Below are 60,948 nucleotides of genomic sequence, written 5' to 3' on the forward strand. Positions count from 1 at the left end.
CCAGACTTTATGCTTTTGAGTGGGGAGAAATGAGACTGTTTTTAAAAGTAAGCCTCATAGTATTTTATTATTATATTACTATTATTTTGGAAACAGGGTCTCACTATCTTATCCAGGTCTCATAGTATTTTAAAAGTTGAGAAATGCTTAGATGAAGGCAAATGAAGCAGAGAAGAAGGGTAGAAAATGGTGGGAAGTCGGGGAAGAGGGTCACAATCTGACACTGGGTAGTGTGGGAAGGACTCCCCAAGGAAGGGGTATTTGACCCAAGATGTGGAAGTTACAAGGGAGAAAGTCATGCATCTATGCAGGAGGAGAGCATTCCAGCCAAAGGAAAAGGCAATTGCAAATGCCCTGAGGTGGCCATGGGTCCATGTGGTTGTGGAAGAAGAAGGTCAGTGTTGATGGAGGGGAGGGAAAGCCCACAGAGCAGTAGTGAAGTGACATCAGGGAAGGATACAGGGGGCCCACTGTGCACTATAAGGGCCACTGCAAGGGAGATGGGGAGCCAAGGAAGGGTACTGAGTGGGGAGTCACATAATCTGACTTGTGCTTTAACAGGATCGCTCAGACTTTGTTGAGAAAGCACTGTAAGAACTAAGGGTAGAAGCCGAGAAACCGGGATTGATGCTATTGCCATACTCCAGGCAAGAGATAATCAACTGCTTAGACAAGAGTAGTAGCATTCTTTAACACATTAAAAAATATGTAGAGGCTGGGCGTGGTGGCTCATGCCTTAATCCCTTAATCCCAGCACTTTGGGAGGTGGAGGTGGGCAGATTACTTAAGCTTAGGAGTTCAAGATCAGCCTGGGCAACATGACAAAACCCCATCTCTACAAAAAATACAAAAATTAGCTGGCTGTGGTGTCTGGTGCCTATGGTCCCAGCTACTCTGGAGGCTGAGGCAAGAAGATCACTTGAGCCCAGGAGGTGGCAGGTTCAGTGAGCCAAGATTGCACTGCTGCACTACAGCCTGGGACAGAGCAAGACCCTGTTGCGAGAAAAAAAAAAATTACCTATCTATCTGTCTATCTCTCTATCTATCTATATGGGGGGTGGGGAGAGAGAGAGAGAGAGAAAATACAAAAAAAACAGGGGGGTATGGAGACAGAAATGTCGTCTCCCAGTATACATATCCCTTGCTGCTAATATTGCGTAGAAGCCAGAAATTGAAAGAACAATAGTCTCTTTCATTTACGTTTTCTCCCATCTTCTACCATCTTCTACCACCCTTAATTCTGCCCTATTAAAGTTAATTCTTGAGGTGTAAGACAGTGATCTATGAACCTATATATTTCTTTTCCCTCTGGTTTGCAGAGTTCCTTATCCATTGATACTTCATGCAAGCAAGAGGAAATGTGAGGAACAACTCAGTATGATATCTTCTTTCAGGATAACGTTACCAAATTAAACATAAATGGTAAATGATCATGTTTTCCTTTTGGTTTTAATAACCAGTGCTTAATCCAAGAAACCTGCTTGCTTAGATATTTTTGTTCAATGATCATCTGTCGTTATCCCTATTGAAAGGTGTAGCTATGGATGACTGGGTAGACTCTGCAGGGATAAAATGAAGGAGGGAGCAGATGGTGAATGTGAAGAGAGGGGAGAAAAGGAGGAGAATGGGGGAGTAAAAGATACGCAGATGTGAGCTCTGGTGATCTGCAGCAATGCACAAAAGACGAAAGAAAAACAGTGCTTCTCCAGCCACATCTGTGGACTCCACCAGGCTTACAGCTGTGCTTTCTTGTCCAGAGAATTCTTGATTGACCCAGGGTTCAGACAATTCTGATATCACCTCTGGGAAGAACGACTGGAAAGTCAGAGCTTACTTGTTTAGAAGCCAGATGCTTGCATAAAGAAAATTCTGCTGCAGGTAAGCACAGGTTATTGAAATTCTGCAAACTATAATGAGACTGATAATGCTACAGCATCAAACACACACACATATTACTTAGTGCATGCTCCCTGCTTGCCCACATTCTCTCTTTCACATGTGCACACACATGCACACCCATACACCGGCCATTCCCTCATCGTTCTGTTCTGGTATTCTGGCATATAATCATCCTTCAATTGACTGGAGTGATCACCTTAACTCTGTTAACTCATTATGTAGTATATGTAATTGTTATTAATTAACCTAATCGTATATTGCAGACATTATTAACTGGAACAAATAGGAGACACTATTTGGTTTATTCTTATTTTGCAAACGGGTGAATTGAGGCCTGAGACCATAAGTGATTTGACCAAGACCACAGACTGATTCGGAGACAGGAGGCAAAATGACACAGGAACGATTCACAAACCTCTGTCACAAGGGAGTTTTCCGCTTGTAACTTATCAGGGAGGCAAATTTTCTGAAATCATTTTTTCAAATCTAGATCCATGACTTTGCTGTTGAGCAATGCTGCTGCTGCCTCTCAGCCTCCACCCACCACTACCTCTACCATGTTCAGCTGTTTTATCTCATTTAAGGATTTTTCAGTTTTCCTTCCTCGCCGAAAAAATGATATTGAAAGTACACTACGAAAACTTTTGTCCACCCTCCAAAACAAATATCTTGCCAGTCACAACTCCACCATTATAACAGAATTTACTTCATTTTTTACATAGTCTTTATTTCTTTGTTGCCACAGTGACTTGTTTTTACATAGCTGAAGTCATAATGAGTAGGTTAGTTTATATTTAGACAGTTCTATTTACCAATTATAGGCGTTTTCCATTCTGTACAATCATCATTTCAAGTATGTTTCTGATTAATACTTGTTAATTTTGTAATGTAATGTACATATATGGAAACTACTGAAGTTATTGAAGTTACATGTACATATATTGAAACTACTGAAGAAAATCAGCAATAATTTAACCACCCTCGGAATAACTGATGGATTTCCCCAGCCTTCACATATATGCTTATTTTATATATGCTTCATATTTTAAGAATTGAAACTACTGCTGCATCAACAGGTTTCTATTTACTCCCTACCCTCTTCGTTTAGAAACAAGGTGGAGACTAAAGGCTCTCAGCCTCAGTTTCTCCATATGCAAAATAGTACGATTAAATAAGTCATGCTAAAGGCTGGAACAAGGTGAGGACTCTGCAGCGTGTACGCCGGGCACTCAGCCCTGGATGGCGGGGGACGGCGTTCTGTCCCTGGTGCGGAGCGCAGGCCTGTAATTGTCCCTTCCGCCTAGGGCATCACTCCCAGGCCTGGGTATGCGCCGCCGTCTGCTCCTCTGGGGCCGCCAGGGGGCGCTGTGGCCCCGGTGCGCGGCAGCGGCGAGACGCGGACCCTCCCCCGGAGTCTCCGGCACCGCCCTGTCCCAGCCTCCTTTGCGGGTAAACAGACATGGCCGGCGAAGGAGATCAGCAGGACGCTGCGCACAACATGGGCAATCACCTGCCGCTCTTGCCTGGTAACCGCCCGGAGTAGTTCCCTGTAGTCGGGAGTGTGGAGAGGCCCGGAGCCGCTAACGGTGCAGCGGGCCTGGGAGGCGGGTGTGGGGGCGCCGAGACTGGCCAGCCAGCCCAGCAGGGCCGCACCAGGAGGCTGCTTCACGTCGGCCCTTGGCCAGCGATGGAGTCGCGGCACCTTCTTCGCTGCTCTGTTGCCCCGAGCCGTGAGCCAGGGTGTCGGGGGACGTTTGCTCTTAAGAACAGGAAACTCATCCTCTCCATCCTCCCTGTGTCCTGAGTGTAGCTCCTAGGAAATGTTCTGGAACTAGAGGGCCGGGTCAGATTCACAGCTGTTACTTTTGCTGGTTTCCTTCCTTTTAATAAGAGTGACAGCTAACATATACTAAGCACTAACCGTGTTACGAGCCTTGCACTTAACGCTTTGCCTGCGTTTCGCGTTTTAATCCTTTCCACATCACTTTTCAGTTTCCGATTTGATCAGCGAGTATTGGATTGCAGATTAGTTCAGTGACTTGCGCAAGGTCACACAGCAGAGTTAGGATTCCATCCCGGGTGTGTTTGTCATTATATCTGTAAATCCCTTCTCTATTTTGTTTTTCTTACTGTTGGTCTGTTTTTCTCAGGCACGTACGATTATGCTTTATCAGAGATACTTAGTTTTTCTTTTTCCTGTATGTTGTGTGAAATGTTTAGACTTTGGCCTTGTGTTGAAATACTGAACAGAAAAAAAAAGGCATGGAATATTGTATAAACTTCTCATGCAATGCCTTTCAAGAGATGCTTTCCAAAAGGCGTATCATCCAAACTTGAGACTATTAACTGAGTCCCTTCGTTAATCAAGTATGTTAGGTGTTGTGGAGATGAAACGAGAGATAATACACAATCTGATACTTGAGGTTTACTGTCTAGGCGGGGCTGCTGAGAATATAACTAAACTGAGAATATATATAATCAACTGCCTCTGCAGTTGATTTAGGGCCAGATAAATGAATGCTATTGTGGTTCTTCAGAGGCAGAAGGTGTTCAAGGGTCAGAGGAGCTGGGAAAAAGCCTTTCAAGGTAGATCAGGAGACATCCAAAAGCACATATTTAGGATATGGTTGTGGAACATAAGGCCTAGGAGGTAGATTGGGTTTAAGTTGCTGGGAAACTGGCATCTCTTGCCAGTGTGTTTCGGGTTTTTCCCGTGGATTGCCAAGAAACAGTTTTCGGTTTCAGGTAATTGCCTAAGGAAATCTATGCTTGGAAGATTAATTTGTCCACTAGTAACAGCATGGAAGAGACTGAGTGCACACCCACCATATAGGAGAAAACTTTTCTATAAAAATAAACCATAGTCAGTGGTTGTTCTTGAAGCCATCCTAGCTGAATTGACACAAGGGTAAGTGTGCCAGCCTTTGATGGAAAGCTGAGCTGTTTTTTCAGAGACATTAGCCCTACTCTCTGTGCCAAATCCGGTGTTTCAGGGAGAATGGTAAATAGAAGAGGAAGGATACTGATGTTCTGTCGGCATTCACATGGTGCTTCTGCATGAGATGAGTCATCAGACTTCACTGTGATAGCTCTGAACAGTCAGCGTGTTTTGTGTGTGTGTGTGTGTGTTTCAGAAAAACATCGGGAGAGGGCCCAGAGATGATGTAGATATAGCAATAATGCCTTTCCAAATTATGTAAATTTTATTTGTAGGAAAACATTGGACTTTCCATAATTCCATGCAGTACGAGTTGTTCTGAAGAATAAGTCCTCTAAGTTGCAACAAAAAGCTTTATAGTTGAGATGTGAAGAATTTATCCTAGGCAAATGAAACAATAAACATAACTGAGTGTGGGAAAGTGGGTTTTAGCCATATTTATGAAAAAAAAGTTACTAAAGAAATTATTTAGAGACTAGGAGTCAGAAGAGTTAAAATGTAAATTTTTAACAATATTAATTCCAGCCTTTGAGCTAATAGTTTATCTTTTAAACTTTCTGTAGTAGAGCAATAAAGTGGATCGTGCTGCATGCCAAGTGATAGCCATGCTGTCAGCGTTGGAAATACAAAGAATTTGATACAGAATATTTTTCTCATCCATTTAGATTGCCCTTTTTTATCTTTTGGTGAAACTTACATGTTCCAAGGAAAATTTGTATGAAGTGTTAGACCATTGACTATTTACATATAAGTTGAAGTAATTCTGTTTTTGACAAAGTTTTGTATCTGGGAAATTGTAACAATGAATAGAAAGTCCATGGCAGTTACCATATTGAAAAACATTTTTATTTTCTGTCAGGGACCTTGCTACAGGTGGTTTGACTTAAATAATGATATGTAAAGGAAAAAATGATTATTTTGTATTGACATTTTATTGATTTAGAAGTTTATTTGGGGCGTTTAAAAATACAGGAACTGGGAGATTCAGTTACTGAAATGAGATTCAGTAATTCTTTATTGTTAGTCTAGGCCAGGGTTTCCCAATCTCAGCACTTGACTTTTGGGCTGGAGAATTCTTTGGGTGGGATTGTCTTTTGCATTGTAGGCTATTTAGCTGCATCCTTGGCCTCTACCCACTAGATGCCAGTCAGACTCCCTTAGTTATTACAACCAATATCCCCTGAGGGGCAAAATCACCTGTGGTTGAGAATCACTGGTCTAGGATAGGAAATTTACTCATAGTTTGTATGAAAAGGACAGACTCACAGTTAGTATAATAGCATTTGTATTGTGTAGCATTTTCTAATTCTCTTTGCTGTCATTGGTAACATCTAGTTTTCTAAGACGTTCTTCTAAAATGTTTTATGCTTCATGCAACTTTATTTTTAAATTTAAAATTACTAAGCAAAATAGTATGAACATGATTGCAAAAATTTCTTTGTTTTTTTCTTTTGAGATAGAATCTTGCTCTGTCACCCAGGCTGGAGTGCAGTAGCACAATCTCAGCTCACTGCAACCTCCGCCTCCTGGGTTCCAGCAATTCTCCTGCCTCAGCCTCCCCAGTAACTGGGATTACAGGCACCTGCGACCACACCCGGCTAATTTTTGTGTTTTTAGTAGAGATGGGGTTTCAACATGTTGGCCAGGCTGGTCTTGAACTCCTGACCTCAAGTGATCTGCCTGCCTCGTCCTCCCAAAGTGCTGGGATTACAGGTGTGAGCCACCACACCTGGCCTTCACTTTAAAATAATGTAATGACAGCCACGGAAATGTTATCATTAGAAAAATGCTGTGAAATTCTTCCTGCCAGATTATCTTTCTCTGTTTTAATTAACAGATCTTGCCTGCTTTGGTTTCCTTTCTTATGTAGGAACTCTTTGAAGTTGAGAGTTTGAGAGAACATTAGAGGTTGACGTGTTTAAGCTTATCATTTTGCAGATGAGGAAACTAAAATTTAATTGGGCAGAATGAGTTGTCTAAGGTGTTAAAATTAGTTTCTGGTGAGGGAGAAGAGAAAAATCTCCCATATAGAAGAATTTTAAATAACGTATATAGGTATTTCTCTTTCAAGGGAGTGGAGCATAACTCATCACCGCTTAAGTGGAGGCTATACCTAGTGATTTGCTTCCAAAGAGTATAATGTGAAAAGAAGGGGGAAAGGAACTTTATAGTGGTAAAACCTGACACATACTGCTTTAGCCAGGTGATCAAGGTTAATAGCAGGACTAGTTCTTAATATGTAGGCTTGATATGTAATAAAAACAGCACATTGATGACAGACCCCATTTCTAAAAAACAAAAGAATAACAACACTTCACTTTTTCCTCCCTGAAACACGTATCCTCAGTCTAATCATGGGAATTACATCAAACAAAACCCAGTTGAGGGATACTTTTCAAAATACCTGACCAGTACTCCTCAAAACTCAGAAACAAGCAAAGTCTGAAAACCACACTAGCCCAGAAGAGGGTAGGGAAACATGATAACTAAATGTAATGTGGGATCCTGGAACACAAAAAGATTAGATAAAAACTAAGGAGATCCAAATAAAATGTGAAGTTTAGTTATAGTAATGTACCAAGACTGATTCCTTCGTTGTGGCAAATGTACCATACTGATATAAATTAACCATAGGAGAAAAGGGTGTGTGACATACAGGAGCACTCTGTATTATCTTTGCAACTTCTCTATAAATGTTAAACTATTCTAAAATTCACAGTTGACCTAAAAAGAAAATAGCTACTGACAGAGCCCAGCATAGACCCCAGCCCTCTGACTACCTCTTCACAGTACTGTAGAGTTTACCAAATGCATGTGGTTTTAGAAGTACCCCGTTTTTGAAGAAGGAATTATGTGTTTGAAAGGTTTTCATTCATTTTTTTTTCTTACAATATTCTACTCTTACAGCAGAGAGTGAGGAAGAAGATGAAATGGAAGTTGAAGACCAGGATAGTAAAGAAGCCAAAAAACCAAACATCATAAATTTTGACACCAGTCTGCCAACATCACATACAGTATGTAATTTAGTGATAGATCTAATATAATAGATACACATTTAAATGTAGATAAAAGTTCATAAAAACAAGTGACTGATATTTGTATTACTAGATATCAGAAATTGTGGATGAGGACATGGGCTATTTGCCAGTAGATAAACATTTAACTATAATTTTGAAGAAGCTTAATAGTATGTTGTGGTGGAATTCTTTGAAGAATTGTTGCTGTTTATAGTCTTTGTAGTAATTGAGCTAATAAATACTTCTCTGTACTTCTAGGTACTAGAGTGTTACTGAACATACATTTTTTACTTGCTGTTTGTGATATTTGGGCATAAGATATTATCTTGGTAAAAGTAAAATACTTTGTATTAAAAGAATTCTTGAATTTCTGTGTTTGAGATATTCTTCATAAAAGATTAGAAATTCTTCTAAGAGTTAAAGTTAGATTAAAAATTATATTTTCACATGGGATGCTTATATACCACATTTATTATTTGTAACCCCATTTGTATTTTTTTTTTTTTTTTTTTTTTTTTTTTGGGACAGAGCATTGCTCTGTCACCCAAGCTCGAGTGACTGCAGTGGCACAATCTCGGCTCACTGCAGCCTCCACCTCCTGGGTTCAAGTGATTCCCCTGCCTCAGCCTCCTGAGTAGCTAGGATTACAGGCGTCCACCACCACACCCAACTAATTTTTGTAGTTTTAGTAGCAACAGGGTTTCACCATGTTGGCCAGGTTGGTCTTGAACTCCTGACCTCAGGTGATCTGCCCACCTCGGCCTCCCAAAGTCCTGGGATTGCAGGTGTGAGCCACTGTGCCTGGCCTGTATTTCTTTTAATGTGATTTGCTCTTTAGTCTGTTGAGCTTATATTTTTATTACATATCGATCATGACACTGTACCTATATATGTTCTTAAATAGTATCTAGGCGCTGATATGGAAGAATTTCATGGCAGGACTTTGCACGATGACGACAGCTGTCAGGTGATTCCAGTTCTGCCACAGGTGATGATGATCCTGATTCCCGGACAGACATTGCCTCTTCAGCTTTTTCACCCTCAAGAAGTCAGTATGGTGCGGAATTTAATTCAGAAAGATAGAACCTTTGCTGTTCTTGCATACAGGTAAAATATTAGAGTCCATTTGCTTAATACATTTCCTCTCATGGGTAATTGCGGTCGTCATTGTTGAAGCCAAAGGAGGCTGTTATTTTCCATGTACAGGAGAGGTTGGGTAAGAATGTGAGGTTAGGAGTTTGGTTAAGTAGAAGTTTCATAGTGCAAGTTGGAGTATTTTTGTTCATTTAATTACCATCTAACTCAGCTCTACACCTTCATACACAATTTAACTTTCTGGTATTTGAAAAATTTTTAATCATTTATATTTGATGAAAAACATTTCTGGAATCTTGGTTTCAATAACTGTCTTTATTAAAGAGAAATAGTGCTTTTTTATTTTAACCTAAAGGATTACTTTTCCAAAAGAGTGGTCTTTTCTTTCCTTGTCTCTCAAAATTCATAGGTTGTACCCTTTAAATTGAAGCTGAATGTTAAGTATCCTGTGGCAAATAAAGGAAATCTGCAGTAGAGGCAGGAAATACATACAGGAAGCTCCCACCCCAGTACAGTGCTGCCAGTAAGCAGCAGAAATGATAAGTCATTTGACAGAGTGAAAGAATGTTTGGTTTGGGAAATGAGTTTAAACCCCTGTAAGTTCTAAATTATTTTCAGTGACTAGAAATCTATTCTTTTCCTAAAGTTCTCTAATTGTACTTCCTGAATCCTCCTTCTGTATCCCCCATGTGATTTAAAAATAAATAAAATTGGCCAGGCACAGTAGCTCATGCCTATACCCTGAGCACTTTGGGAGGCCGAGGCGGGTGGATCACCTGACGTCGGGAGTTTGAGACCAGCGTGACAAACATGGTGAAACCCCGTCTCTACTAAAAATACAAAAATTAGCCAGGCGTGGTGGTGTGTGCCTGTAATCCCAGCTACTCAGGTGGCTGGGGCAGGAGAATCACTTGAACCTGGGAGGCAGAGGTTGCAGCAAACTGAGATCATGCCACTGCACTCTCGTCTGGCTAATGCAGCCACACTGCGTCTCAAACAAACAAATAAATAAATAAAATTATACTAGCTTTGTAGTAAGGGTTGAGTCTATAAATTGTTTACCCATATGTATTGCTTTTGCTTACTTTGCATATATTTAAAACTCAAATGTTCAAAATTCTTTCCTTTTAAAATTGTCTTGGAAGCAATATACAGGAAAGGGAAGCACAGTTTGGAACAACAGCAGAGATATATGCCTATCGAGAAGAACAGGATTTTGGAATTGAGATAGTGAAAGTGAAAGCAATTGGAAGACAAAGGTTCAAAGTCCTTGAGCTAAGAACACAGTCAGATGGGTAAGGAATAACATATACCTTAATGCTCTGTGAATGTTTTATAATGAAATAGTTTACTTGTACTTTTTGTATTCTACTGACCTTTCAGATTTTGTAACTTTTAACTAGTTGTTCTCTTTCCCTTCTAAGGTATAGCCCAGTGGTTTCCAACCTTGCTATGCATCAGAATCACCTGGGAAGCTTTTAAAACTATAGAAGCTTGAGTTTCAACCTCATCTCCCATCTCCAGAGAGTGATGAGGCTGCAGCATCTTTTAAAAATGATTTTCAGGTGATTCTAATGTCTCTCCAGGTTTGAGAATAGTAATGTAAATCCAAAGGGAGGTGCTGTTTGGGACTTGGCTTCTTTAGGATTGAAGGCCTCTCAGAGCATAAGAGGATAGGGAGACCAGAGGCTTGTGAGCTGTTTGTGTGCTCACCAGGACAGCTGTGGTTTTTGTAGCATTGCTATGATGTTTGAAAGCCACACGGGTTACTAACATCTGCCAACTGCTCCATCTGAGCTATAAAAGCCATTTATATTTAGTGTCCTTCTCCAGTGTGAATTTTATATCACCCAGAAATGCTATTTACATAATAAGTGATCAATAAATACTTGTAGTCTATGTGCCTTGTGACATTTAGAAATTCCCTGAGTGTACTGTTTCAGCAGTTACTCATTTTGACATAGCTCAAATGGCTGGGTTTTGCACAAATTCAAGGGATGCACATTAAAACAGACCCAGAAAAGTCCAGTTTATCTTATTTTATCCTCTTTTAAAAAGGAAACAAAGTAAAGCATTTGCCTTGATCATTGGATATTATCTCTTAAGGGAGTGCTTCTCAACTGTGGCACATCACCGCTGAGGTCTTACAGATACACAGTCCTGGTACACAATACAAGTACTAGTGAATTGGTTTCCAATTTATACCCAGAGTTGAAAATCCCATCAGACCTCTGTGTTGCCCAGGTAGTATCTTCTGAACACATGGAAGTTCTGAGTATTTTGGGGTTTTTATTTGGTGGGGTGAGGGATTAAGACTGAAAAAAAGAATGTGAACAGCATGAGGGCAGGAACGTTTTGTCTGTTTTGTTCACATGGTGGGCCTTCCTATATATTTTTTAATTATGGAAATGTTGACATGTCAGACAGCTCCTTGGAGCTAAAGAGAGCATAGAGGAATGTGAGATGGGATTGCCAGAGTTCTTAGGGTGTTTAGTTCTCTCCAGGTACTTCCTCAGAACATTCATTGTGCACACTTTGATAGCCTTACCACATTGCACTGTCCTGATGGGATTGTACGTCTGTCTCCCTCGACAGATAACCTCCTTAAGAACAATGACCAAGACTTACTTATGTTTTACATTTAGGACCATAAATGTTATATAAATGAATGAAAGAATGATTTGCTGGGGGTGGTCTGCATTATGATAATTAGCAAACTGTTTTGTTACTGTGGATTTTGCTAACAGTTCCATTTTTAAAGTACTTCTTACTTCATACAATTTCAATTGTGAATACTATTCTAGAAACCATAAAGGAAAATTGACTTGGGGAAAAGTATATTTCTCAGACTGTCTTGACATTAGTGAGTTTTGATTGTGGAAAAACTATTGAACACAAGATGGCAGTATATTGTTAACTCTGAAAACAGGACAAGGAATGAATGCTTGACTCTAGTAAAGATTAACATCAGGCCACATGCAGTGGCTCATGCCTGTAATCCCAGCATTTTGGGAAGCCAAGCCAGGACGATCACCTGAGCTCAGGAGTTCGAGATCAGCCTGATCAACATGGAGGAACCCTGTCTCTACTAAAAATACAAAGTTAGCCGGGCATGGTGGCGCATGCCTATAATCCCAGCTACTTGGGAGGCTGAGGCAGGAGAATCGCTTGAACCCGGGAGGCAGAGGTTGCAGTGAGCCAAGATCGTGCCACTGCACTCCAGCCTGGGCAACAAGAGGGAAACTCCATCTCAAAGGAAAAAAAAAGATTACTATCAAACTGATACAGGCGGACAAGACGTGGAAAGGACACATTCTCTCTAGTATTCTGTAGACCCATTATTAAGGTCTCTCATAAGGGTATGTCTGTCTTCCTTTAAAAGGCCTCTGTGGAATGAGATTTCTCTTGGCTCCACTACTTCTCTGGCCCTGTAACCACCTTCACTGGAAGTGGTGAAATGAAAGAAATTCTGGAGATGATTTAGTGCAGTCTCCTCTTTTTCTATATCAGAATGCCAAGTACTAGAGAGGTTAAGTAATTTGCCTAAACAGCAAATAAGCGACAGACCTGATTGGTTCTAGGTCCCCTGACTTCCAAACTGGTACTCCTTCCCTTATACCAGGATTTCTTCATAGCACATTTGAAACTCAAGCCACCTTCCCTTTCTTCAGTAAAATATTTAATATTCATTTGTTTTTCTTAGAGAAATAAGCATATAGAAAACTAAAAAAAATTAAAAAATAAAAATATCCATTTGTCTTTTACCTAAATGACACTTCATTTATTGAAAGTACACTACAGAGGCCAGGTGTGGTGACTCATACCTGTAATCTCAGCACTCTGGAAGGCCAAGGTATGTGAATCACTTAAGGCCAGGAGTTCAAGACTAGCCTGACCAACATGGTGAAGCCCCATCACTACTAAAAATAAAAAAAATTAGCTGGGCATGGTGCCTGTAATTCCAGCTACTCGGGAGGCTAAGTCATGAGAATCACTTGAACCTGGGAGGCAGAAGTTGCAGTGAACAGAGATTGTACCACTGCACTGCAGCCTGGCCAACAGAGTGAGACTCCATGTCAAAAAAAAAAGTATACAATAACCAGAGTCGTGGGGGGCGGGGCAGCAGAAGGGGCATCTTCTGAACACAAATAAATTTATTTTTAGTAAAAACACAGGTCTCATTGACATAGGACTCTTCAGAAGTTCCTACTTCTTAGCATGTAGAGAGGAGGAGGGGATTGATATCCTGTTGGCATCACAAGAGAAGATCTCTTACCTGTCATGACTGAGACCAGTAATTGTTAGTCAGAAAGTTAGTTGAAGCTGGAAATCACAAAATGTTACACATATATAGCTTAAACATTTTATTTTAACTTAAAATGTATAAATTCATTCATTTTTCATTTGGAGAGACCAATGTCTTTTAATTAAAGCAGGTCTGCAGATTGGAGATGACTGTAGACTTTCTAGCACTTTCATTGTATATTATCCGCAGTTTATACTGCTAGTTTTTCTTTAAAGAGGGATTCTAAAGATAGTCACAAGGCAATTTGAGTGCAGAAATTTTCCAGATTTGTGCGGTTTTTTTCCTATTAAAGTTGCATATACCTAAGTTGAAAGCAGTTTATGTCTCAACTTAATGTTCCTTGAAGCAATTTTACTGTTGTACTCATATTTCACTGGTTTTTATAACATTTATATAAATTATGTTGCTGTAATCACAAAACAACTCTGATAAACAGGTTGGAAAGAAAAAAAACTAGCTTATGTTAAAAACAAAACTCAGCTGCTGGGAGAACCAGCCACTGCGTATGCAGTGGATCCTGGCCGTGTTTAACCAGGTAAAGGAGAGCATTCTTTCATCCTTCAAGGCAATTCAAACAGCTTGTACTGCAGACTGTTAACATGATCTGTAAGCCACGGGATCAATAATGTTATTGTTTTTATCATAATCAAATCTTATACAATAGTTCGGTAAAGCAAAATTCCTAATTCAGTTTCCTATAACCTTAAAGAAGAATCAGATTTCTAAAAATTTCCATAGGATGGTATATACTTTTATCTTCATAATATAATTAACAAGTTATTTGTGTTCATGAATCAGGTGAAGGAAATTGAGATTTTGTTTCTAATGAGCTCTAGTAACATAAGAACACTTGACCATAGTTTGACTATAGTAAAATGTTTTAACATTCTCCCAAATCATGTAGACAAATTTTTTGAGTATTTCTAATGAGTTTGCAGGAAGGAAATAAAGTTAGTAGAGTGAGTCTACTATTATCATTAAATTAAACCTAGATACTTTCTAACACACTCAGCTATTTTTCCTTTTAATAAATAAGTAAAATGTCAGAATTTCATCCATAATATTTTGTGGTCAAACAGGGGGTATTATGAAAGACTACTTTAGAAGTCTTAAGTATAACTAATAAAGCAAAGACTTTTAATATATTTGACTTTGTCAGTCTGACAGTGTTTTATACTAGCATTTGAATATAGTTACATATTCTACATTTCAAAAGCTACACTCTAAGAGATAGAGCGCCTCACAGGAAGATATTTCATGCATACAACCTTCCTGTTTGCACTGGTTCATCAGATATTTGCAATTATGATATTCTCAAGTAGCATTTTGGAAAAGACTTTATTATGACATTTTAAATAACTTTTAAGAATCTAATGTATAGTTTGATCCTCTGTACAGATAAACTTTTAAGAATGTGAAAAGGAATGCATACAGAAAGATTGCATGTAATTCTCTAGTGTTATTTTAATTCATCCATGTAAATGCATTCTTGATTTTTCTCTTCCTTTCTCTACTCAGATGACTTATGGGAAAGGATAGATGTAAGAGTTAAGCAGCATAAGAAGTGGGGGGATAGAAGAGTTTGGGTGTCTAAAGAATGTTTAAGAAATCAGAAGTATCAAGCAGTAGTTAGTTGTATGTTGGTTTTTTAAAACTTTGTTTCATTTATAGACTCTGTATTTATCTGAAATGTGTAGATCTCCCTTTCCATTCCACAGTGACATTGAAAATCCATACCTTAGGCTATCTTCGGTTTTAACTTTGGTATGATTTATGAAATAAAATTATTTTCTGAAAGTTTCTATATTTTAACATCAGTATTTGATGAATATTTAAAAGATAAAACTTGGAAAACGGTAGTATTTAAAATTATCACTGTTTAGAAACTTATAGTTTGAGTTAGTCGATTTTAGAAATGAATACCATGCTTGGTTCTCTTTATTTTAGAATCCAGCAAGCTAAAGTGCAAATTCTTCCTGAATGTGTGTTGCCTTCAACCATGTCTGCAGTTCAGTTAGAATCCCTCAATAAGTGCCAGATATTTCCTTCAAAACCTGTCTCAAGGGAAGACCAGTGTTCATATAAATGGTGGCAGAAATACCAGAAGGTGAGAAACTAATTTTTTATGCATCTTCCAAAAGTGAAGATAGATTGTTTTTTTCCTGTTTTAAGAAAGAAACACAACTCTCATGATTCATTCCCCAGACACCTTGTGTGGCAGTATTCCAGCTACATTTGATCATAGCTGGACCCTCTAAAAATTGCACAGGCAGCTATTTTATGTAAAAGCAGTTTACAAACGCAATAAAATATCACACAGCTGTAAGATATCCTTGTTATTATACTTACTGGTTATATTTATCACTTATGATTTTTAATTCCGTGGGAATTGCTTATTAAACTATGATCAAATTAGATGTTTGGCTCTTGAATCATAAACATCCATTATCTTAAGGAAGGGAGGATTTATTTGGGGTAGAGTAGTAGTAGAAAAGTAGAGTCTGTTTTTCTTCTTCCAGATCAGAGAGAAAAGGTTTCTTTTGCTATGTGTTTTAGTGAAACGCAGTTGACATCACAAAAATTGACTTGAGACTAGGTGCTCTTTAAAAATGTTGCTTGTTTGGGCACTAATTCCTATGTTATATCCTTTCACTAAATCATAATTGTCATGTGGAAAAAAAAATTGAGGGAGCCTATTTCTATTCATTTGTGAGATGTGCACTTTTAAGTATAGTTAATATTTATAATTGCTACCTAAAGAAAAAGATTACTAGCTTCTAAATTGAGAATAATTGGGCTTTTTGAGGTTTTTCTCTTTAATATGGAAAGACAGTTTCCATTGTAACCTTAAAAGTTCTATATTAATCATCCCTTTGTTAAGTGATGAGGATTTAATATTTTAATGTAAATACAGATTTCCAATTTAACGTAAATTATTATGGATAATTAATGAAGTGGATTTATACACTAGTTACTGTACCAAACTTTTATTGCTCTTACTGTAGAATTCCTCCAGTTTTCCGCGAAAACTTGCGCAGAATGGGCACTTGATGAGCATCAGGGTTATAACCAGGTATCTATAGGACTTCCTGGTCTTATCTTTATTTCAGTTAACTGATCTGTTTCATGGTACAGTGTGTTTTGACTAGTGTTTCTAAGGAAGATTCTAATGAAGATATAATTAGACTGCTGTAAGACTCCCAAACAACCTTGAAACTAGTATTTTTTAATGTTTAATAATATTGATACTGCCTTTAGTTAACAGGCAGCTTTTGTATAGCTGTGTGTATTAGTCCATTTTCATGCTGCTGATAAAGAGATAACCAAGACTAAGCAATTTACAAAAAAAGAGGTTTATTAGACTTAAAAGTTCCACATGGCTGGGGAGGCCTCACAATCATGGCAGAAGGTGAAAGTCGAGGAAGAGCGAGTCATGTCTTACGTAGATGGTGGCAGGGGAAAAGAGCTTGTGCAGGAAAACTCCCATTTTTAAAACCATCAGATCTCGTGAGACTCATTCACTATCACAAGAACAGCACAGGAAAGACCCACCCCCATAATTCAGTCACCTCCCACTGGGTTCCTCCCATGACGTGAGAATTGTGGGAGTTACAATTCAAGATAGGATTTGGGTGGGGACACAACCAGATCATATCACCATGCAATACTATCTTCCCTATACCAGATACAGACACTTTAAATATGCATTTGCCCTTGTATCTTTGAACTGTGGGAAATTTTGCTTCCATAGTCATTTTAAATGTTACTGTAGAAATAAGTATGTCAGTGACCACTGTCAGTATGTGGCCCCCAAGGAGTAGATTTGAAATATATTAAGTCATTTAGTGCCTAAAAGTATGTTTGGCACTGGTTTGCTACTGAAATATGTGGCAAGGTAACTGCATCAAGATGTTCCCTATGTGTCATCTCAATATTCACATAGTTGTGTATTTCATATTAGATATTTTTTTCAGTGGGTACAGGCATACCACGGAGATATTGCAGGTTCAGTTTCAAACCGCTGCAATAAAGCAAGTATCACAATAAAGTGAGTCTCATGAGATTTTTTGGTTTTCCAGTGCATATAAAAGTTTTATTCACACAATACTGTAGTTTATCACATGTATAATAAGATTCTATCTAAAAAACAATGTACATACCTTAAATTAAAAAATGCTTTATTGCTAAAAAATTCAATCATCTGAGCCTTCAGTGAATCATAATCTTTTTTGCTGGTGGATAGTCTTGTTTTGCTATTGATGGCTGCTGACTAATCAGGGTAGTGGTTGCTGAAGGTTGGGGTGACTATAGCAGTTTCTTAAGACAGCAATGAAGTTTGCCCCACAGATTGACTATTCCGTTCACAACAGATCCCTATGCAGCGCTGTTTGATAGCATTTAAGCCACAATAGAACTTTCAAAATTGGAGTCAGTCCTGTCAGAACTTCCTGCTGCCTTATCAACTAAGTTTATGTAATATTCTGAATTCTTCGTGTCATTTCAACATTCACAGCATCTTCAGCAGATTTCTTCTCAAGAAACCACTTTCTTTGCTCATCCATGAGAAGCAACTCCTAATCCATGTTTGATCATGAGATTACAGCAATTCAGACCCATGTTTGGGTTCCACTTCTAACTTTAGTTCTCTTTTTATTTCCTTCACATCCACAGTTCCTTCCTTCAGTGAAGGCTTGAAACCCTCAAAATTGTCATCCATGAGGGTTAGAGTAAACTTCTTCTGAATTTCTGTTAATGTTGATGTTTTCACCACATCCCATGAATCATGATTATTCTTAATGGCACCTAGAATGGTGAATCTTTTTCAGAAGGTTTTCAATTTACTTTTTCCAGATCCATCAGAGGAATCACTATCTCTCGCAGCTATAGCCTTACAAAACATGTATTTCTTAGATAATAAGATTTGAAAGTCTAAATAACTCCTTGATCCATGGGTCACAGAATAGAAATTTTGTTACCAGGCATGAAAACAGCATTAATCTCCTTGTATATCTCCATCATAACTTCTGGGTGACCATGTACATTGTCAATGAGCAGTAATATTTTGAAAAGAGTCTTTTTTCTGAGCAGTAGGTCACAACAGCAGGCTTAAAATATTCAGTAAACCATGCTCTAAACAGATGTTCTGTCATCCAGACTTTGTTTCATTTACAGAGCACAGGCAGAGTAGATTTAGCATCATTCTTAAGGGCCCTAAGATTTTTGGAATGGCCAGTGAGCATTGGCTTTAACTTAAAGTCACCAGCTATTAGCCCCTGAAAGGAGATTTAGGGACTTTTTCTGGATTAGGCTTTGGCTCAACGGAAATTTGTGGCTGGTTTGATCTTCTATCCAGACCATTAAAACTTTCTCCATATCAGTAATAAGGCTTTTCGGCTTTCACCAGAGTAGCACTTTGTATTCACAGCTTGGCTATTTGCCCCAGGAGGCCTAGCGTTTGGCCTCTTTCAGCTTTGACATGCCTTTCTCACTAAGCTTTATCATTTTTAGCTTTTGATTTAAAGTGAGAGATGTGTGACTACTCTTCTTTTCACTTGAACACTTAGAAGCCATTGTAGAGTTACTAATTAGCCTAGTTTCAGTATTGTTGTGTCTCAAAGTAGGGAAGCCTGAGGAGAGGGAGAGAGATGGAGGGGCTGGTGAGTGGAGCAATCAAAACACATTTGTTAAGTTTACTGTCCTAAATGGGTGCAGTTCGTGGTACCCCAAAACAGTTACAATAATAACATCAAAGTTCACTAATCACAAATCATCATAACATATAACAATGAAAAAGTGTGAAATATTGTGAGAATTACCAAAATATGGCACAGACAGGTAGTTAGCACATGCTATTGGAAAAATGACTTGATAGACTTGCTTGAAACAGGGTTGCCAGAAATCTTCAATTTGTTTAAAAAAAAAGAAAAAAAGGCAGTATCTGTGAATCGCAGTATGCCTGTATTATTTGGGTATATAGAATAGTTCTTTCACACCAAGATGGGTTAAAAATTCTTAACCATTAAAAATCCTAAATTGACTCTTCTTTGCAAAGTTCTAAGTATAGGGTGAGAGCGGTGGTAGTTAATTCCTGACTTAAGTGTTCTGTGCAGCTAGTTCTGTGACCTGCCCGTAGGATCCTGCAATCTTAAACCTGAACTTGGGCTAAGCAAGTAAGACTGCTATTTAAATTTATTTTTTATGTGAGTTACTGCTTAAATTCTTCCTGTTCTATGGTTAAAACACCTTGCTTACATTACATTCCAAATTTGTCCCATACAACTGGGTTGCCACTGGCTTAACAAGACAAGAAAACATAGAGCTGCGAAGACCAAAGCAGCATGTATTTGCCTGGGTTCAGATCCTCTGAGCTTTTCCTCTTGTCTTAATTAGCCCTTGGTTATTTTCATATTCAGAGTTGCCAAGGGCTAAAGAGAAGATGCTAAGGAATGAGAAGGCCTAAAAAGTTTTAGGTGATACAGATATCTCCATCCCATATATGTCAGGTTATCTAAAGGGTTCCCTTGTTTAAACCTTGATAGAATTTCTTAGGTTCTGAAATTTGGAATCTAGATCACTAGGCCAAGAGAAACTGCTAGCTGATCTATTTTGGACTCCAAGTGACCTACAAACTCTGTTCTGCTTTAGAGAGGCCACTTAGAGCCATTCTGTGTGTATCAAAAAGGAATCTTAACAGGGAAAGGGGATGGCAGATATCTTTGGTAGGAACTCCATATGCAGTGGGACTATCTGAGTGGTTTGGCATGCTGCACCTTTAGTGGGACGCTAGCTTACCATGGGGCTGGATTATGTAACAGTGCTTGTCTTTAGACAGATACAAGGTTCAATTCATTCCTTTCTTCATAGAGCTTGCTTGTATCTTACTTGTCCATCCCACCATAATCTGAAACACAGCATATGTGTGTTCTGTCTCCATGTCTTAGTAATTAAAATGGTCAGAGTTGGGAGATGCTTACATAACTGTAAGCTCACTCAAGCTAATAAGGTTGGCACACACTTTTCCTGCAGAAAAGGAACTTAAAGGATCCAGGATTGTAGTCTTCCTGAGATGTATTCAGTTAACCTTGAAACGGCACACAGCATTTGCCATGGAAACCTAAACATCCCAAATGACATGAAATAAAATTATTTAAACTTCTGTAAGTGTTCCTGTGTTATCTACCATTCTGACAAGGAAGCATTAGAGAATATTCAGCACGTGTCTCTCATGATTAAGGAGTTAGGCCAGTGTAATTAGGAAACACTTGCAAAACCCATTCTATCTAGAGACCTTTCTTGTTCTGGAATTCGAGCTCTGAAACTGTTTGCTTCTTTTCCCATCACAGTGCCTTTCTCTATTCACTGGTTTACTGTAGGGCGATTTGAGAATCCCCCTACAGTAAAAATCTCCCTAAAAAAAGAGGAAATTTTGTTTAAACCTGTTTGGAGTATGACTTAAATGTTTCTAAGTATATTCCCTGCTTGCCCAGACCACCTGCTTATTCATATATCAAGGCTTACTGTGTTAATCAGAAAAGAGCTGAGTATGAAATGTTAAGTCAAATGAGAAACAAATAGATATTAAGAAAGTAATTGGTGCTCATCTTTCTGGCCTCTGCTGAACTTAGCCATGGTTGTTCCTGTTTATGGCATAGAGCAGGGAGGAACTGAGCACGAATTTGTAAGGGCAGGGTCCTCATACATAATCTCTCAGATTAGTGTTTAAATCTCCTTCTAATTTTCTTTATCTAGATACAAATGTTCTTATTTCTTTTATAGAAGGATACATACCTTTTTATTAACAGTGTATCTTACAGGAGATTCTTTTGTATTAGTTTATAGAGCATTGCTCATTCTTAAAGCTGCACAGAATTATTTTGTATGGATACACTGTATAACCATTCCCGTACTGATGATAGATCTGTACTAAATAACATGTACAAATGATCTTTTATATAGGTAAATATTTATGATAACTTTTGAAGAGTGAGGTTATTGGCTTACAGGGTAAATGCATTTATAATTCTGTCAGTTTTAAAAATAATTTTGAGGCCGGGCACGGTGGCTTACGCCTGTAATCCCAGCACTTTGGGAGGCCGAGGCAGGTGGATCATAAGGTCAGGAGGTAAAGACCAGCCTGGCCAAAATGGTGAAACACCATGTCTACTAAATATACAAAAATTAGCCGGGTATGGTGGTGGACGCCTGTAATCCCAGCTTCTCAGGAGGCTGAAGCAGGAGAATCACTTGAACCTGGGAGGTGGAGGTTGTGGTGAGCCAATATCGTGCCACTGCACTCCAGCCTGGGTGAAAGGGTAAGACTCCATCTCAAATAATAATAATAATAATAATGAGTTATTTTCAAAATACTTAAGGTGTTTGTACTTGTTTTTATTATCATTGTTTCATCATGGCTCACAGGCAATGTAGTATCAAACCTGATGTTTGCTGATCTGATAAGTGAAATATATTACATTGAAGGTTCAATTTTAATTTCTGAGAGCAAGGGTAAGCATTTTGTTGTAAGAGCAGTTTGTGTTTCCTTTCTATAAAGTATTTGCCCATTTTTCTACTGGCTTGTTGATTTCTTGGAGCTCTTTGTAAGCTTTATAGTCTCTGTAATTAATGAGTTCCAAACATTTTTCCTAGTTTGTCTTTCGTCTTTTAACTTTGTTTTTGGTGTGCTCTGTCATACAGAACTATTTTTGTTGTTCTTATATAGTTTAATTTTTAATGCTTCTATATTCTAAATCATAGCCAAAAATGACGTTCCCATGCAAAGGAATGTCTCATGTTTTCTTGTATACTTACTGTGGTTTCATTGCTTTTCCGTGGAAAGCTCTGATCCTTGTGTAGTTGATCCTGGTATAAACTCCACTTTACTTTTTTCCAGATGGCTCCCTGTTGTCCTACTACCACTTTTTGAATAGTCTATATTTTCCCCCATTGATTTGAGATCCCATCGTTGTCACAGACCAAATTCATGTTTATTTTACTTTTCTTCTCTTTGGTCTGCTTGTATGCCATCATCATATTGTTGTAAATGTTGGCACTTTATAATCTGTGTAAATAAAAATAGGGCTGGTAAGCCCCTCACTGCTCTTTTGTCAAGCTTGTCAGTGACTACCATTGATGAACATGTCCTTGTGAACTTGAGAATCTGTTTGACCTTGTTCCAGGATAGAAATAGTAAGAACAGTAACATTTATTGACTATTTTTATATAAAGAAGAAAAGTCTTGAAATCTTAGGCTATGTATAGTCAGGTGCTTCCTCAGAAAGACTGGTCATTTCCCAGGCATACATATTGTATGTGCACTTGTGTATCTGCCATTAGCGTATAAGCCTCAGGAGCAGGAAAAAGAGCTTATCATTCCATTCCAGTTCTTATTACCATGTAGGAATTTGGTTCATGAAAGGAAACAAAAACTGGTAACTTTTTAATTATTTGTATAAATTATTTTTGTCATTTACATTGCTGATTGTAATAGGATGTAACACAGTAAGTGACCACTTTTAGTCACTATATAAAGGAAGTCAGTGGTAGTGTTTTACTATTTATGTTTAGCTTTTCACATTACTCTTTCCATTTTCATTGCACTTCAAAGACTCACTTAAATGGAGTTTCACATTTTGTGAGCATTCTACATTGTTGGGAGGCAAAGCTGAAGCCATAGTTATGAGGCTTAAAAATGGAGGACTGTGATAGATTACCTCCAGGTAACAGATTCATTTTAAGGGCTTTTATGCCTGCTTTCAGTAGTAAATCCTGTTCCCAGAGTGAATACTACTTTGCTGGAGAATCAGTCATTGGTCACTTTTAAGTGCCTAAACTTTTTGGCTAGTATTAAAATTTTCTTGAAGTACAACCATTTTATGACATCAATCATGGTGTTGATATATTTAAAGAATAACTATAAATTGCTAGAACTTATCATCCATTTTACCCAGATATAAGACAGGAGCCTTTCCTATTATGCCAGAAAGCTAAATGGGACTCTTAAATTTGAGGATGTTGAAATGTCTTAAATTTTGGCAGTTGCTCTGTAAAAGCTAGCTAATGTTTTCTGGTATATGTCTCTTCCGTGTGTCTAACTAACGTACATCACAAATATTAAGGATGTATTATGCATATTTGAATCTGTCAGGATGCTCCAGATAAAGAGTTTTGGAGGTCTTCTGACCCTGAAAAGAAGCTACCTGAAACTGTAGCTTGCTCATGGTCATGGTGGCAGAGTGAATGCCTGATCCAGTGCATTGCTCTTAATATGCTCGTGTGCCACATTTTATTCTCTTTATACTTGAAATTTATAATTATTTCAGATTCTTTTTCTTGACACGGGTGCCAAATGAAATTACAGTTTAGTAGTACACTTTACATTTTTTTTTGTATTATAAAAGTAACCATTCTGATATGTGAAGTATATTTTAATAATTGAATGAGGAGTGTGTCAGTCAGCCAAACTGAAACTTTCAGTTGGGTCTTTGTCATTTTGTAATTCTAAGAATATATAAGTTAGTAAGTTTCTTCCCTCTAAAATATAAGCTCCACAGGGCAGTGAATTTTGTTGGTTTTTCTTTCATTCACTGGCATAGCCTAAATGTATAAAAATAGCCTGACACATGTTAGGCATTGTATTAGTCTGGTCTCATGCTGCTAAGACATACCCGAGACTCGGTAATTTATAAAGAAAAGAGTTTTATTTGACTCACAGTTCAGCATAGCTAGGGAAGCCTTAGGAAACTTACCATCATGACAGAAGGGGAAGCAAACATGTTCTTCACATGGTGGCAGGAAGAAGTGCCAAGCAAAAGGGAAAAAACCCTCTTAATAAAACCATCAGATCTCATGAGAACTCACATGTATCATGAGGGAAACATGAAGGTGCCTGTCCCCCGTGATTCAATGACCTCCCACCGGATCCCTCCCACGACACTGGGGATCATGGGAACTACCAGTCAAGATGAGATTTGGGTGGGGACATGGCCAAACCCTATCAGGCACTCACAGTATTTGTAGAATGAATGATGATTAGAGTCTCAGACTCCCTGTATACAAATCCTAGCTCCTTCCTATTTACTGAGTCTGTAACCTTGGGCAAGTTATACCATCCTTGTGTGCCTGTTCCCTTACTTTAGAATGGAGATAATAAACTACTAACCTTAGAAGATTCTTATAAGAAATGTGAAGTTCTTAGCACAATACTAATGGTTGCCATTGCTGTTCCTGAAGATTCAGAGCTACTTGATGTGCTCTTGGTAGTTTTTTTTTTAATTCTGTAACTGGACTGTGACAATAATCTTACCATTAGATATTTAGTCTTAAAAGTGAAGGACAACTTATTGGAGATTACCTGAAGGGTCTCATAGTCTGACTCCTCAGGCTTTAACCACTACCAGAGCACACAGTAGGAGGCCATCTCAAATCCCCTTTGGCAGGGGTCCCCAAATCCTGGCCCACAGACCAGCACTGGTCTGTGGCCTGTTAGGAACCGGGCCACACAGGGGTGGTGAGTAGTGAACAAGCAAGTGAAGCCAAGCTCCACCTCTTATCAGTGGCAGCACACAGAGTCTTAAGGAGCACAAACCCTATTGTGAACCGCGCATGTGACGGATCTAGATTGCATGCTCCTCATGAGAATCTAATGATGAATGTAATGCACTTGAATCATGCCAAAACCATCCTCCACCCCATCTTTGGAAAAATTGTTTTCCACGAGACTGGTCCCTGGTGCCAAAAAGGTTGGGGACGGCTGATCTTTGCATAGTCTCAAATATAAGGATTATATTAAGCCAGAAATGTTTCTCATTAAGGAATCCTTTGTTTTGAGCTGTAGGTCGTGTTTCAGAACAAGTCTGTCCTCTTCCATGTTGCAATTCCTAAAATATTTGAAAACAAGTATGTCCACTTGAGAGAGAGCTGTGAACTGAACATCCCTGGTAATAAGACATTCCCTTTGATAATGAAAGTTCCCATATTTGAACAGCATGGAATAGAATAACATTGTCTCTCAGATTCTAGTCTGCTATTAAAACCGCAGTTACTTTTGCACCAAACTAACATAGCTAGAATAGGATTGGGGTAGTGGGTAAGTATAGGGTGTGAGTTTTTGCACCAAACTAACATAGCTAGAATAGGATTGGGGTAGTGGGTAAGTATAGGGTGTGAGTGGTGTAGCACATCATACAGTTGTGTAGCACAATTCCAAAGTCCCTTTTATGTGTGCTGTGTTCCCACGTTTCCTGCAGATCTTACTCCTGCACTTGCAAGATCAAATGTTTAGGTATGAAACATATGTAGGGTAAGTATTCGGCATATGAAAACATACCTAGTCATTTGATCTTGGAGGTGCAGGAGTAGGGTCTTCACTTGTTTTGTTAAATATTACCTTGTTTTTCTTGTTCTGGTCTGTTAAAAGTGCCTTTTGATCTACCTTATTCCTTTTCTCTCACTTTCATGTGTCATGTCACATGTCAATTAACATTTTATTTACAGTGAAATTACAAAGATTTGTACATATGTAGGTTTTGTTTTGAGAAAAATGTGATAATTCTTTATATCCTGCTATACCTTGTTCTTTGATCACTTGCAGAGCATTCCTTGGTATAAACATATTCTAACGTATTTCACTCTATTTTTGATTGATGTTTAGGTTGTTTCCAATTTGTTGCTATTAGCACTGCTGCAGTGCATCCCTTCAGTAATATTTTTGTGTCCTATAGACCATTTGCTTCTTTCAAAAATTGTGTGGTTATTTTTGCGGTTATTTTTCCAAACGAACTTTAAACTTATAAATTCCATTCTCACTGGTATTGCACTGAATATGTAATTTGAGGACTGACATCTTAACAATATTGAGTCTCCCCCTCAAATACTGAAATTCTACAGAAATTAAGTACAATTCACATTTTTATATGGACTTAAGCATGGTTCTGTTTGGATTTCAGTTACAATTGGAGGTGATATATAATCGGTTTCCCCTTTCTTTGAGTTTTATGAAATGAGGAACTTCATCATGAAGTCTCAAGTGTATAAATATTTTATCCTTCTTGGGATTCTGTCACTTCTTATGTTTGCCCTTATAGTGATTCAGCTGGTTCTCATTTAAAGTTTTTACACAAAAACAGTTTGGATTATATTTTGAGGTTTTCACTTCAGATACTGGACAAGTAATTACTAGTATAAAGGCAACTAACATGGTCATAATAGAAGTATGGTGTTTACTCTTCACATTTATCTTCCCAAAGTTGTCTTCAGCATTGAAATTTTAATGTTTGACCTTTTTAAATAGGAATTAAGATTCTAGTTACTACTATATATTTGAAGGATATAGAAGCATGATTTCACACTTCATAGTCACGTTATGGGATTATCTACAAAATTTTTTATCTTTTTAAAATTAGATGGTTTCCTAGGCCAAAATCATTTAGATGGTGCTCTTCTGGTATTAGAATCTTTATTCTGTGGGGTTTTTGAAGTGCCTTTTTGTTTTGTTTTCAGAGAAAGTTTCATTGTGCAAATCTAACTTCATGGCCTCGCTGGCTATATTCCTTATATGATGCTGTAAGTAACTTACCTTAAACTTACTTTATATATGGTAGGCCATGTCATAACTAAGGGTCATTAAAAAACAAAGGTTTAGTTTTTCCAGTTTCTAGTGCCTTATAATTTAAGAACAAAATATCCTAAGAGTGGTGGCTAACACCTGTAATCCCAGCACTTTGGGAGGCCAAGGCAGATGGATTGTTTGAAGCCAGGCATTCAAGACCAGCCTGGGCATCATGGTGAAACCCCATCTCTACAAATACAAAAATTAGCCGGGTGTGGTGGCATGCGGCTATAGTCCCAGCTGCTTGGGAGGCAGAGGTGGAAGGATCGATTGAGCCTGGGAGGTCAAGGCTGCAGTGAGCTGAGATTGTGTCACTGTACTCCAGCCTGGACAACAGAGCAAAGACTCTGTCTTAAAAGAAAAAATTATCATAAGACTTTATTTTAGAGTTTTACTAAGCACGTGAAATTTTGTTGGGTTGGGTGATAGTTACATTTAGAACATGAAAGCATCCATCTATAACAGTTTTGGTTTTTCTCTAAACAAGTATATTAACTTACATCTCTTGATCATTAGTCTACTAAGTAATGCATCCATGAGGGGTTTTGCTCCTTAAAATTTAACACTAGGCATTGCCACATTTTGCAAAACTAAGTAAGGGACAGTGCTGAAATGGTTTAAAGAATCTGGATTTCAGATCAGAGACTGACTTCAGAGTCTGATGTCTGTCATTTACTCTGGGCCTGGAGCAAATTGCTTCTCCAAGGACCTGTAAAATGGATATAGTGGTAGCTATTGTAGTTGGTGTGCATAGCGGGCATTCAATAAATGCTAGCCATTTCCCTTAATGAATCACTGCCCACTAATCTGGAGTCCTGGGAAAACTCAGCAGCATGCACAATACTAAAGGAAACTGCAGTTGATCTCTGCTCTTTAGCAGCTTTTAAACAATTACAAAGACACAATATATGAGTGTTTTTGCATATGTTTTGCATATGCTTGTGAAAATTATGTAGTAAATAGGTGCCAAGTAAGGTATGTGGATAGCAAGTGCTAGTGCAATTTATAGGTGCCATAATCCCTATGGACTGAGTCAGAAATGGCCTAATAGAAGCAGAAGAGAGGCCAGTTCCAAGCAGGGGCATAGAACAGAGCAATCCGCAAGGGAGTTGGGAGCACATACCGCTGGGATAAGACAGTGAGTGAGAAAAGGCTGGAAGGCAGACTTAATGCTGGGCAAAGGAGCTGGAGCTTGATCATTGCTGCATAAGAAAATGGAGGCATTTAAACTGGGACTGAGATGGGACTGAGTGATTACTTAAATTGCTGCCAATATGTTTTAAGAGTTGAAAAGCTTAATAGTAGATTTTAATAAGTCCATGAACTTGATTATTATACCTTTATTTTAAACAAGATTATACCTTTATTTTAAACAAGGAAACCTTAATGGACAGAATCAAGAAACAGCTACGTGAATGGGATGAAAATCTAAAAGATGATTCTCTTCCTTCAAATCCAATAGGTATGAAGTTAGTTTCCTGCCTGGGGCCTGGGATGTCTTGCTGTAAAAAAATAGCTTTCTAATGGATGAAATAATATATTTTAGTTTTTTTTTTTTTTTAAGACTGATTAAAACATTTTAATTCTGAAAAGCATAACTTCCTTTGAGCAGTTGAAAAAAGAGTACTTCAAAATTAATTGCGATAAAATCCTTATATTCTGTGAACACTCCAATTTCAGACAAATTGCAGGAAGTGGCTGTCATTCAAAAACACTTCCTGACTGTGAGGATTCCTTTCTGTGTTTAATTTAAGGTGCCTTTAAAACAAGTGACTCTAGTTCCAGGACTTGCCTTAATTACATAAACTCTCTTCATCTGTTTATAAGGTATAGTTTAGTTATTTTTCTAGTCTCTTGGCAAATAACTTCTAACATGGATTTGAGTTCATGTTTAACGTAAAAGGATTTTACCAAAAAAAGTATAGGAAAAGAAGTTAAATTTAGAGCTTCTGAAAAGTATGTGTTTGACAGCTGGTATATTTTCATAGTTTATATGTGTATGAAATGTGTAACCTTATAGAGAAGGATTTATTTCAAAAGGACATTATCTGATTTGTAAGTTGTCTGATGCTTGTCTGACTCTTAAGTTTAAAACTTGAAAAACCATGTCTTGAAGATTTTTCTTACAGAGTAGCTGCTTGTCTTCCTATTGACGATGTATTGAGAATTCAGCTCCTTAAAATTGGCAGTGCTATCCAACGACTTCGCTGTGAATTAGACATTATGAATAAAGTGAGTAAAGTGAATATGTTTTTGATGACCATGTTTTATTCAGGCTAGAGAACTAGGATGCTCTGTTGGGTCCAATGGAGCTATATATAAGTCCAGTAATGTAGTCATGCAATTCAGATTTCAATTGGGATCTTACAGATAAATTGTTTTGTGTTTGTCAAATATGAATACATTTATCAACTTAGTGAAAAATACTTGATTTCTACATGGAAATATCCAAGGTTATATATCACTATTCTTTTACCCTAGAGAAGGTCATTTAGTTTTATGTAAATATGTGGCAGATCTCAGTTTCAGTGACTTTCTTGCTCCATCTGTAAGTGTTTTTGAATGCTTGGAAGGAAAATGTGGTATTCAGAGAGGGCAATATCTTTATAAGTTTCTTAATCTATGTGATTACATGATAAAATGAATGCCAGTTTTTCCCAATTTTTCTCTCAAATTTTTTAGTGTACTTCCCTTTGCTGTAAACAATGTCAAGAAACAGAAATAACAACCAAAAATGAAATATTCAGGTAAGGTCTTTATTACATTTTTAATATACTTGCCTTATCAGAATTACAATCAAGACTGTATTTCTGTTTTCCATATACTTTCCTCCAATACCTAACAGTTACAAACACTCAGCAAATGAAATATAGGGAATTAGCTCACTTTTGGTAAGACCATCTTCCAGATTGAGTACTCAGATCAACAATGCATGTCAGGGATTATTCACAGGTAATGAGCATGGTAAAGTAAAACAACTGAGCAATTCTTTTCCCCCTAATTCTATATATTAGACTGTCTTAGAAATCTACATAATATATTGTCTTCAGTTAGGCCCTAACATAGATGCCTCAGAAATTACATTTCAGTCATCAGTTTTGCCATACAGGGCCAAAGCAGGACATGCTTCTGAACACTGATGCTCTGATATAACAGTGTTCGATGAATTTGTCATAAAATGATTTTCAGAGTTGTAAATCAAGAATGTAAGGAAACTGCTTTCTGCAAAATAATCAACTGCCCCAAAATGACCACACAGGACCTTGTTATTGCACTTATACTCTCAGACTCCTTTAGAAGCATTTGAATTTTATATTCTTTACAATGTCTGTCTTGAGGATTTTAAAAACAAGTACTATTTCCTTTGGGTCATCACAGAAAACACTTAGACATTTAGACAAAACAGGCCTGTCTGCCAGCTGCACCCCCACTCCATTTTAATACTAAGATCCTGGTATTATGTAAAACTGAAAGATTAAAAACTATATAGCTCATACCTCATTTCTTGGTGAACTTCAGGAAAATTCTAAGCATTTAATAGAATTAGACTTCTCATTTTGACTTGTCCTCCATGTTGATTCTTTGTTTTAGTTTATCCTTATGTGGGCCGATGGCAGCTTATGTGAATCCTCATGGATATGTGCATGAGACACTTACTGTGTATAAAGCTTGCAACTTGAATCTGATAGGCCGGCCTTCTACGGAACACAGCTGGTTTCCTGGGTAATGTTATGGTGGTGGTTGCTTTTTTTTTTTTTACCCTAATTGGGCAGAAAAATCCAGAGTCCTAAGCAGAGTTGCTACAATCTTTATAATAAAAAGTAGACAAATGAGTAATTTTATACAAAAATTAGCCAGGTGTGGGGGCAGGGGTCTGTACTCCCATCTACTCGGGAGGCTGAGGCACAAGAATCGCTTGAACCTGGGAGGCAGAGTGTTGTAGTGAGCCAAGATTGAGCCACTGCACTCCAGCCTGGCAGCAGAGTGAGAATCTGTCTCAAAAAAAAAAAAAAAAAAGTAATTTTATTTAAATGTCCTTCATTCCACAAATAGCTAGAAACATGTTGCACTTTTTGTATCTTTTATATAGCATCATTGAATGAAAAGTTAAGAAAAGGTTGACAGCTGCAGTTGTCCTCAAATTACTGTATCCAGTTAAATCCAAAATTGTTTTTTTCTGTCACATAATTCTGAAAATCAGCTGTTTTATGACCCAGTAAAACTTTATATCTGGACCGTATTCTGTAGTAATGTAAAACCGGAGAATGTTTACAAAGCAATGATAGACTAAGAAGGTGCAGAACCCATTGAATCCTGCTTTCCTTCTGGTTTGCCCTTTGTTGTTGTTGTTGTTGGCTTCAGCTTAATGATTCTCAAAAGTATGATCCTGGGAACCTGCTCCCTTCCCTGAGCCGTACGATCTTCAACTATCTTCATTTTTCAAAGAGGGTTGCTAAGAAGGGATTACATGCTACTCTGGAGTTAGGACCATGTCACTTGGATTGCCCTATCTATCTCATTTGGCACCCTATGTGAGGACTAAAACTAGAATACATTTGTTACTATAAATAGTAAATGTGGCATACTATACCTAAGGGGAAAAAAAATAACAGTTGCAATTATGTGGTTTATCTTAAAAACAAAATGCCATGGTTTGTATTTCTGGTTGCATTATCTGACAATCATTCTTATTTTAGAATAGTAGTTTTCAAATATTTTTTGAGACGTGTCCGTCCTGGCCCATCCAGTTTAACTCAGACAGAGGTGCCTATTTCTGCAGGTGGTTGCTGTTTTCTAACTTGACTGCAATACAACACAAGTTAGATAGAATGTGGTCTTGGCAACCAGCAATTTGTATAAATAAATTTATAAGATTACTCTTTATTTCTATGCAGAAGAATGTGAACATAGCTTAAGAGCATAAAATTATATATAACAGACTGATGTATTACCATAGGATGTATCCAAATTAGAAAATGTTTTTAGGTTTCAGGGAACTGTATGGATCAAATCTCAACTTAGAATATCTCCTTAATCCTTAGAATTTGCCTCAAAGGTCTGTCTTCATGATAGGTTGATATGATAGATACGATAGGCTTGGAGTACAGAAGTGTTTCCTTAGCTGATATCTTTCCTTATTTTCTTAGGTATGCCTGGACTGTTGCCCAGTGTAAGATCTGTGCAAGCCATATTGGATGGAAGTTTACGGCCACCAAAAAAGACATGTCACCTCAAAAATTTTGGGGCTTAACGCGATCTGCTCTGTTGCCCACGATCCCAGACACTGAAGATGAAATAAGTCCAGACAAAGTAATACTTTGCTTGTAAACAGATGTGGTAGAGATAAAGTTATCTAACAAACTGGTTATATTCTAAAATCAGATCTGCTTTGGAAATTATTGCGTCTGATACATACCTAAGTAAACACAACATTACTTGGAGGGTTGCAGTTTCTAAGTATACTTTTGGAGAGCATGAACAGCAGTCTAGAATACTAGAAACATCTACTTGGGTAGCTTGGTACCATTATCCTGTGGAATCTGATATGTCTGGCAGCATGTCATTGATGGGACATGTTTGGAAATGAGATTATTTCCTGCGTAAAAAAAAATCTTAAATTCCTACAATGTGAAACGAATTATTTGATCCTGATGTATGGGACAGCATATCTGTACCAGTGCTCTAAATGACAAAAGCTAGGGTGACAAGTACATGTTCCTTTTTGAAAGAAGCAAGGCAATGTATAATTCTAAAAGGGCTTTGTTCCTTTCCATTTTCTTTAGCTTCTCTGAGATACTGATTTGTAAATTTTGAAAATTAGTTAAAATATGCAGTTTTTTGAGCCCACGAATAGTTGTCATTTCCTTTATGTGCCTGTTAGTAAAAAATAGTATTGTGTATTTGCTCAGTATTTGAACTGTAAGCCCATTTATACTGTTCCATACAAAAGCTATTTTTCAAAAATTAATTTGAACCAAAACTACTATTATAGGGAAAATTTGCCAAAACATGTCCCCTCACACAGGCTACACGTGATACTGTATTTTGTTCAATGTAAATTGAAGAAAATCTGTAAGTAAACCTTAAATGTGAAACTAAACATGTTCTTTGTTCAAATAATATAAAATATCACTTATAATTTTAAAGTTCTAAAAAGAGTGCTTTGCCACACCTACCTCTTTGTTTATATTCAACGGTTTAGTGGGTCCTTTCACATTTGTGTAATAACTTTGGTTTTATTGATACTCTTTTGCTACTTTAAAACTAATCAGGTTAAATGTTTACTCAAACTAGAGTAATAGTATGAGGCCAAAATACATGCCTTCAGTGGAGTGAAATCAGTTGAGTATCACACATTGCGTATTTATGTAAATACAGTAAATGAAAATTCAAGAATGCTTCTATTCAGGATATGCCCCTGCCTTATTTTTTCTAAGCTCTACTTTACTCCTTTTTTTTTTTTTTTGAGACGAGTCTTGCTCTGTTGCCCAGGCTGGAGTGCAGTGGCACGATCTCGGCTCACTGCAACCTCTGCCTCCCAGGTTCAAGTGATTCTCCTGCCTCAGCCTCCCGAGTAGCTGGGACTACAGGTGCCCACCGCCACGCCTGGCTAATTTTTTGTTTTTAGTAGAGACGGGGTTTCACCATGAGAGCCAGGATGGTCTCAATCTCCTGACCTCGTGATCCGCCCGCCTCGGCCTCCCAAAGTGCTGGCATTACAGGCATTGAGCCACCGCGCCTGGCCTACTGCTTTTAATAATTGTGGGTTTATATGACTTCATTGGTTGTTCATAATAGTTCTTACACTGCACTAAAATTGACTTTAAGTGGATCCCAGGAAGTTCTTTTCAGTAGCATAGTACACCTCTGTAGGCTGAAATCTAAACCAGTTGCAATGAGTTACCTTTCCCCCTGAAAAGTTAGTTATAATTTCAGTATGTCCCATACTGCTTACTAGCAAATAAAATTTTCTGATCTGTAAAAACACACATACAATACTACTGAAAATGGCTTTACACATGACAAAAACAAACCTCTGATAGCTGATTTTGGGTCTAAATCTGTATTTTGGCACTACTTAAATATTTCAAAGTATTATTTTTTAATGCATTTAATTACTGACCTGTGTGCAGTCATTTCTGAGGCTTTCTTGCATCATAGCCCCTGTGACACTTCCTCTTAGAAATATTATACTCTACAAAATTGTTTTATCAAGGTCCAAAATTACTATTTGCTCAAAGAGCACAAAGATGTTATGACTGGCTACACAGAAAGGAAATAAATTATGAAATGTCAGTATAGCAGCTGAAATAAACAGTTTGTGTTATACATTTTATTTACCTAATGAAAGCATTTAGGACTCAAAATCTTTAGAGAACAAATATGTAAGAATGTAAACCATATCCTTTTAATTAATAAAATAACATTTACTTTAAAGAGAGGCATATTACCACTGTATATGACACCTGATATACATTGTCAGATACCACATAAACACATTTATCTTCCAATACCAATGTTTTATTAAAATAATGGGCTCAAGAGTAACCCTCAAGTTAATCCCATGACTGTCCCAGGCCCTGCAGCATAAAGAAATCATTGTGACAGGAAAATACCAACCACATACTAAAGCATAACTTGCTAGAACAAATCCTGTACGTATGAATGCCAGCAACTGGGGACACATTTAGTATTCATATTTTATGCAGACTTGTCAGTTATTTCCTTTTTAAGCCCAAGTTTCTTTTGGAATTCAGATAAGAACTGACACATCATAGTCATTGTTCAAGGTAACCCAGTTATTTCAATTGCAAACAATAAACATTTTTTCTTCAAGACAGTTACTACTTTTTAAGATCTTAGTACTACCCTATGCAAAAACAATTTTTTAAAAAAGCCTGAACAGGTTAAGATAATAGCCAACTATGGAAACTATTCCAAAAGAACTGTACATTTCAGTGATATAAATCGGATCAAGAAAGGTGGATCTCAGTTTAGTTCTTGAAATATATTTCACAAAATAAGACCCTTGTTGTTCTACAGAGGTCCCCTAAACTGTCTTTTATTATGATGTAGTTTCTAAAACCTCATTAAGAGGGAGGGGAGAAAATTAATCTTACCAGAAATGCTCTGCTTTTTAGTAGCCATCAGTTTTAGGTCTTTTTTATGTAACTCAGAAGTTCATCTTTTTCCATTTGGTAACCACTTTTTTTCCACTGTTCTCGCAACTGTTGTAATAGAGCCCCAATTTCTTTTCCTGAAGAAATGCCCACTTTTCTGATGTCATGGCCACTTACAGGAAATGGAGGAATGGACCACTGCTGCATTTCCTTTAGGAGACAGTGCTCTCCTTGGTACTTCAGTAGTTCACATACACGAGTAGTTGCATCAGGTTCCCTAGACTACATGTCAAAATCAAAATTTAGTTTCATCACACATGAAAACATACACTTACGATCTTATCCTAAAAATTAAATACTCAACATAAATTTTTTCCTTTAAAATAAGTTCATAGAATTGTAGATCTTAGTTTTGATAAATTATAAATTAGCGGCAATACTTCGTATTTCTGACCAAGCCGAGTATATACTTACATCTATAATGAAGTCTTGATAGGGTTTCAATGGGTCTGAACTATCTGTTGCTTTAATTAAATCTTTCCTATTTTTAACTATAAATAAGCCAAGGTTTTTCTCTTCTTTTGCGATCTTCAACCTCAAATCCAATTTTGTGACATCATCTTGTACTTTGAATAATGAGGCCAAAAGAGTCATCGGCTTTGGTGAAAAACCTTCAACATTTTTACTGACTTTGTCAAATTCTTCTAGACTTGCATTAGCAGGTAAACCTGTAGGGATAAAAGCATTTTTCACCTGTTTTTAGTGGGGGAAGAAAACCACTCATATCCCAAACTTTGCCACTGTTTCAGTATACAGAAATGCTTTGTCACTAGGATACATCATATAGGTTCAGTCTGATGTTCCAACTTACAGGCGAACCACTAACATATTATTGTTATTCTCTCCCCTGTCACCTTCAAAACCTCTAAAATGTTGTTTCCATTAACAAGCTACATCAAGAGGTCCAGAGGTAGTGGTGATGGTGGTGTCAGACTCACAAGGCATATTCTTTCTAATCACAAATTCCTGACTTTCCACTGATACAACATCCACCCCCTATTCAATAATGTTACTGAAATTTGAAATAATATACCCAAGCTTCCAGAAGTGTGATAAACCATATAATCCCACTGTTCTTTGTGAAAATGAATTACATTTACTGAACAATTTCTGTGTACAAGTTACTCTTCTAAAAGAGCTTTACATGTATTAACTCACTGAATCATTTAGCTTTTCTTTTAGACAGATGGTATATTACTTTTAAACCCCTTTTTTGGGTTACAAACTAACCCAAACTGCAAAGACTAGATAAGGGGCTGAGCTTCCTTCAAACCTAGATCTGACTCGAGACTCCTCTACAAGCACCACAGGCTGTCTTTGAGCTGTTCCCTACTCACAACAAAACGTACCCACCCCATAACCAAAACTTTGTCTTATTTTAAAGTACTCCATTTCATCATCAAGAATTCAACCAAATGAGTCAAACTTTTTTCCTTATGAAATCTGAAACCAGATATTTTGGTGCCAAAAATTCAAATACTTTATAACTTGCTCTCACCTATATAAGGAGCCACATCAAGATCATAGATAAGGTGAATCAAATGATTTACATGGTTACCAACAAGAATTTTTTTCAGTTCCACCCAAATCCTCTCTCCTGATATTCCAGCCAAGCCTTTTGCATTTTCTGCAATTGCTTCCAAAGTCTCAGCATCGTGGTCACCAGGTTTGTCTACAATTCTCCCATAAAACCTACAAGACAAAATCTTCACAGGGTATTACCTCTATATTGGCATGTCACAAGAAAAATCTGTTTTTCATTTTTATTGATACTATCCCATACATCTACTTAATGAAAACAACATAGAATTAGTTAGGTCTAGAAGGGACCTTAGAAAGCAACTGGTCATTTCTCCACCTCCTCTTTCTTTTCCCAGATAAGAAAACCCTACATCTAATAAAGTATAAGTAGCCTTTCTGAGGTTAGCAAGAACTAGAACCTCAAGGTCTCAACCTCACTTCCAAATCATTGACTTAAGACGTTCAGAACGGTCATCAAATGCAATTTCTGAATTGGCACTTGCAGTAGATGGAAAAAAATAGCATTCTTGTAAAGGGAGCAAACCAAAACAAGACTGCAGTGCCTTAACAGAGTAGTCTTAATTCCTCAAAACTTGCCTGTCTGTACACATTAATACTTTCAATGAAAACCTTCAAATATGACTAATCTAGTTGCACACCCTGGAGTATATTTCATGGAATCTTGGCACTGGAAGCCCTAACGTACATGTGTTTTACCACTCATATCCTTAAAATTCTAATGAACACCCTCTATTCATCAGTGGTCCAAAGTTAATGCTAAATAAGTAAATTAATGCTAAATTTGGATTAGTGATCCAAATACAGCTAAGTCTTAATCTATGTTCTATTATTTGTAAGAGAGACTACAGAGACTCAAGTTTAAAAAAACTACATTTATTGACAAAATATCCATGATCTGTTATAGAATATTCTGAGAGCAGTCCCAACCAGTGAAAAATGAGTATTACTTGACATCAACTAGCCAATTCGGATAGTTTTTAAAAAAAGTTAGTGTGTGACATTTAAAAATCACTGCTACTCACAAAACTAGTCGTGCAATTCATATTTACCAACTTTATCCAAGTTTTTCTTTTTTTTTTTGAGATGGAGTCTTGCTGTCGCCCAGGCTGGAGTGCAGTGGCGCGATCTCGGCTCATTGCAAGCTCTGCCTTCCGGGTTCATGCCATTCTCCTGCCTCAGCCTCCCTAGTAGCTGGGACTACAGGTGCCTGCCACCATGCCTGGCTAATTTTTTGTATTTTTAGTAGAGACTGGGTTTCACCGTGTTAGCCAGGATGGTCTCAATCTCCTGATCAACCTGCCTCAGCCTCCCAAAGTGCTGGGATTACAGGTGTGAGTCACCGCACCCGGCCCATCCGAGTTTTGAGTATGTCTTTATACTCTGATATTTTTAATCATATAACAGGTATTTCTTTTCAGCAAAATCATTTTGTTGTGAACTATCACCCGATTTCCACGACCACCTAAAACCATAAGCTGCATGAAGGCGAACACTTCCACTCATTCATTACCATGTTTAATACACCTAACACAGGGATTGACCTGTGGTAAGCATTCAAACATCTGTGTAACTAATGGATCAATGGAGGAAATATCAATCAAAAAGAAAAATGGGCATTTAAAAAAATGACTTAAACCAGAATTACAGGAAAGATCACATAAAGTATATGTGCATTCTGGGAATGAAAATACACTATGAAGTAGCTAAGTAATTTTCACTCATAAGGCATAGGATGCTAGGTCTCCACTGGAGACAGACATCTGGGATGTCACCATTTTGTACACTGACCTGCTGTGGGTTTCATATGACTAGTGTTATGCTCTAGTGATTATATTAAAACTATCACTTTTTACTTTTAAAAATTCTTACCTGAAGTATCTTAAAATTCTAAGATAATCCTCTTGTATTCTCTGTTTAGCATGTCCAACAAATCTAACTTTCTTATTTTTTAAATCTTCATAACCATTAAAGTAGTCAAATAAAGTGCCATCAAAACCTATTCGTTAGAAGAGAGAAAAATCACTGTTGGCAAATAAGAATTTGAAAACACAAGAAAATCAGCTAAACACTATCACAAACAGTAAAAATTCAGCAGGGTGAAGAGTTATTAAAACACATAGGTATTCATATATATCAGCTATCAAATGGAAGACAATAAAAGACAGTCTTTTAGTCTGTTTAGTTGCATTTACAATTGCAACTAAAAAGGTAATTCAAGAATAACCTAAACAAGAAATATGCAAAATTTGTATGAGGTGGAGCGGAGCCAACAAGACACCATATAAGCTAATTTTCACAATATGGGAAAATAAACAATAGCCAAAATAAAATGGAAAAAATACATAACAGGATTAACAGAAGAAACGAAAATATTTCATAATCTTGGAATGAGGAAGATCTTTCAAACTCTACTTAGCAAGAAAACAGAAAACAAAACACAAAACAACAGGATTTTCGAAGAAATAATTGAATGACATAAACAATCAAAAATGCCTGTATGGCAGAAACTACCGTCACACAGAAAGTCATAAGTGACATTTTTGGAAAAATACATGTAAGCCCATATTAAAAGACATGGTTAATTTCCATAATATATAAAAATTATTCTAAATAAGGCCACATAAATAGAAAAATAGGCTACATATAAAGGAAATATAGAAATCTCTTTAATAATGAAGATTTTCAACCTTAGTCATAAATCCATTTTTTGTTCTTTGAGGCAGATTCTCACTTTGTCACCCTGGCTGCAGTGCAGTTGGTGCAATCTCAGCTCACTGCAGCCTCCCAGGTTCAGGTGATTCTCCTGCTTCAGCCTCCCAAGTAGACCTGCCACTACACACAGCTAATTTTTGTATTTTCAGTAGAGACAAGGTTTTGGCATATGGGCCAGGCTGGTCTCGAACTCCTGACATTAAGTGATCCGCCTGCCTCAGCCTCCCAAAGTGCTACGGTTACAGGCATAAGCCACCATGCCCGGCCAGTAAACACACATTTTCAAGATAGCATTTTTCAGATCGGCAATGATGCAAACATTTGATAACAGTGTTAGCAAGGGTGTGGTAAAAACGGGCAGTCCTGTTCGTTACAGATTAGGAGGCTTCACTACAGAGCCTTTAAAACTTTGTGAATTTTGAACCATGTTAATCTATTAGCCATTCACAAAAATGGTAATAAACAAATTCATATGTCAAACCAAAAAAGAAAAAGCGATATAAAATTTTATATACATGTACATAAAACCTTAAGTATTAATTAGTAGAGTGACCACTTCATATTGGTTTGCCTGAGACTTTCCTAGTTTTAAAGCTGAAAATCACACATCCAAGGAAATATTTCAAGCTCAGACAAACTAAGACAGTTGGTTACCATGGAGACTTAAGAAAAAGAAAAAGGAATTGAGAGCCGAAACACAGATACCATTCAGCTAACCAAATGGGGAGGTCAGTGATCCTATGAGATACTTCACTCTGTAGCATTACAGAAAAGAGGCACTGACAACTACTTATCAAAAATACCTCTTGGTTGTGTTTGAACTTGAATGCTCTTTGATTATCCCAAAAGCAACAGTATATTGGTAAGTTCACACTTAATGCTTAACTCTTCCCAAGCTGTTAAAAGTTTTATATGCATAGTAACTTTTAAAAGGGAACCATCTTGACATATATGGCAAATTTCGAAGGCTCCAGATGCAAAAAGACGTAAAAGAAAATGAAGATTAAAAAAATACGTAAATAAACAGACAAAAATATGATAACAAAGTAGCAAATATGGTATATCCATCTCAGTGTTATTTCTCCTAATGAAGAGACTTGTAACTCTCCCTGGGGAACCTAAAGGCAAGATCAAAATTTGGAGGAAAAAAAAATCACAGGAATATGATCAAAGCAAAAATAAGGGTTTGGGAAGCAAAGTAACCAACCATAAATGCCAGAACTATGAATGCTTGATCCAATAAGGCTTGGAAAAAGCCAGGATAGAAAACTACACAAAGCTTAGTAAGCATCATATTGGTGTGTATTTTGTTTTGCTCTGAATATCATCCTTTTAAAATACAGTAAATAAAAATATGAAATACAGCTGAGTTGCAGGGAATAATGTAGCGGTTAAGAATGTGACCTCTGGAGTCAGGCTGCCTGAGTTGGAATTCCGATCCTACACTTTACAAGCTGTGCAACTTTGGGCAAGTTACCATCGGTTAAATAGCAGTATCTGCTTTGCAGGGTTGTCAGGAGCTTGTATATAACGTGCTTAGAACAGTGCCTGGTACGTTATAAGGGTTCAGTAAACGTCAGAAAATGATAGTTCCAATAAGAACAGCTTTTATTTTATAAACTAGGACACTGAAAAAGAATGTTAGTTTCTGTCTTTCAGTATGCTTATGAGAAGTCACTTAGACAAGACTCTCTATATTGCACTACTTGGAGCAGTTTCTTCTATGAGTAAATATGAGAATAAATAAATACCTGGAGCTCTGACTATATTGATTGAGAGAAAACGCACCAATTGGGCTTTCTATGGTCATATATTGCCTAGGCTTTGGAAACAAGACAAAATAATCGTTCTCTGTGACTTAAACTAAGTTACTTAGTATCTCTCAGTCTCAAGTTTCCTCTTCTATCAAGTGGGCTTAACACACTTTATGAAGTTTTTCTGTGAGTTTAATGAAATAAAGTATATCAGGTACCCAGTGTTGTACCTAGAACCCAGTAGGTACCCTAGAAATTGTATCTGCCATTACTGTAATCAGCAAGAGATCCCACCTTAGCTTATAAACTTCTTGCCCATCCATGCATGAAGCAAATCCTATTACTTCATCCTTTTACCACTATTGTTACTACAAACTAGGTTATGAATAGCAGATGTTTCATCCTTTTTTAATCCAAAATCTTAAACATAAAGGGCTTGTCTTAACTTTAAAGTACAACATATGATGCATCAGTAACGTATCAAAACACTAACCTAATTCATATCTACCCCCCATATAATTCCCAGTGCTTTCATTAAACATAAAAGTTAAGCTGAAATAAATAGGTTTCATCTTACATACCGACTCTGATTATTGATGACTGCTAGAAAACAATGCTAAAAAAGAATCTGAGGTTGTGTGTAGGCTCAGCAGTAAAATAAGGTGCTGAAGTCATTCACCACTGTTTGCCAGGGAAGCAGAAGAGTGAACACACATGCATGAAAGGTAGTGCAAAGGAAAAAGAATGATCCTGGGTGTGTGTGTGGGTGTGTGTGGAGTGTGTACATGTACCGTGTGTGCATTTTCCTTCCCTGAAATGTTAATGTTGTTCAGATGCAGTTAAGAAGTTAGCACTGACTGAATGTGTACATGTGTCAGGCACTGTTCTAAGCATTTATAATTATTAACTCTTAAACCTCACAACAGCTATACAAAGGAAGCCAATATTAATTAACGTTTTTGTTTTGTGGCTAGTGAGTGATGGAGTCAGAATTTGACCCCAAGGATTTTGGCTCCAGAGTCCACTCTTTTTTTTTTTTTTTTTTTTTTTTTTGAGACGGAGTCTCGCTCTGTCACCCAGGCTGGAGTGCAGTGGTGTGATCTCGGATCACTGCAAGCTCCACCTCCCGGGTTCACGCTATTCTCCTGCCTCAGCCTCCCGAGTAGCTGGCACTACAGGCTCCCGCCACCACGCCCAGCTAATTTTTTGTAGTTTTAGTAGAGACGGGGTTTCACCATGTTAACCAGGACGGTCTCAATCTCCTGACCTCATGATCTGCCCACCTCAGCCTCCCAAAGTGCTGGGATTACAGGCATTGAGCCACCGCACCTGGCCCAGAGTCTATTCTTTTAAGCAATCTGCTAAACCATCTCTTAGAAGAAATTAACGCAAATTCTGAAGTTGAATAACGTTTCCAGAATGTAGGTTTTACTTGAAAAGAAGGCATTCTGATAGACTCAAAATATGGTTTTATCTGCAAGTATTACCTAAAAACATAGAATTTATAGTGAGATCTCTGCGTTCCGCATCTTTCTGCCAGTCAGTTGTAAATTCTACCTCAGCATGTCTTCCATCAGTGGTGACATCAATCCGTAGTGTAGTAATCTCAAAGTTTTCTTCATGAAGCTGCAATTAAATACATGGGGTTTTTGTTGTCATTTAAATTCGGTTTCCATACTACTGAATTGAAAAAAAATAAGTTTTTGTCTTTATAAAGAGATGGTACTATAAGCCCTGACAGTTATAGTCTTTTTAACATCAACTACCATATCTAAACATTGAAACAGAAAGATATCCACGTCATTCAAAAACAGATCCAAAGACTGATTTTTTTTTTTTAAATACCCATCATGATTAAAAAAGATGAGTTTAACATACAAACATGTCACCTCTGCCAGGTGATGTGGAGAAACCCTCAAAAATGTTCTTCAATTTCAAATCAAGCTATTATCTGAGACACTTTTAATAGCTCCTGTTTGCAAAGAGGTGAATGTCAATTTATGGAACATATGCCATTGAGCAAAAGACTGATAAACAGTAAGTACAGTTAACAGATCCTGCAACTCCCTTACTGATAATTCCCAGGGAAATTAAAATAAAGGCTGCGGTGGTGGCTCATGCCTGTAATCCCAGCATTTTGGAGGCCAAGGCAAGTGGATGACTTGAGCTCAGGAGTTCAAGACCAGCCTGGGCAAGATGGTGAAACCCTGTCTCTACCAAACAAACAAAAAAAAACAGCCAGGTGTGGTGGTGCATGCCTGTGGTCCTAGCTACCTGGGAGGCTAAGGTGGAAGGATCGCTAGAGCCCGGGAGGCAGAGGCTGCAGTGAGCAGAGATCACACTGTGCACTCCAGCCTGCACAACAGAGTGAGACTCTGTCTCAAAAGAGAAAGAAATAAATTAAAATAAAGAGTTACCTCTATCATAGGAAGACAGACTACCTCCAGCTGGGGAAGCTGTGTAACTTCGTGATAGGGTGGCATCTGTGCCAAGCCTTGAAAAAGCAGCAGGGTTTGTACATGCAGCTGTGGTAGGAAAATTTCAAATGAAGAGAAAAGATGACCAAAGGCATGGTGGAGAAAGAGGAATATATGTAAAAGAGAAAGTATATTTGACAGACAGCATATTAGCATTTAGGAGTAGAGAATAAAGTGTTTTATGTGCCAAGAGTTAAGAATGTCTTCATTTAGGAAGTGAAAGCCATTCATGATCACCAGAAGTCTGTTGTAAGATGTCTCTCAATTTCATACATACTCTTCTCTAGATACAAGCTACATCTATCTCTCACTATAGAATTCCAGAACTCAAGAATTTGAGGCACACGTATCTCTGAAGGCAAAGAATAAGGTAAGGTTTGAAATAGGAAAACTGTTTGAAACTCATTTTAAGAAATAATCAGACCCACCTAGAATGACTCCCTTAACGAGGCCGAAAACCAGGGAATGACCCTCTAGAAAGGTTGAACCAAAAATAATCAGAACTTGTTGCACCAGGCACAGATGCTCATGGGAATGAAGCATCATAATGAAAACAAAATTAAAGTGAAAATTAACATGACCCTCATCCCTTTCCCTACTTGGTTTCAAGATGCTAACAATCAGGCTCATTCCCTGGCATAATACTGGAGTATTCTTCTCTGATTTCTCCTAATGAAAACTCCTACTGAGACTTACACTGGGAGTCCCAACTGGCTGACACTTCCCATGCAAAACTACAATAAAGCCCTCAAGTATACAGCATCACCCAAATATAAAGGCAGAGCCAAAGAATACCCATATTTAAAGAAAGCCAACATGAAAGAAAAAACTCAGAAGAAACAAAGACATTGTCAAAATAACTATAGTAGATATCCTAAGAGAAATAAAAGATCTTGCATCTGAAACATGAACGGGAAGCTTTCCAAAGAAATATACTAAGAAAGACCTCTTGAAATTCTACAAGACCACAGAACTTGCTAGTATTATATAATGACTGGGAGACGAAGTTAAGGCACTCTCATAGAAAGTAAAAGACAGGAGAATGTAAAATAAAGACAAAAGATAAAACTAGAAGGTCAGTCCCAGCAATCCAGCATCCAAATAATAGGAGTTTCCAAAGGAAAAAACATTTAACAAAAGGGATGAAATTATGAAAGAAACATAAGAAGGCCCACTAAGTGCCCTGCACAATAAGTGAAAAATCCAAAACAAGTTATACCATCTGGAAATTAAAAACATTAGACATAAAAAGATCAGAAAGACTTCCAAAAGGAAATAATGGCAGTCAGGTTTTTAAACAAAAGAGAAATCTAAATGGAACTAGACTTAGTGGCAGTACTGGAAGCTAGAAAACAATACCTTTAAATTTCTGAGTAAAAATTATTCCCAGTCTAAAATTCTATAACCATAACTATCAAACCAGTGTGGAGATAAAATACAAACATTTTCAGACGTGTAAGGCTTCCTCAGGTACTGGATTATTAAAATGAGGGCTTAAGCCAAGAGAGAACAGCACATGGGACCCAGGAAACAGGAGATCTAACAAAATAGAGAGGCCAAGGAAATTCCTAAAAGTCCATATTGAAGCAGGAAGACAGCACCAGGTAAGATGTTTCTCAAAAACGCAACTGAAACTTGATGTAATGTGTTTAAATCTTTTGAGAGGAACTCTACAGTTCTGGCAGAGTGCAGGAATAAATTAGTGGTACATGGAAAGCTATGTAAAAGAAAAATGCTATTAACTGCAGGAAAATTAAAAACCATGCCAATAGAAGAAATGTAATCACAATATACTCCACAATCTGGCTGTAAACAATACAGAGTCGTAAACGTGAACCCTGAATATTGACTTAACCAAAAATTATGATATAAATATACTAGGAAGATAGAAGTAGGAGAATTACATGTGCTTGTTGTTGAGAAGGGTGTGGTAAGAAAGCTAAATCATCTTCCCTCATGGAAAGTCAATACATAACACATCTTAAAACTGTGATAGTAAAAACTAAAAAGTAAACAGCGTAGTACACAAAGGTCTTTTTAGAAATGGAGAAATAACATAAAACTTAAACATGACTGCAAGAACAGAGGACTGCAGGGTTTCAGACAGGGGTAGAAGAGACTGACTTTTTTTATTAGACTTTTCATTATTTGCTCTTAACTAGAGAAAATTATTAAGTTTTAAAAAATTACCAAAAAAAGCAATGTAATTAACTGTCAAACTTTTGACTCACCCTGGCAGTAATTGTTCCGTGCTTTTCTCCTTTGTTGTTTATCATCCGAATCCCAGCCGACTGAAACATCTCCTTCATTTGAGTAGGGGTAGCAGTAGTGGCAAAATCTACATCCTGAGGCTTTACTCCATTTAACAAATCCCTCACTGCTCCTCCTGCTATTCTTAATTCGTGATTCTCTTTGACAAATAATTCTGAGATAAGAGAAAAAGATTTTTATTCCCAAGTTCTTTATTTCAATGTGTTTAACCACAAAGTATGAGGCTTTTCCATCTAGTTGGACAGCAGAGATTCATTTAACTGAGGCTTTTCTTATGAAAAATGAGAACAAGGCCCAAAGAAGTAAAAAGACTTGTCTTCAGGAGAGTGCCTCTGAGGACCAACGGGAAACAGGGAACTTGCAGAATTTTCCTTTGCTTATTCAGAAGATAATTCAGAATTCCACAATGCCTCAAAGTGATCAATACAAATTTGAAGTATTACTAAAGACTAAAGCAGGTTAGGCGCAGTGGCTCACACCTGTAATCCTGATACTTTGGAAGGCTGAGGCGAAAAGATCACTTGAGACCAGGAGTTCAAGATCAGCCTGGGCAAACAGCAAAAACTCTAACTCTACAAAAAATAAAAATAGCCAGGTTCAATGGCGCACACCTGTAGTCCCAGCTACTTGGGAGGCTGAGGTGGGAGGATGGCTTGAGCCCTGGAGTTCAAGGCTGTGGTGAGCTATGATCATGCCACTGCACTCCAGCCTGGGTGACAGAGCAAGACCTTATCTCAAAAAAAAAAAAGAAAAAAGGAAATCAAACAATTCTACTTTCTTTTCCCCATTTATGTGCATACTTTAGAAATGGTAACATGTTCTTTTATTTCTCTGTGTGTATAAATAGATGTTGAGGCAGGATGTTCATGCATCAAACTATCAGACAACATTAGTCTATACCACTTATGATAAATGTTTATAGCTAAAAGTCCTTCAAGAAATGTGTATATAATTCTAAAATCAACTCCTATCTGTGCTCTAGGTAGAACCGTTTGGACACTGAACAACTACAAGCAAGTATATAGCTGAATCCTCTATATGTACAGGATAAGGCAAAATCCACTATAACTATATCCATATGCCCACGTGGAACCTAGTGAGAATGGCATCCAGGAGCTGGCCTGTCACAATATTAGGTCCTGGGGTCCTGTGGAACAGAAACAATTTCACAAAACATCAATATCTAGATAAGCCCATTCTGTGCCATGATGGATCGATCAAGACAACTCTGTAATCACCTAAACATACACAAAACATGAACACTGTCCATGATACATCCTACAATAGTTGGTAACAGTGACTGTGCCTTACCAATTAGGTTTAGTCTCACAACTGTACTCAACTTCTAGGAAAGCATTATTAAGACACCCAATCGGAGAATTACTTCTGCTTCCTGAGAGCATCTAACCCACTGCAAAGCTCTACTACCTTAAATGCTCTCCAAAATGACCCAATATAAACCCAACTCCTATAAGAAGTCATTTCTAAAGCCCTCTTACTGAGTATACCTCTGGGTTCTCCAGGGTCAGCATGCTACTCCTCACTCAGCATGTTGCTCCTCACTGCCAGGAGTAACAACCCAACTTGTGTCTCTGTTGGTCTTTGGCTAGTGGGCAGTGACACGAGCATTCAAATAAACTCATCATACATCAAAGTTCCAGCACCTCTAATCACAACTCAGAACATAATCCTCTGTCCCTACCTCAACGTCTTCTGTTCTCTATCCTGCCCACACTCCTCTTCTACCTATTCTTCCCACATCTTTCAGCCCCATTCTCTGTAGACTCCTTAAAATGATTTGCTTAAAAATAACAAATGCGGGAGCATGCCCAAGATGGCCGAATAGGAACAGCTACAGACTCCAGCTCCCAGCGTGAGTGACACAGAAGACGGGTGATTTCTGCATTTTCAACTGAGGTGCAGACCGACACCTCACACCTCACACGGCGGGGTACACCCCTGAGACGAAGCTTCCAGAGCAAGAATCAGACAGCAACACTCACTGTGCAGCAATATTCTATCTTCTGCAGCCTCTGCTGCTGATACCCCAGCAAACAGCATCTGGAGTAGACCTCAAGCAAACTCCAACAGATCTACAGCTGAGGGTCCTGACTGTTAGAAGGAAAACTAACAAACAGAAAGGACACCCACACCAAAACCCCATCAGTACGTCCCCATCATCAAAGACCAAAGGCAGATAAAACCACAAAGATGGGGAAAAAGCAGTGCAGAAAAGCTGGAAATTCAAAAAATCAGAGCGCATCTCCCCCTCCAAAGGAACACAGCTCATCGCCAGCAAAGGAACAAAGCTGGACGGAGAATGACTTTGATGAGTTGAGAGAAGAAGGCTTCAGTCGATCAAACTTCTCAGAGCTAAAGGAGGAACTACGTAACCAGCGCAAAGAAACTAAAAACCTTGAAAAAAGAATGGATGAATGGATAACTAGAATAATCAATGCAGAGAAAACCTTTAAAGAACAGATAGAGATGAAAACCATAACACGAGAAATATGTGACAAATGCACAAGCTTCAGTAACTGACTGGATCAACTAGAAGAAAGAGTATCAGCGATTGAAGATCGAATGAAATGAAGCGAGAAGAGAAGTGTGGAGAAAAAAGCGTAAAAAGAAATGAACAAAGCCTCCAAGAAGCATGGGATTATGTGAAAAGACCAAATCTACATCTGATTGGTGTGCCTGAAAGTGACGGGGAAAATGGAATCAAGTTGGAAAACACTCTGCAGGATATCATCCAGGAGAACTTCCCCAACCTAGTAAGGCAGGTCAACATCCAAATTCAGGAAATACAGAGAATGCCACAAAGATACTCCTCGAGAAGAGCAACTCCAAGACACATAATTGTCAGATTCACCAAAGTTGAAATGAAGGAAAAAATGTTAAGGGCAGCCAAAGAGAAAGGTCGGGTTACACACAAAGGGAAGCCCATCAGACTAACAGCAGATCTCTCCACAGAAACTCTCCAAGCCAGAAGAGAGTGGGGGCCAATATTCAACATTCTTAAAAGAATTTTCAACCCAGAATTTCATATCCAGCCAAACTAAGTTTCATAGGTGAAGGAGAAATAAAATCCTTTACAGATAAGCAAATGCTTGGAGATTTTGTCACCACCAGGCCTGCCCTACAAGAGATCCTGAAGGAAGCACTAAACATGGAAAGGAACAACAGGTACCAGCCATTGCAAAAACATGTCAAAATGTAAAGTCCATCGATACTAGGAAGTAACTGCATCAACTAGCAAGCAAAACAACCAGCTAATATCATAATGACAGGATCAAGTTCACACATAACAATATTAACCTTAAATGTAAATGGACTAAATAGTCCAATTAAAAGACACAGACTGGCAAACTGGATAAAGAGTCAAGACCTACCAGTTTGCTGTATTCAGAAGACCCATCTCACATGCAGAGACACACAAAGGCTCAAAATAAAGGGATGGAAGAAGATCTACCAAGCAAATGGAGAACAAAAAAAAAGCAGGGGTTGCAATCCTAGTCTCTGACAAAACAGACTTTAAACCATCAAAGATCAAAAGAGACAAAGAAGGCCATTACCTAATGGTAAAGGGATCAATTCATCAGGAAGAGCTAATTCCTAAATATATATGCAACCAATACAGGAGCACCCAGATTCATAAAGCAAGCCCTTAGAGACTTACAAAGAGAGACTCCCAGACAATAATAATGGGAGACTTTAACACCCCACTGTCAACATTAGACAGATCAACGAGACAGAAAGTTAACAAGGATATCCAGGAATTGAACTCAGCTCTGCACCAAGCGGACCTAATAGACATCTACAGAACTCTCCACCCCAAATCAACAGAATATGCATTCTTCTCAGCACCACATCACACTTATTCCAAAATAGACCACATAGTTGGAAGTAAAGCACTCCTCAGCAAATGTACAAGAACAGAAATTATAACAAACTGTCTCTCAGACCACAGTGCAATTAAACTAGAACTCGGGACTAAGAAACTCAATCAAAACGGCTCAACTACATGGAAACTGAACAACCTGCTCCTGAATGACTACTGGGTATATAACGAAATGAAGGCAGAAATAAAGATGTTCTTTGAAACCAATGAGAACAAAGATACAACATACCAGAATCTCTGGGACACATTTAAAGCAGTGTGTAGAGGGAAATTTATAGCACTAAATGCCCACAAGAGAAAGCAGGAAAGATCTAAAATTGACACCCTAACATCACAATTAAAATAACTGGAGAAGCAAGAGCAAACACATTCAAAAGCTAGCAGAAGGCAAGAAATAACGAAGATCAGAGCAGAACAGAAGGAGATAGAGACACAAAAAACCCTCCAAAAAATCAACGAATCCAGGAGCTGGTTTTTTTGAAAAGATCAACAAAATTGATAGACCGCTAGCAAGACTAATAAAGAAGAAAAGAGAGAAGAATCAAATAGATGCAATAAAAAAATGATAAAGGGGATATCACCACCGACCCCACAGAAATACAAACTACCATCAGAGAATACTATAAACACCTCTACTCAAATAAACTAGAAAACCTAGAAGATATGGATAATTTCCTGGACACTTACACTCTCCCAAGACTAAACCAGGAAGAAGTTAAATCCCTGAATAGACCAACAGCAGGCTCTGAAATTGAGGCAATAATTAATAGCCTACCGACCAAAAAAAGTCCAGGACCAGACGGATTCACAGCCGAATTCTACCAGAGGTACAAGGAGGAGTTGGTACCATTCCTTCTGAAACTATTCCAATCAACAGAAAAAGAGGGAATCCTCCCTAACTCATTTTAAGAGGCCAGCATCATCCTGATACCAAAGCCTGACAGAGATACAACAAAAACAGAGAATTTTAGACCACTATCCCTGATGAACATCGATGCAAAAATCCTCAATAAAATACTGGCAAACCGAATCCAGCAGCACATCAAAAAGCTTATCCACCATGATCAAGTGGGCTTCATCCCCGGGATGCAACACAACATACGCAAAGCAATAAACATAATCCAGCATATAAACAGAACCAAAGACAAAAACCACACAATTATCTCAATAGATGCAGAAAAGGCCTTTGACAAAATTCAACAGCCCTTCATGCTAAAAACTCTCAATAAATTCGGTATTGATGAAACGTATCTGAAAATAATAAGTGCTATTTATGACAAGCCCACAGCCAATATCATACTGAATGGGCAAAAACTGGAAGCATTCCCTTTGAAAACTGGCACAAGACAGGGATGCCCTCTCTCACCACTCCTATTCAACATAGTGTTGGAAGTTCTGGCTAGGGCAATCAGGCAAGAGAAAGAAATTAAGGGTATTCAGTTAGGAAAAGAAGTCAAATTGTCCCTGTTTGAAGATGACATGATTGTATATTTAGAAAACTCCATTGTCTCAGCCCAAAATCTCCTTAAGCTGATAAGCAACTTCAGCAAAGTCTCAGGATACAAAATCAATGTGCAAAAATCACAAGCATTCTTATACACCAGTAACAGACAAACAGAGAGCCAAATCATGAATGAACTCCCATTCAAGATAGTTTCAAAGAGAATCAAATACCTAGGAATCCAACTTACAAGGGATGTAAAGGTCCTCTTCAAGGAGAACTACCAACCATTGCTCAGTGAAATAAAAGAGGACACAAACAAACGGAAGAACATACCATGCACATGGATAGGAAGAATCAATATTGTGAAAATGGCCATACTGCCCAAAGTAATTTATAGATTCAGTGCCATCCCCAGTAAGCTACCAATGACTTTCTTCACAGAATTGGAAAAAACTGCTTTAAAGTTCATATGGAACCAAAAAAGACCCCGCATTGCCAAGACAATCCTAAGCCAAAAGAACAAATCTGGAGGCATCATGCTACCTGACTTCAAACTATACTAGAAGGCTACAGTAACCAAAACAGCATGGTACTGGTACCAAAACAGAGATATAGACCAATGGAACAGAACCGAGTCCTTCCGCACATCTACAGCCATCTGATCTTTGACAAAGCTGACAAAAACAAGAAATGCGGAAAGGATTCCCTATTTAATAAATGGTGCTGGGAAAATTGGCCAGCCATAAGTAGAAAGCTGAAACTGGATCCTTTCCTTACTCCTTATACAAAAATTAATTCAAGATGGATTAGAGACTTAAATGTTAGACCTAATACCATAAAAACCCTAGAAGAAAACCTAGGTAATACCACTCAGGACATAGGCATGGGCAAGGACTTCATGTCTAAAACACCAAAAGCAACGGCAACAAAAGCCAAAATTGACAAATGGGATCTAATTAAACTAAAGAGCTTCTGAACAGCAAAAGAAACTACCGTCAGAGTGAACAGGCAACCTAGAGAATGGGAGAAAATTTTTGCAATCTACTCATCTCATAAGGGCTAATATCCAGAACCTATAAAGAACTCAATCAAACTTACAAGAAAAAAACAAACAACCCCATCAAAAAGTGGGCAAAGGATATGAACAGACATTTCTCAAAAGACATTCATACAGCCAACAGACACGTGAAAAAATGCTCATCATCACTCGCCATCAGAGAAATGCAAATCAAAACCACAATGAGATACCACCTCACACCAGTTAGAATGGCAATCATTAAAAAATCAGGAAATAACAGGTGCTGGAGAGGATGTGGAGAAACAGGAACACTTTTACACTGTTGGTGGGACTGTAAACTAGTTCAACCATTGTGGAAAACAGTGTGGCGATTCCTCAAGGATCTAGAACTAGAAATACCATTTGACCCAGCCATCCCATTACTGGGGATATACCCAAAGGATTATAAGTTATGCTGCTCTAAAGACACATGCACACGTATGTTTATTGCAGCACTATTCAAAATAGCAAAGACTTGGAATCAACCCAAATGTCCATCAGTGGCAGACTGGATTAAGAAAATGTGGCACATATACACCATGGAATACTATGCAGCCATAAAAAAGGATGAATTCATGTCCTTTGTAGGGGCATGGATGCAGCTGGAAACCATCATTCTCAGCAAACTACCGCAAGAACAGAAAACCAAACACCACATGTTCTCACTCATAGGTGGGAATTGAACAATGAGATTACTTGGACACAGGAAGGGGAACATCACACAACGGGGCCTATTGTGGGGAGAGGGGAGTGGGGAGGGATAGCATTAGGAAATATACCTAAGGTAAATGACAAGTTAATGGGTGCAGCACACCAACAAGGCATATGTATACGTATATAGTGTTAACAAACCTGCACGTTGTGCACATGTACTCTAGAACTTAAAGTATAATAAAAACAAAAACAAAAAACAAAAAACAAATGCTCCTTCCCTCTACCCTCTTAACTTAATTAGGGATATCTTTTCCACAAGCTCTCCCCAAGAAGAAGTGCTCATATTCCCCTAAAGCCACACTTCCCATCAAGGCCCACTTCCAGGACCACGTCGCGTCCCTTAAATCCAGCCTCCACCATCCAGACTTGGGGATCTAAAACACTAGGTTAATTATGCTATGCATTAACTGCTCCTCCTAACTACTCACAACACAGTACCCAAAACACCAGGTTAATTATGCTATGCATTAACTGCTCCTTCTAACTACCCACAACACAGTACCCAAATTCCTCAGTGCTATATCCAAAGGCTTCCATGACCTATTTGTCTCATCTCTTGCTAAACTTTGCATCACACTTTGTCTGCACCAGCTGTCTGCACCAAACTCTCCCCGTAGTTTTCCTCCATAATTTTGCTTGTGTGAGTCACTTCGCTGAAATACCTCCCCAATTTACACTAGCTCAGTGGCTGGCTGTCACACTTCTTGGCCCATAACCCACGCTAAGACATTCACATAGCAGTCACTGAAATCTGTATGTCTACATGGCAAACAAAAGTATCATAAAAGAAAATCTGCCCTTCATATCATGCAATCTATTCTATTCTTTCTTTTTTTTAAATACAGGTCATGACCACTAAATTGACTTCATGGCCCACTAAGAGGTAACTACCCAGTTGGAAAACACTGATCTAGCTCACTCTTACTTATCTGTTGTGATTCACTTTAGGAAGCCTCACCTGAAGGTGAGGTTAGGTGAATTTCTTCTAAGAGACTAGCACAGCGTATCTTTATACATACCAATTATATTAAAATTACCTGTTTTATGTCTTTGTCTCCCCACTTCTCAGGGTAGAAAACCTATCTTATTCATCTTTATACTAATTTGGCTCATAATTAAACTGAATTAGGATATTCTAGCTATTAAAAAAAAGAATGACTTCACTGGAAAGTATTGGGATTTTTTAAGTTTTCTTAAAACAGTATCAAGTAGCTGTTCTGAAATTCAAGCAAATAAAGGGCAAGTTTTACGTTCATTTGAACCTACTATAAATAATAGAATGAAGAAGGTCAAGGCTTAATTTACATAGACAACTACTGATTTAAGATTCTCATGCTGGCTTTACTAAAATAAAACGGTAAATTCAAAGTTAGTATGTTAACTGCATTACAAAGAGATCCAGAACTCAAAGTAATATATTCACCATTTTGATTAGCCCTATGTTATTAAACCACTCCAAAAAACTTGCCATTCAGGATTTTCAAAATAACATTTAAGACAATTGAGAAAGACATATCAAGGCATATTTATCTGTCTATATGAAAGAGCAGTCATAAAAATTATAAGAAAAGCATAATTTCACATTGGCCTAAAACAGCAGGGACTATCAACCTTAAAGATGTATTTATTCCTGTTACTGATATCTTCAATCCTACAGAAACAGGGATGCAGTCAACATTTCAAAAGACCTTGCAAGCTAGGTTCAATGAAACAATTCAGTGAAAACAACACCTAATGCAACCAAATTTAACTGTAAACTTAAGCTAAAAGTCAAGAAATGCAGACTCTCATCATCCCCAAACTGTGTTTATTTGCTCCAAATGCCACATCTGATAGAAAGCAACTGTTAATCATTCTTATTAGCAATTCAAAAGACCATACATTAATGTCAGAAAACTTTTATAATTGCCACCTCTTTTTAATGTTAATTTTTAATTAAATTTTCATGAACTTCTTCCCTTTACAGCTTTGAATTTTGACAACTGGAGGCTGGGGTGGGGTAAGGGGCAGTGAGTGGGAGCTATGAGTGGCAAGACATGGTGTAAGCATTACTACAGGAAAACAGACCATCTGTTCTAAGAGTTCCAGACTTCAAGAGAGTGATCAGTTGTTCCTGTTGTGCTAAATTTTAATATGATGGCCTTCTGACATCACATAACACTGAGCACTATCACCCCCTATAGACAACAGCCAACAGACCAAAGAAGTCCTTGCTCGTCTATTAATGCTGTTAGCTCAGGCAAAAATCATCCGCATCGGGAACTTCAGCCTCATCTCTAGGACAGAAAAATAATCTTTTTTTTTTTTGAGAGACGGTGTCACTGTCATACAGGCTGGAGTGTAGTGGCACCATCACAGCTCACTGTAGAGCCTTGACTCCAAGTTCAAGGAACCCCCTGCCTCAACCTACTGAGTAGCTGGGACTACAGGTGTGCATCACCATAACTGGCTACATTTATTATTATTATTTTTGTACAGATGGGATTTCACTATGTTGCTCAGGCTGGTCTCTAACTCCTGGGCTCAAGCAATTCTCCCACCTCAGCCTCCCAAAGTGCTGGGGATTACAGGCATGAGCTACTGCAGCCAGCTGAGAAATAATCTTATATGCCACTAGCATGTGATTGTCCTGAAGCAAAAAGAAAGATACATAAAATAACCTGACAAATTATAAAACCCTTATGATATGACAATAATACACTATTCTAGTCTCTCATATTCTTACATACTGAAAACTAATTTTACACATGGCAAAGCAGCTATTAAGATTTGAAAATTGGTACAGGATTTAAACTCCAAGTATCCCTATACAGCAGCCATCACAAAGGCTGTGTGTTTTTGTACATTTTGTTTTTATACAGAACATTACATTTTACCAGGGCACCCAAGTCTTTGACATTCTAACTTGTTGATCGTTGCACTAAAAGATTCCATTCTTGCCACTTCTCCAGTAGCCTAGAAAAAGTCAACTTTAGAATATATCCATGTTCTCATTTGCTAGTCCTTCAAGGACAGGACTCTGAAAGCAACCATCACCTCTACCTTACCATACCATTTAGGTTCTAACTTCCTTAGGACCTCATTTCTCAGGGTGGAGAAAATCCACTTCTCAATGTCAGGTTTAGAAAGTCAAACACACTTGTTAAAATGATGTTCAAGAAACTATAGTAATCAGTATCTAGAACCTTATCTCCAAAAAATGCAGAATGACCTGAGTTAGGCCATCAAGAGTTAATTACTACTCCTTCTTCCAAGAGGCCTCTTGCAATTGAAGTTGAAAAATTGGGGGCTGTGAAGGGCATACACAGAAAGAAAAAAGCTTCAACTCAACCCAATATCAGAGCTTCAAAATCTGCACTATTCAAACAGTAGCCACTTGTACTTACTGAGCACTTAAAATGTGGTGAGTCTGAATTCAGATGTGCTGTATTAAATGCATGCCAGATTTCAAAGACTTCCAAGTAAGAATATGAAATATCTCATTAATAATTTTTTTTTTTTTTTTTTTTTGAGACATGGTCTATGTCGCCCAGGCTGGAGTGGAGTGGCACAATCTTGGCTAACTGCAACCCCCACCTCCCAGGCTTCAGTGATCCTCCCACCTCAGCCTCCCAAGTAGCAGGGACTACAGACACATACCACTATGCTTGCCTACTTTTAGTAGAGATGGCGTTTCACTGTGTTGCCCAGGCTGGTCTCAAACTCCTGGGCTCAACTGATCCACCTGCCTCAGCCACTCAAAAGTGCTAGGATTACAGGTGGGAGCCACTGTGCCCGGTCTCATTAACAATTTTTATACAAAATTCATACTGATACTATCTTATATATATTGGATTAAATTAGATGTACTAAAAATAATTATTAAAATTTATTTTACCATTCCTATCTTTTTAATGTGGCTAGTAGAAAAGTTTATATTACATATGGGCTTATAAATTTCTATTGGACAGTGAATTTTTAGCAATTTTCACTCTCTCCAATTAAAAAAGATAGTGAAGCATCGGTATAACCAAACCTGCATTTAAGCCCTCTACTTAAAGTCTGCCTAAAAGAACCTAAAAGAATCAACATATTCTGGGCCATTTATCTCTGGCACATACCTAAAAAGCCATCATCTAATTTCAAGAACAGGAAAGTAGCTTTGAGAATAAGCTAATACAAGGTGAGTCATGTCAAAGTAATGGTTCGTCTATCTTCTTGCATCAGAATTAACTTGTGGAGCTTTTACTAAAAACATAGATGGTCATCCCACCCAGAGATTCTAATTCAGTAGGCTGCAGGTAGAACCCCAGCATGTGTTTTAAAGCTCCCCAGGTGAATCTAATAGATAGCCAGTGCTGTTTAGGTCATATTTCTACATATACTACTAAATATATTTATGAAAGTGCTACTAAAATTCCCACAGACTTTGCAATGCTACTGTGTGGCTGCTTTATAGCAACATCAGTAGATGACATTAAGAACAGATACTAATAAAACTGTGGCAACAGCAAGAAACTACTGGAGTCAGGCACTTAGCTAAAGCCATTTCCTATGCTCCTTCCAGACAGGTTTTGCAACATGCACAATGGAGGTAACTCCTATTTCCTTCTTCCTTCAGTTCTCATGAAAGCACTTATACCTAGGAAGGAAACAGATCTTGGTGGTTACAAGCTGGGCTCTAAAATCAGACTGCGTAAGTTTGAAACCCAGCTCCCTAGTTAGCAGTTACAGAAACACAGGCAAAGCACTTCACATGCCTAAGAATCTGTTTCCTTTTCCACACAGCAAGTCAAAATGTACGTACTCATTAAGTCAGTAGGACCAGTCCTATAATGTATGGAAAGTACTTAGCACAGCATACAGAAAAGCCATGCTTTTTATTGCAGTCAACTTCTTGCCTTTTCCAGTGATTTAGCTATATTTTTGGATCACCCATATGTAAGCTTTTCTTTTTTCTTTTAATATTTCTTTTTTTTTTTTTTTTTTTTTTGAGACAGGGTCTCACTCTGTTGCCCAAGCTAGAGTGGCATGATCATAGCTCACTGCAGCCTCAAACTCCTGGGCTCAAACAATCCTCCTACCTTGGCCTCCCCAAAAGATTACAGGCTGGGTACACCCAGCCAAGCCTTTCTTCCAACAATGAAAACATACAGACGGCACCGTGGCTCACACCTATACTCCCAGCATTTTGGGAAGCCAAGGATTGAGCCCAGGAGTTTGAGACCAGCCTGGGCAACACAGAGAGACCCTCTACTTATTTTTTTTTTTTTTTCTTAAAAAATAATTAAAACAACAAGGAAAATATCCAAATGTAGGCTTAAAAAGTTAACTCTCTACTTCTCCATTTATACAGGTTTCCAGATCAAGAAAAGGTATCCTAATCTCTCACCTGTCAGATTCTTCAATCCTTCTGTGAAAAGTGACTGGAATTCGGGAGACTGCAACTTCATTGTAAATAGATACTGCTTCAGAAGGCACAGCCTACTCCACCTACAGCTCAGTACTGGCCTGTGCCAATGATACAGGCACCTCAGCATCTGGAGAGGTGGTCACCAGCTACACATCTATAAGGCAAACACACAGGCATACCAATGAAATTAAAAGTGAAGGAAAGTGAAGGAAAATAAAGGGACACATTGCAAGTTTATCAACTCAGAAACTCATCTCTTGTTCAGATAAAAAAACTGAAAAAGGTGTCAATTTGAGGGATTAAGACTAGATCTATGTATCTACCTGGTTTTGTTCTCCAGAAGCACTTACTGTGGCAGGCAGGGTCTAACTAACGCAAGCCTCCGTAATAACTGTTTCAGTACTGAGTGGTTGAGTTTCATATTAAAAGGTGAAAAAGCTAGCCAGTGCCTTAAACAAGGGTGGAATGTAACAAAAGCCCAGCAAGAGTTTTGCCTAAGACTTTTCGGACCTTGAAGCATGATAAACTAACAAAGGAATTTTTTTTTTTGGAGATGGAGTCTCCTCTATCGCCCAGCCTGGAGTGCAATGGCACGATCTCTGCTCACTGCAACCTCCGCCTCCTGGGTTCAAGTGATTCTCCTGCCTCAGCCTCCCGAGTAGCCAGGATTACAGGCGCACGCCACCACATCCGGCTAATTTTTTATACTTCTAGGTACAGACAGGGTTTCACCATGTTGGCCAGACTGCCCTCGAACTCCTGACCTCAAGTGATCTGCCCGCCTCGGCCTCCCAAAGTGCTGGGATTACAGGCGGGAGCCATCGCGCCCAGCCACAAAGGAATTCTTAACAGGACCCGTTTAGAATTAAACAAGTTTTACTGGGGATCCGAGGAAACTCCCCAGGCCTCTACAAACAAGTTTACTAGCGGTCTGAGGGAACTCCCCAAACCTCCATGATTTAGCAGTAGAGAATATAAGGGTAATCACCCCAGCACCTGGACCCATTTAGATTAAGTAAATTTACTAAGGCTCCTGAGGAAGGTCTTCAGGACGCAGATCTTATAGATAATTCGTTAATCACTTATGTCTTTAGATGAATGCAACACTTACACATACACAGATAGCTTAGAAGGTATATAAGCTCTGGAAAACTTCGTGATTCTGAGTTGGTCTGGGATATTTTCCAGGCCTTCTCCCTGTACCCGGTTACATAAATAAACTCCCTTCTTTCCTAGTTTATCTGCATCTGGTTATTGGGCGGCGAGAATAAGCAGCCTAACCCTCGGTTTGGCGGTTTGGTCGGGGAGTATTACCACTACACTCGCGTGCCACATGGTACTGTGATGGCACTCTCCCCAGAGCAGGGCTTCAGTCAGTATGTGAAGGGTGCGGGGTTCTAGAAACTCTATCCGAGTTTCTGGACTCCAGAACTTGTCATGGTCACACGTGTCACATAAGCCCTCCGGTCCTATGAAATTATTCGGCACAAATATCACCCTACTTCCCCATCTGCACTCGAGAATTCATGACCCTGGGATAGCGCCTAGGAATTGTATTTTCCCATGAATTAATTAGTTTTGCTGCCCCCATTTTCCTCATTATTTTCCTGCCATCTTGCAATCTCCTCTGATTTCCAGCACACCCTGCCTTCCCTTCTATGTATCACATCCTCGTTCCCCGCATACAGGGGTTCTGCCCATAAGGAGGCGACAGCAGCTCTTCAGTGGCCCCGGTGTAAACCTGCAAAGAAATACCATTCCATTCCACGGAAGCGGGCTGGAGGAGCTGCGCTTCCCAGCAGGCCACGTGGGACCCACTTAGTTTCCGTGCACCTCCGCCTCAACTCAGGAAAACGCTCTGAGGACCCCCGCCCTGAAAAGGCGCGTCCCGCCCCCCAGGCCGGGTGCTGGCGACAAGGCCCAGTGAAAAAGCGTCTCGGGGTAGTCCGCGCGGAGGCGAAAGTGCTGAGGAAGCCAAGGAATCCGCGCCTGCCGTCGCCAGAAACGTGGCGGGGACAAGACCTCCGCGTCGGAGCTCTTATGCCCAGTGCTGAGGAGGCCTCTGGCCACTTCCCACTCCCGCCTTCCTCGAGGACTCAGGGCGGCGGCTCCCCCGGCCCACCGCAGGAAGGAAGGGGCGGCAACCCACGCCACCAACTCTGCCCCTCTGAGCGGCGCGAGCCTGCTTACCGGCCCCGCTGCCGCCGTCGCCGTCGCCGCCACGCGCACTTCCGGGACGGTGAACGCGGTGACGTCGCCAACGCACATCGGCGGGCAGTGAATGGGAAGTCGCGGCAGGGCGAGGGCGGAGGCGGGGCTCGGACCGAAGGGCTTCCGGCTTCCCTCGCCCCTCCCCACGGTGAGGCTAAACTCTGAGCCGGTTTCTCCGCCCCGCCGAGGCCCGCTGGGGTGAAGCGTAGCCTCGGGGGACCCTGAGGAAACCGAAGCGCGTACGTTTAATTGCGCGCCTCTTACTGCACCTCTGGCTGGCCCTGAGCTGCTCAGAGGCCCATCTGCGCGGTATGCCTGTGCGATCTGGGACAACTGGCAGCTGTCTTCCTTTTCAAAATGAGACTGTTAATAAAACCTACCCCGGGGTAGGACGGATTGTTCGGTAAATGTTATTTTATTCTTGTTTAACTA

At 38.6% G+C, this 60,948-nt stretch overlaps 2 protein-coding genes across 4 annotated transcripts; one reads left to right on the forward strand and one right to left on the reverse strand.

The window, feature by feature from the left end:
• Positions 1-3,326: 3,326 nt before the first annotated feature.
• On the forward strand, positions 3,327-33,163 carry CRBN (cereblon). The gene is made up of 11 exons (XM_007985049.3): positions 3,327-3,425; positions 7,745-7,851; positions 8,759-8,961; positions 10,095-10,244; positions 15,203-15,362; positions 26,753-26,815; positions 28,239-28,323; positions 28,978-29,093; positions 29,544-29,608; positions 30,453-30,584; positions 32,009-33,163. The coding sequence occupies exons 1-11, from the start codon at positions 3,359-3,361 to the stop codon at positions 32,187-32,189; spliced, it is 1,329 nt and encodes a 442-aa protein (XP_007983240.1). The 5' UTR covers positions 3,327-3,358; the 3' UTR covers positions 32,190-33,163.
• Positions 29,597-60,594, reverse strand: TRNT1 (tRNA nucleotidyl transferase 1). 3 transcript variants are annotated; one of them, XR_012090601.1, is made up of 10 exons: positions 60,496-60,532; positions 58,285-58,459; positions 45,758-45,951; positions 42,537-42,675; positions 38,453-38,579; positions 36,540-36,733; positions 35,456-35,709; positions 34,982-35,263; positions 33,985-34,124; positions 29,597-30,853 (listed from the first exon to the last, which is right to left on the reverse strand). XR_012090601.1 is itself a non-coding variant. In XM_007985048.3 (9 exons), the coding sequence occupies exons 2-8, from the start codon at positions 58,430-58,432 to the stop codon at positions 35,015-35,017; spliced, it is 1,305 nt and encodes a 434-aa protein (XP_007983239.2). In that variant the 5' UTR covers positions 58,433-58,459; positions 60,496-60,594; the 3' UTR covers positions 33,984-34,124; positions 34,982-35,014. The 3 variants fall into 3 exon arrangements, 2 of the variants coding, with proteins under 2 accessions (XP_007983239.2, XP_007983238.2); XM_007985048.3 differs by lacking the exon at positions 29,597-30,853 and having other exon boundaries at positions 33,984-34,124; positions 60,496-60,594; XM_007985047.3 differs by lacking the exons at positions 29,597-30,853; positions 33,985-34,124 and having other exon boundaries at positions 34,180-35,263; positions 60,496-60,594.
• Between the last annotated feature and the right edge of the window lie 354 nt (positions 60,595-60,948).

Source organism: Chlorocebus sabaeus, chromosome 22 (assembly GCF_047675955.1).
Source record: "Chlorocebus sabaeus isolate Y175 chromosome 22, mChlSab1.0.hap1, whole genome shotgun sequence".
Lineage (NCBI taxonomy): Eukaryota > Metazoa > Chordata > Mammalia > Primates > Cercopithecidae > Chlorocebus > Chlorocebus sabaeus.

Coding starts and splice junctions, on each gene's coding strand:
- CRBN (XM_007985049.3), top strand. CDS start 3,359: ATGGCCGGCGAAGGAGATCAGCAGGACGCTGCGCACAACATGGGCAAT. Junction 29,094..29,543: donor AATTAGACATTATGAATAAA/GTGAGTAAAGTG, acceptor CAAATTTTTTAG/TGTACTTCCCTTTGCTGTAA. Junction 29,609..30,452: donor ACCAAAAATGAAATATTCAG/GTAAGGTCTTTA, acceptor TCTTTGTTTTAG/TTTATCCTTATGTGGGCCGA.
- TRNT1 (XM_007985048.3), bottom strand. CDS start 58,432: ATGCTGAGGTGCCTGTATCATTGGCACAGGCCAGTACTGAGCTGTAGG. Junction 45,952..58,284: donor AGGATTGAAGAATCTGACAG/GTGAGAGATTAG, acceptor CTCTTATCTCAG/AATTATTTGTCAAAGAGAAT. Junction 35,710..36,539: donor TGATGTGGCTCCTTATATAG/GTGAGAGCAAGT, acceptor TTATCCCTACAG/GTTTACCTGCTAATGCAAGT.